The 72,089-nt window shown below is 27.8% G+C and overlaps 3 protein-coding genes across 3 annotated transcripts in view; 1 reads left to right on the top strand and 2 right to left on the bottom strand.

Annotated features, from left to right (window-relative positions):
• The window catches only part of LOC145833596 (uncharacterized), a 6,577-nt gene extending 1,631 nt beyond the window's left edge, over positions 1–4,946 (bottom strand). Inside the window, exons 1-7 of the mRNA XM_082940751.1 lie at positions 4,694–4,946; positions 3,869–4,023; positions 3,392–3,530; positions 2,585–2,803; positions 1,963–2,163; positions 1,561–1,672; positions 862–1,096 (exon numbers count right to left, since the gene is read on the bottom strand). Of these exons, the coding sequence (XP_082796877.1) occupies positions 862–1,096; positions 1,561–1,672; positions 1,963–2,163; positions 2,585–2,803; positions 3,392–3,530; positions 3,869–4,023; positions 4,694–4,946 (1,314 nt within the window). The remainder of the gene's footprint in view (positions 1–861; positions 1,097–1,560; positions 1,673–1,962; positions 2,164–2,584; positions 2,804–3,391; positions 3,531–3,868; positions 4,024–4,693) is intronic.
• Positions 4,947–26,320: 21,374 nt separating this feature from the next.
• Positions 26,321–43,927, bottom strand: LOC145833595 (puromycin-sensitive aminopeptidase-like). The gene is made up of 5 exons (XM_082940750.1): positions 43,713–43,927; positions 43,416–43,634; positions 43,321–43,361; positions 43,003–43,229; positions 26,321–28,789 (listed from the first exon to the last, which is right to left on the bottom strand). The coding sequence occupies exons 1-5, from the start codon at positions 43,925–43,927 to the stop codon at positions 26,321–26,323; spliced, it is 3,171 nt and encodes a 1,056-aa protein (XP_082796876.1).
• Positions 43,928–47,295: 3,368 nt separating this feature from the next.
• On the top strand, positions 47,296–61,061 carry LOC145833923 (puromycin-sensitive aminopeptidase-like). Its single transcript, XM_082941194.1, has 4 exons — positions 47,296–47,412; positions 48,857–48,971; positions 57,446–57,583; positions 58,542–61,061. The coding sequence occupies exons 3-4, from the start codon at positions 57,473–57,475 to the stop codon at positions 60,999–61,001; spliced, it is 2,571 nt and encodes an 856-aa protein (XP_082797320.1). The 5' UTR covers positions 47,296–47,412; positions 48,857–48,971; positions 57,446–57,472; the 3' UTR covers positions 61,002–61,061.
• The last annotated feature ends 11,028 nt before the right edge of the window (positions 61,062–72,089 follow it).

Here is a 72,089-nt window from a genome sequence, read left to right as displayed (position 1 = left end):
ATCTAAAATAAATACTTTTAATAAGAGCTAATCCTTTTAATGAGTTCTATTGATTTAGTTGTTGTAGTAACAATGTAATTAGATTTTTTTATGCTTATAGATATATTTCTACGTAAAAATTAAAACACATGTTTTGTCAAGACTAATAAAGTTATTTGCTTGCAGAAGACTTTTTCTATACGGTAAAATAAAAAAGTAAAGTACATACTTATTTTAAAACAACTATTTAGTAGCGCTATAAAATTAGTTAACTTTAATGTTGAAGTTTTTATATTTTTTATTGAAAGAACAGTAATTTTTATTTTATCACTTTTACAATTGGTACTAAACTAGTAATTTATGTAATAAATTTATTTTTAATAAAATATATAGCTCTACTAAATAGTTGTTTTTTATCGAAGAACAATTAAAGTTTTGAGAAAAGTTATGCTTTTTAACAATTTTGAATAATAACTTAGAATACTAAAAAAAGGTTAAAGTTTTATCTAAACTAAAAAATATAGTTTTGAATATTTTAAATAAAACACAAATTTGTAGCAACTTTTCCAATTTTATAACACAGGAAAAAAAAAACGGTTTTTACATCAATTACCAGTAGACTTTAAAAAGTTTTTATACAAGCTTAAAAATGTTTAAAACCCGATAAAATATGCTAAAAATAAAATGATTAAAGAAGAAAAACAAAATTCAAACAATAGTAGTTTGGCAAATTAGATACTTAATAAACTTACTGTTTTATTTTGCTACCAATAAACAAAGGAACTAGTTCAAAAACAATTAAACAAACATAAATTGCTAGGTTAATATATTATAAACATTTAATTTTAATTCCGACAAAAAATCACAAAAATTTCAAGCCACGCGGTAGTCCTTGCCTATGGTGGGCTGGTAGGCCACATTTTCCGTCATGTGTCCTGACTTGACGGTCTCGTAAGTCCTGTCGTACAAGCATCCGGACCTGATCTCGGATGGCTTCAGCTTCATCGAGGGAATTTTCCCTTTTTCTCCGCCAGCCGTCGCCACGGAGTCGTCGCGCGATGACGAGTGCTGGTTGGCTGCTTGCAGGCTGGGTGGCGGTTTCGAGGAGTCTTTTTGTCTGGTAATTGTGAAAAAGATTTACATAGAATATTAAACTGTTTAAATTTCAATTAAATTTTAAAGTCTAATACCATTTCAATTTTTAGTTTTTCATATTAAGACACTTTTTGAAACTACAGTTTTCTGTTGAAATAAACAAATGCACAAGTATTTCGGATTCAAATTAATTATTTTAGTTCCTACTTTTTAAAACAGCTACACATTAAAACTATAAAAAAAGCTTTTATTTTTGTTTAATCTGTCTCTTTTCATCAATTGAAGTTTCTAGAGTTTTTACAAGTTTCTAATTTAGCAACAACTAGTACCCTTTGGTTCTTTTTAAAAACAATGATTTCATTCACTACTTTTTCAATAACTGTCTAAAAGCGATGAAAAAAGTTAACTTTTATTTCGATTTCTCCAGTAAAAAAGAATTGAGTTTATAAACTTGCAAGTAAGTTGTAAATCAAAATTCAAACTTACCTCATAGTTACTCTGATGCAAAACAATACGAGCAACAACAAGCCAACAGATACAGAACCAAATATTACCGTTAGTAGTTTTGTTGAGTTTATACTTGAAGTGTTATCCGTTACTATCAAAATAAAAAAGTATTTACAAGCCGATGAGATAACTATTCAGGATAAAATCAAAACAAGTTTTAAAGTACAACCTTATCGCATAAAGCTGTCTAAAGATGTACTAAAAAGTGAATAATCAAAGCTATGTTTAAAGGTCTAGAAAACAAAAACAAGTTAAAGTATAAAATGGTGCTCTATTTGCGTTAAGTAATATATAGCACTTCTTGTAACGTTTACTTTTATTATTTTAAAAGCTAATAATCTTCTCAAAACTAACCGTTATCTTGACAAAAAAATTATTTACCTTTCTCTGACAGACCGCTGTCGCATCCGACAAAAAAGTATTTGAATTTGTAAAAAGAAGTCGACTGCAAAACGAATACTAAGTTTTCACTTGGCAATATTTTCTCACTGAACGCATCAGTTGAGGATGATTGACAGTTTTCATTGGTGGAAATTCGAAATGATTTTCTACCGCTAATAGTCGCCATCAGAACTACTTCTTCTGTATTTGTTTTAAAATTTTGTAGTTATGAAAACATTATTGTAAAATATCGTTTAAAATATTTAAGACGAAAAGCGTTAAAAAAATTTAAATATAGAAAAAAATTTTAAATTTTTCTATCAAAACTATGACAACTTATTTAAACAATTTAAAAATTATAAAACTAAGACTTAACACTACGATATGTCTAAAAAATGACTCTTAAAACTAAAGTTGTTTTAGATAATTATGTTATTATTTTATCAAAATCTAAGTCACTGTTTTAATTTTTTTATTTAAAACGTTTAATATTTTCAAATGTTAAGATTTATTTTGATAACTTACAAAAAAAAAACAGAGATTAAGTTTCTACCGGATTTATGTTAATCTTAAGTTTTACATTTTTTTCTTATAACTTATCAAATAAAAAAAAACATGTTACCGTTGGGGAGCATGACAAAATTGTTTTCGTTGTTCGAAACCCGCGAGTAGACGGTCGACGAAATTTCGACGACCATCACGAACCCGTGCTGGAACTTTGTCTGCGGTTGAAATGACATGTGGCATTGCTTCTGGTTTATTTCGAACTCTCCCACGTCGCCAGTTGAATCTTCGCACTTTTTGAAGTTGCCGCCTCCGTCAAAGCGCGGTTGAGCCAAGACTGCGGTGAAAAGTTAACACATTTATGATACCTAACTTAATTATAGAGTATGCAAATAGAACGTCTGAAAAATGACATTTTGATTTTTCTGGTTACAAATAGAGTATGAAATATAGACTGGTTTCTAACAGGTGGTATGTAAACAGTATAAATTTTTTTAATATAGTTGATATGTAATATTGAACAAACATTTAACAGTAAATAATGTTTTTTAATGTTTTAAAAGCTATGTTAGAGCTGCAGAATATATAAGAAACTTGTAAGATGCACATAAATAAAACAAAAAAGTAGTACAAAATAAGTACTAAGAAGATTTTTATTAAAAAAAAAGATCGTAAAAAAATTTAACACTGTGCATTGATAAACAATATTCCAAATACTAAAATAACTACTAGTTTATTTAAAAAAAAAACAAATACTTACATATCTATAATCTAAAAAGAGCTTGTATCTTTTAAATCATATAAGAATCATTTTATTTCTTATTTATTTGTTTATTTTAGATAAAAAACAAAACATTAGTTGTTTCCAATTTCCATAATATTACAACAGTAAATTATTGACAAGCTTAAAATAATAAATGGTTACCTTCAGTAGCTTGTTTTTGAATTTTACCATCTTTATTCAAACTGCCGATTCTCTTGCTACCGTCGCAATGAATAAACGCCCATTTAATTTCAACTTGCCAACCGTATTTCAACTGCAATGCTACTTGAAAATCTATTACCTGTTGTTTCGTTGTTTTGGTACTTTACATCATTGAACAAGTTGAATATATTTTAAAGTACTGATGTTAGTATTTATTTTACGTACTCTAAATAAACGACTATAACAAACTAATAGTGTTGGTTGTTGTGTATTTGTTTTCTTAATTTTTAATTTAAATGAAAAAAAAAAGCAATCGGATATAAACTTTTGAAATTTAATAAAACTAAAACTCTTTTACAAAAAAAAAATCTATAAACAATAGCCATAAACTCACTTAGAAAAAAATCTAGAAGTTAACGGAAAGTTATAGCAGGCTAAATTTATGTAAACACACAATCAACAAAGTTTTTTGTGCACCTTTTTTATTGAAGTTTGGTTCGAGTGGCCGAGTTCAGAAACCTTGTCGCTTACAACAGACTTGCAGTTTTCAGATTTCGAATAACGAACGTAAATAGGATTTGTTTCATTTCCACCATTTAGCGGGGTAACAGAGTTCAAGTTGAGTAACGTTCCTGTTGGAGTTTATATTTAGTTTACTACTATAGAGTAGGAGTAAAATACTTCAAACTACTTTACTTGTGCTTTTACATTAAAACATTATGTTTTTTCTAGTTCTGAGACACTATTTTAAAATATTCTTTCTACAAAACTTCATATTAGATGTCAGTTTTAAGTAAAATGTAGGTGGAATTTTAACTTTTTTACTTTGTTATAAGAAAATTTACTGAGCTTTATTATTTTTCTAGTTATGTAAAATATTTCAAAAAGCTGTAACTAATTTACAAACAAATTAAAAGTTACAAAAGTGATCTAAACTAGGATAGTGGTTAATTGTAACTAAATATGATTAGTTTGAATACTTTTAAATAACTTTTTAGTGCATTTTTTTTGTAAACTCAGAACTTGAAAGTAAATAACTACATTCTAAACATGAAATTAGAAAAGTTGATAACAAATAAAAGCTTTTAAAAATATTAAAAATATATACTTAACAATTTAAAAATCAAACTTATCATAATAAAAGCGCTTTTTATTTAACCAATTATAATAAAAAACAACAATAAGGAAAACATATTTATAAAATTCATACTTTCACAACAAAATATATTTACCATTATGTTTATCAACCTTATGCATTATATTTATTTCTTTATTTTACTTTTTTATATTTATCGTTCTTACTGTCTGGCAGCATGAAAAACTCCCCGTTTTCGTTTCGACCAATCGCATCACCGCTCGCGTTTCTCTTCACCAGCAAAATGGTCAGCAGCACAAAAAATTCCCCTAAAACGCTCGACGTGTCGGGGCGTGGTCTGATGTTCCACTGGCACGTTTCCGCGGCAACCGTCGAGGGGGTGTACCTCAACGTTCCCCGGTCTCCCACCCTCAGCGGGGATCCGCAGCCGTTTTTTGCAGGGACATACCCGTCTGTCATCGTGACGTTTTAGGCAGCGATGAAAACAGATAGCATGTAGAAAGCTTCTTCAGTTTTTATATTTAATTTCCTGTTATACAAATGTACGTTAAACTATCATACAAGTATAAAGTTAACGAGTATTTAAACATCTTATAACCTACCTTGTCTTACCTTTGTGACGAAGTAACAATTATACATTTGTTTTAAAATATACTTTTTTTAACTCTTTCGTTTGATAAAACAAAAATATATAAATTTTTATTGTGTTGTGTTTTAATTTTTTTATCATTTTAAGTTTCATTTAAGTTAAAAAATAAACTTCAATTTTACAAAATATAAAATCTGCATCTACTTTGTTTAATTTCGGCTTTATACTTTAAGTCAGCAAAATTATGTCAAAACACATATGTTTAACATAGATTATTACAACTAACAACTACAAAAGAAACTCTTTTACTTTTAAAAGCAGTACAGTCCACAACGAAAAATAAATCACTAAAATCCTTGCGTCGTAGAAAAGAAATAAAAAATTAAAAGGACATTAGCACGTTAGCAAGAAACAATTTGTTTTGTTTCTAAGAATCACGATTGGCCTGTGTTGACGTCATTAACTAACTATCACGTTTTTGATCATAAAAAATTACGTTGATATTTTTTATTTGTTCATATTTTAAACAAAAACTTAATTTTTAAATGTTTTAAAAACTCAAAAATTTTTGCATGACGTAAATCTATACTTTAAGTAGTAACTTCATTCTTTTTTAAGTTTAAAGAAACTTTCATCATCAAAGAAAATAAGTATATTCTTATATGATATTTTTGACTCGCTTATTTTTTACAGAATAAAACAAAAAATAAACAATCATAAAATTTCAACTTTTCTAAAAAAAATAAGCAAATAGTTTTTTGTAAGTTGTCACATTGATAAAAGTATACGTCTTACTACTAAATCTACTTTTTTTTTGTATCTCATAAAACAAATATATTATAGTATTATGCAGTGATGAAAAAGCTGAAAGAAAAAAAACGACATTATAAACATTAGTATGTAATATTATGAAATTTAAGTTTCTGAAGTCGTTGTCAGTCTAGTATGTCAATTATTATTTGTGACTTTTTATGTTGTCTTAATTGCTTTATATGAAGAATTGTTTTATGTACTTCAAAAATTAATCAACAAATGTTTTATCTAAACTCAATATTATTACTTGAAGTTTTTTTGAAATGCGTCGTCAGCAAGCAAGAACAGTTTAAATAATATTCAGGAATATTTTAGAATTAGCAGTATATATATATACGTTTTTTTATACCAATTTTTTACATAATACAAAAAAAAAACAATTTCAAGTTAATATATATTTTTATTTAATAAGGTTGGTGTCTCTGTTTTAGTTGATTATTTATTAATTGATTTATGGCTGTTTCTTTAAACGTTTTCAAGTAACTAAAAGTTTATGTGAAGTAAATAACTACTCAGCTTAATTCGTCTAAACAAAGTTATGGTTGTTAAAGGTTATCAAAGTGATGATTTTTTTTTATATTTACCTTTTGCTTTTAATTATTTGCAAACTTACTTTTTGTTATAAAAAACTAGACAATTTTTATACTCATTTCTCTAAAATACTTGGCCTTTTGTAAACAACGGCCAAAACTGTATAAGAAAATTTGTTTGCAGGCCGTAGTGCAAAGAAAAAATCTTTTGCGGGTCGCAGCTATCTAAAACAACTTTATCAAAGAAAAAATAAAAGTTTGAAATAAAAACGTGACAAAATAAGCAATTATAAAACAATCGTGAATACTAACCAGTAAAACAAAATTTAAATTGTTAGGTTTTACCAAAATTCGTTGCTGTTTTAAAAGAGTATGTTTTTGGTAAGTAGAGTTTTTCATTACAGGTCGCTGCTTGCTGAAACCTGCTCTAAACATTTATCAGTAACAAAACTTTTAGTTTAAGTAAACATTCTTTGTTTATTAAAGCTTTGGTAGACATTCGTGTACCTGTAATTATTTTAAACACTTAAGTAGACTGTGAAAAATAGTGTTGTTTAAAGTTTATTCACGTAGTTAGTTTTTAATCGAATTAAAAAAAACTTTAAAGATTAGAAAAAATAATTGTATTTAATGTCATATGTATTTAATGAAGGTAAACTTGAAATTTCTAATAGTTTAACTGAAGTAAAGTTGTATTTAGTATTTTAACTTGTTATGTTGTGATTAATTTTAAGCTTGAATTGAACTTTTTACTTTTTTTCTTTGAAGGTTTTCAATAAATTAAAATAAAATATATTTTAAAACTAAACAAACTAAAATATTTCAAGTTTTTTTTAACTTGTTTTTTTTATGCTATCTTAAATTAAAGTTAATGAATAAAATAAACACCTAATAATATATTTTTAACTTGTTTGTAGTTCATGTACAATAAAACTAGCTTTTTTCCGACTTTTGCTTTGTAATTGTCAATTGTAAACTTAGTTGTAGAAGACGATGAGATCATATTCTACATCATTTTAGGTAATTCATATTTAACAGCTTAATATATAGAATACAGTAGGGAAACCAACAGAAAAATGAAAACTCAAAGAAAACCATAAAAACAATGGAGGTTTAATTAAATGTAAGTACATCACTTGACGTTTTATTTGTGAATTAACATAACTAACATTATTAAACGATTTAAATACTAAAAAATATTCAATCAAACAACAAGTTTTGTTAAAATGATAAACTTTAATTTTTAAATTTTATGACAAAATTATTTAAGAAAATTTATTCAAATATGAAATTTATATTTCAAAAATATAAGCTTAAAGAAGTAGAAAATTGTTTTAGTTTGATATAGTTTTTAATTTTAAACTTTAAATAAGACAAACAAAATAGCAACAGTAAAAGTAAGATATGTAAATAAACGCAATTCAGTTTTAACAGTTAATTTTAAACTTTACGTACAAAACAAGAAACGTAAAAACTTTAAAAATTAAAACTAGATAGAAATTTTATACCATATGTTTTCTTTTAAATTGGTAGTTTGCACACAATAGTTTCACAAATATAAGTAGTATAAAAATATTTTACTACACATTAGAAAATTCCAAACAATTTTTTTTTTAATTATCAAAATTTCTTTTTCATCCAATATATCCCTGCAACTTTTTTGGTTTCTCAACTTTGGGACTTTTATTTTTCCTTATCAACGTCTTATACATTTCTTCGTATTCGTCCGGCGACGGAGCGTCGTACCTTATCAGTGTATAAATTTTTTGAAACAAATAAAATTATAGTTAAAGACATTCATTTGTTTTTACGAACGAATTTAGTTTAAGAAACTAATAGTTTTATAGAACACGAAAAAACCAGAATTATATTTTATTGCTATCTTCTAAACTAAGTTTGGAATAACAGTTAACAACTTTTTTTGCCTTCTTGTAACTTACCAACTTAGTTTCACATTATTTTATTTTAGCAAATTAAAAATGTCTTACAAAACAATGAAAATACAACTAAACACGTGTTTTCAAACTTATACCTTATCATTGTGGAGTAAACGTTAGGATTGGTTGGTGACATCACTGTTGAGTAGACGGTCTCATCGTTCAACACTGGAAACTTGGATAACACCTTTAAACAAAATTACTTTTATAAGAAGTGATGACAGAACCAACTAGTTTTTATTCATAAAAAAAGTATTTATTATTTTTTATGCTGTTTTAAGTAGTAGAGTTTTGTTAAAAAACTGCAATTTAAAAAACTATAAAATATCTTTAAAACAACTTTAAAAATTAATGCAACTCGTTAACAGTCTAAATAGTAGAATTAGGTATTGTTATAAAATTTTTAAAACAAATGCACTTTTAATTTTGATCAGACTTTTATATCCGAACCGAACGCATGTGCGAAGGGTCGATGTTTTTCTGTCCAACTCTTCATCATGTGTTTGATGCCCGGATCTCTTCTGTTGTCGTAAAACGGAGGTTCTTTCCACGGCTTGTGGTTTGTTTGCAACAGAAACCAACTTTTTGTTGTTTTTCAATTAAATAAGCAGTTTGAATTTTGACTTATAAGCAAAGTTGGCTTTGAAAAAAGAAGTTTTAGTAAAACACGGAAGTTTTAGCTGAAACAAAAAGTTTTAAATAGTGTTATATAAACTTATATCGATTCAAACAAACGGCTGCTTCTTGACGCTTCCCATTTTGATGACGTTAATCGTCTGTCGGTAACCCGGATACCTCACAATGATCTCTCCTTTTTCAGGGGAATTACCTGCAATGATGAAAAAAGCGGGCGTTTTCAAAGGGGCTATTTTCAGGATGTAAGCGGCCCCTTCGTAATACGGTACATGTTCCATCATCTTTAAATTTTGTTTACTTGCAATTAAATTTTGTTCGTATTTAAAATTGTTTTATAGATTATTGTTGCTTTTTCAAAGCCCTTTTTGAATTTAAAACTATATATTGCATTAAAACTTATGCAAATATAAAAAAAATATTCAAAATTTTTTACCAAACCATTTTCTGCTAGATTTAGTAGTTTTTTTGATATATTTTATGTTTTAATTATTTCCGTCAAAATATTTTAAATAGAAACCTATTCTAATTATAAGAACAAAAAAAAAAACGGAAAACTATTATTTTTTCTATACTTCCGTAGTTTCCATTCCTTCTTTTTATATTTGGTAAACTTTTATTTTATTTTTACATTTAAAAAATCAAACTACTCTGTACAAAAAATGAATAAAAACACGGCAAACATATCTCATGTGCAAGTAATCCAGGCTGCCGTTGATTTTTGAAATGTTTCGAAAAACCAGGAGCTTGTGGTGTTTGACTTCCTCTGGTTGCCGAAACCCCGAGTCGCACGCCCGTTATTATCCCGACGTACCCCACAAAAGTGGTGGCTTTGTAAAGCGTCTGAAAATGATAAAAACACTTTTAAGCTAAAGACAAGTTAGTTTTTTATCGAGTTTTACAGAGTTTTAGAATGAGGACAAGTTGTTGAAAAATAAGTTGCAGATAGGTTCCCAAGAAGCGTGGCTTTGTTTAGATTATTGCACATTGAAAAACTAGTAAGTATCATTTTGATTATTTGAAACTTGTACGATAGGATTATTGACTTAAATGTGTTTTTAAAGTTGTTAGAAGTTAAATAACTTAAAATTTCAAGTATTTATATCCTAGAAAAGCCTTAGCATTGTAGTGAGTCAAAAACAAGCTGTTGAAAGTTAAAAAAAAGTTTAAACTCTTATACAAGCGTTGTAGAGTTTTTATTACAAAATTAAGTTTTGTGAAACACAAACTAAAAAAGACAAAAAAAAAAACGATAATATATAAATTTACATTTATAAAACTATTGGCTTGTTTAGTAACCTGTACAGTTTTAAAAATTAAAAAAAAATGTTTTAAAAATCTAGTAACCTCTTTTTTTTGGCGTTATTTTCTCATAAATTAAAGTCTAAAATATTACCTTATAAGTCTCAAATAATCTAAATATTGTTTACTAGTTCTTACACTTGTAAAATTTGCTTGTAAAATTATAATAAAAATAACATACATCTCCTTTTCTCTGGAAATCTACATTTAATAGTCAGTTTTCCCAACACGCTCGGTCCGTTTAAATCGAAGTTTCTTCCGTTATAAACGTGTTCGTCGGAACCACGCGCAATTACACTCGTGCAAAATCTAAAACTGGTTTCACAAAGTTGTGAATTTTAGTTATACGTATATGCAAGGACTATACAACCTATGAACCTATTAACAATACCTATTTCTATTGTTTAGTCTGTAAACGAGTTGTATTATTTTTTAAAGTCGTTTTAAAACTATTTTATAGTTTTGTAAACTGCAGTTTTTTAACAAAACTCTACTACTTAGAACAGCATAAAAAATAACAAATACTTTTTTTATGAATAAAAACTAGTTGGTTCTGTCATCACTTTTTATAAAAGGAATTTTGTTTAAAGGTGTTATCCAAGTTTTAAGTGTTGAACGATGAGACCGTCTACTCAACAGTGATGTCACCAAACAATCTTAACGTTTACTCCACAATGATAAGGTTTAAGTTTTAAAACACGTGTTTAACTATATTTTCATTGTTTCGTAAGACATTTTTTATTTGCTAAAATACAATAATGTGCAACTAAGTTGGTAAGTTACAAGAACGCAAAAAAAGTTGTTAACTGTTATTCCAAACTTAGTTTAGAAGATACCAATAAAATATAATTCTGGTTTTTTCGTGTTCTATAAAACTATAAATTTGTTAAATTAAATTCGTACGTAAAAAAAATGAATTTTTCAAATATAATTTTATTTGTTTCAAAAAATTTATACACTGATAAGGTACGATGCTACATCGCCGGATGAATACAAAGAAATGTATAAGACGTTGATGAGAAAAAAAATAGAAGTCCCAAAGTTGAGAAAACAAAAAAGTTGCAGGGATATATCGAATGTAAAATAAACTTTGATAATTTAATTTTTTTTTCGTTTCGATTTTTCTAATGTGTGCTAAAATATTTTTATTCTATTTATATTTGTAAAACTATTTTGTGCAAACTACCAATTTAAAAGAAAACATATGGTATAAAAATTCTATCTGGTTTTAATTTTTCAATTTTTTACGTTTCTTGTTTTGTACGTAAAGTTTAAAATTAACTGTTAAAAATTAATTGCGTTTATTTACAAATCTTACTTTTACTGTTGCTGTTTTATTTGCCTTATTTAAAGCTTAAAATTAAAGACTATATCAAACTAAAAACATTTCTCTGATTCTTTAAGCTTTTATTTTTGAAATATAAATTTCATATTTGAATAAATTTTCTTAAATATTTTCGTCATAAAATTTAAAAGTTAAATAATATTATTTTAACAAAACTTGTTGTTTTATTGAATATTTTTTCGTATTTAAATTGTTTAATAATGTTAGTTATGTTAATTCACAAACAAAACGTCAACAAATGTACTTACATTTAAATAAACCTCCATCATTTTTATAGTTTTCTTTGAGTTTTCATTTTTCTGTTGGTTTCCCTACCGTGTTCTATAGATTAAGCTGTTAAATATGAATACCTAAAATGATGTAGCTTATGATCTCATCTTCTTCTAAAACTAAGTATAGAATTGACAATTACAAAGCAAATGTCGGAAAAAAACTAGTTTTATTGTACATGAATTACAAACAAGTTAAAAATATATCATTAGGTGTTTATTTTATTCATTAACTTTAGTTTTAGATAGCATAAAAATATAAGATGCTGCAAACTTGAAATATTTTAGTTTGTTAAGTTTTAAAATATTTTTTTATTTTAATTTATTAAAAAGCTTAAAAAAAAAGTAAAAAGTTCAATTCAAGCTCAAAATTAATCACAACACAACAAGTTAAAATATTAATTACAACTTTACTTCATTTAAACTATTAGAAATTTTAAATATATTTTCACAGCGGACATTAAATACAATTATTTTTTTAAATTTTTAGAATTTTTTAAATCGATTGAAAACTAACTACGTGAATAACTTCAAACAACACTATTTTTCATAGTCTATTTAAGTGTTTAAAATAATTACAGGTACACGAATGTCTACCAAAGCTTTAATAAACAAAGAATGTATACTTAAACTAAAAGTTTTGTTACTGATAAATGTTTAGAGCAGGTTTCAGCAAGCAGCGTCCTGTAATGAAAAACTCTACTTACCAAAAACATACTCTTTTAAAACAGCAAACGAATTTTGGTAAAACCTAACAATTAAAAGTTTTATGGGTGGAATAAATACAATTAAACTTCCAGCAAGTCTACCAAGAATGGCTTAACAATATTCAAACAGTTACCAATTTATTACAATTGACAAGAGCTGAATCTCAAATTGCTTGTTTAATAGACGAATATCTTAGTATGGCCAACGAAACAGTTGCAATGTACAACGACGGAGTTTCAACTGCTGAAATAGGCATTGCAGCAACTGAAAGCTACGTTCAGATGAGAAGCAATGGGCTGTGGGAGATCGGTGAATATTTTCCTAAATATGTAGAGGATCAGAAAACCGTTGAAAGTTTGCAGTTAAAAAACGTTCTACTGAAGAAAATTCTAATTGAACGCGGAAAAGCAGAATACTTTAGCGAGGAGTTGAAAGAAAAATTTAAAATAATCAAACGTCAACTATCAGTTAGGAAAGCGCAGTTGTACAGTTCATTAGCATCACGGCAATCCGAACAGTCGTTTAGCAATCAGAGCATGCAAAGTTATATTGAAACATCGCAACATTTTTTGAAAGCCACCCTAGTTACGCACATTTATTTACATGGGCGCATAAAAAGTATGTCTTTGTGTTTTTGCTTTTTATAAATTGTATATTACTCCATGTTTAATGGTATAAAATGTTAATTTTAAATATTTAGAAAACAGATTTTTGTATAAATTAATTATTCAGTTTTTTTTTTCACATAAAACGTAGCCAAATTTTAAATAGTATTTTCAAACGAAGATAGTCACTTAACTCAGTAAGTTAGTAAATAGCACAAGATAATAAATACTACAATAATTTTGTTTGAAAAATTATAAGATCTTTAGATTAAATATATGTGGAGACATTCGTTGCAAATAATATTATAAAAACAATTACTAAACAGAACGGTTTCATACATTAAAAAGATTACAAACATAAGTTTAATAGAAAAAAAATAATTAAAATAATGACTCAACAATAGCTCTCTGTTTAAATATAAATGACTAGATTAATTTTAAAACTTATCATTGTTTCTACTTAAAACCACAAATTAGATGTCGCTCATACAATGCTACTTTAACAAACATTTATGAAACTATTTTTACAAATAAGCTAATGCAATTTATTAAGAGCTAATTAATAATAAACTGAGTTTAAAGCCATATGTGCTATCAGAGTTAAAGGTTTTATACTAAGACTAAAAAGACTCAAAAAACAGAAAGTAGGATGCATTAAATCATCAAGATACAGTTTAAACTTAAGCTTTTATGCTTATAGCTTTATAAGTTATATTTTAATTATTGTAAAAGCTTGTATTATTTTGATTAACTATTTTTCGCAAAAACGACTTTAAGTATTGTTCTAAATAATCTTAGTATCAGCAAGTGTACATGAGAAAATGCATTTAATTAAAAACATAGATACACGTATTAGTAACATCATAAGTTTTTTATCTGTTTTTTTTTCTCTCGTTTCAAATTGCTAAGGACGTTTCTTAAAACGTAAAGTATTATAACTATAAAAACAAAAGTTTTACTATAGATATTACCAATAACTTATAAGTAGAGCTATCTTAAAAAGTTTAATAAAATTTAACTGTTTTGTAGTTAACAGAAATTTAGTACTTTAACAAAAGTATATAATAAAATTAGCAAAGCATTCTGATAATTATTAGGTAAAAACTTTAAATGTGGTTATTAAACTTTAGAACTACTTTATTGTTTTTATAAACTTAATAAGAAAAAAGTTTTAAACATAATTTAATGGTCTATTTTGTACTGTAATTTAAAGATCTTATTGATTTATAAGTATAAATGTTTTGTATGTGTAGATAACTGTAACAGTTAACATAATCTCTATTAACTCAATCAATAACTATTAAAAAATTTTAAAACAAGGTTTTTGTCCTATTCTTAGATTCTACATGCTAGCTTATTTGCTTCAAACCATAACAAGTACTTAGATTAAACATTTGATAAACTTTTTAATACAACTTTATTACAAAAATAATATTAACAAGTCTTAAAAATATTTAAAACACTAAAGTAATAAGATTTATAGCGTTTAAATACAGGTGTCCAAAATTATAATCAAAATATTCCAGACCGTCTTGCACCTTTTTAAAACATCAAACTTATGCTTTTTTAAATTGTTTACAGTAGTCTTATGCTGTAAGATGGTATGAACTGACTATCAAAATAAAATAGAAAAGTGGAAGTAAAATAAACTTCCTTTATTTAATTTAAAAAGTTCAAAGCATGATTTATGCTAAAAGTAGTATAATTTAGACTGAAAATTATATTTAAAAGAGAGCGGTTAATGTTTTGCTTTAATTTGCTTGTAGCTTTTATAATTCAATTCATATAATTAGTTTTGTGGCACATTGGCAAATTAAGTCAATAGTTACGAGTTTTAACCTAGTATTGAATAAGAGTTTATAATTGCTTTAGTTATTAAGTATGAAACAATTTTATAACTAAATAATTAAAACAGTTTTTCTTGAACAAAAAGTTATCATACTTTCAACTTGGTAACTTGGTGTTTTTTTTGTTTTTTGTTTTGGTTTTTTAGCATAATGTGTTGAACAACCTTTTAATCTTTTCTAAATATAAATTTATCTATCTCATTCACTGTTGTTAAAAATGTACAGATATACTATGTAGGTAAAAAAGTAAATAAGCTAATTTTATTTGTTCTTAAAGCTAAGTTACGAAAATTCTTTTGATATTAACAATTTATAAAGTTACTGGTTGTTTAGTATTGAAATAAATGACTTACTGAACTAATTTTAAGAAAACTTATGGGTTAGTAATCTAAAAGGTCAGTCTGATTTGCAAATAATTTTAGTTAAGGCGGAATATGGATATGGGTATAAACAAAAACAAAATAAAAAGGCTTTAAAAAAGGTTTTTTGATCAGCAACTACGCAAAACAGACTGACCTATTAGCATACTTTCCTAGTTTTTAGTGGAAATTGATTTTTTATAATCTAGAAATATTATTTAGTATTGAATTATATTAAATAAAATTACAATGAACGAAATGCAGCTGATAGGAATACTTTCTACTTGTTTACTGCTGGCCCAATCAACCACGGCAATAGGTTAAAAATATACTTATTAAACTCATTAAAGTTTATTTTGTTTTAAGTATATATTTTAATATTCTGTATTAATAATAAAACTGATAATACAGAGTAAGTCCTACTGCTATTTTATAGTTTTAGTTTGTTAAGATAAAGTTAAAAAATGTATAAATACACGAAGTTTTAGAAAATTGTATTTTTTTGCTAATTTTGGAGCTAGAAATTATTTTTCATGTATTAAACTGTAGATCTTTAATTAAACTTTAAAATGTTTTCTAAAAAATTTACTAAACAATTTTTTTAGCTGATTTTATCCCATGTATACTTATAGTTTTAGTGTTTTATTTGTACTTTCTTTACACTTGATGTCATGTTTAGACATTAAAAAGTATTTTAGCTCTTTTTTAGTTCTATTAACATCATTATACAAGATCAAAATGTTATTTTGGTTTATAAAGTATACAAGACATGTTAAAAACCGACCGCTTTACAAAACTTTTATGAACTCATTTTTAAAACGGTTTGAAATGTTTAAAACTAAATGTGTTTAACATTCGTACATTGAAAAGGAAACAAAACCCATAAAAAAAGATAATTAACCGATAACCTTCAAAATAATTAACTACTACAGACGAGTGTTGGTTTTACAAGATCTACAACATAAAAAGGGGATGGAAAAGCACTTTACCTAGAAATTTTCAAGGAAAATTTGCTGAAGTAAAAAGTGACCTACTAGGTATTTTATAAAACAATATCAATTCTTTTTAGTTGTATTTAGTAGCGCTAGTTTTTGGAACCTATAGCACTTAATTTATAAAAAGTTTTGAATTTTAACTGTTAAGAAATACATTGCCTGTTGTGATATAAACGGATTAGTTTTTAATAAAACTAATTTGGAAAAGTTCAAGTTTTTTAATTTTTCAAGGTAACGACGCATCTATCGAGTTTGAGTTTTTCTTCGACAATTCAACTGAGTCATCAGAAAAAATCACCGTTGAAAGGCAGTGCAAAAAAGTCACTTGGCAGAACGAAATATGTCGTTTGGACGACAAATCAAAGTTCTACTCGGAAAACTTCGCGGTTGAGACCCGAAGATTGAAAACGTTGGACGAGGAAACCGGTTTGGAGTTTTCCGTTTACTTAAACAAGCCCGTCGCAAAAAAATATTTCGATGTCAAATTTTCAAAAGGAGATTACAGTTGCATGTTGTCCAGAATCGACATATACGGTGAGCAGTGAATAAGATGAATTAGTATTATGTTTTGCAGGAATATTAAGTTTTTTTTTTGTTAACAATTAAAATAGTTCTTAGTAAAATACTTCATAATCAGCATTTAGCAATATAAAACAAAAACAATAAACAACAAACAAGTTTGAAGCTATAAAATGTATAAAATATAAATTTAAACATAACAGGTAGCCATTCAAAGAACGGAGGAAAAATTGTCGAAAATGTTCTCATAACACTGACAGTTTTGGGATCCTTTTTTGTTATATTATATTGCGTATTTAAGTACCGTCAAGTACGAAGAGACGAAAATAGTGAAGAAGATGAAAATAACATGAGACGTTAAACTTTTTTTTCTGTGATAAGCTCCTTTTTTATAACGATAAATGGTTTATATAAATTAAAAGTATTTAAAAAAGTATAAACTTAATTTTTGAGTAAGCAGTGTAATTAGTATAATCGTTAATGTGGAAATAACTCTATAAATACAAACAACAATTAGGTCTGGAAGCTTTAAGGGGCCAAGGGGCAACGGAAGTAACAAACAATGACGTAAAAAATGACGTAAACAATGACGTAAAAAATGACGTCATAAAGGTCGACAGCGACAACGGATCCGACGCTTCGGAGTTTTACTCGGGTGAAAAATTCAAGATTTCGGGGAGAAGCGAAAGCGGATCGTGGTCTTCGTCCGAACGTGGATCCGTGGCTGAGGAAGCGTCGATGGCTTCCGGTGCGGGAAGCTTGAAAGCTGGTCACGAAAATCGGGGTTTCGTGGAAGATGATGTGGGAACCACCGGTGGAGGTTAACTTTTTATGTATTAGAAAAAAAAAATATTTTTGATAAAACCTCAACTTATATCAACTACTTAACTTGTCCACAACTAGCTTTACAACTACAGATTGAATATAAAACTTAAATGTTTAATATAATGATTGTTTGAATATTTTAAACCGTACATTTAAGCCCAGTATAAGACATTACACTTAAAACTTTTTGAACTAATTTTAAACTACCTGTACAAAAAAAAGTAAGCAAATACTATAAGTAAGTATAAATAAGTATCTTTAAGTATTTAAAGCAAAATATTTGAAGATTAAGCATTTTTACATAAGTACAGCAGGTAAAACAAGCGCATTCGTTACTTATCCTATCCTTGTTTGATAGAACATTTAGCTTATAATATTTTTGAAATATATACACTTCAATTTAAAACTTGTTAGCATGTTTCATACGTACCTATAAATTTTAGGTGCAGTAACCAAACACAAAGCTTCTGATGAACCATACAGAACGACATCATTTTGAATTTTGTTATTGTAAAACATTTTAATGTTAAATATTTTTGAGTGCTACATGAAATTTTCTTTGGTTTCACTTAGTAATTGATACTATCTATAATTTACTAGCTTTTTTCTAAATTGTTAATGTTGAATCAATCTTTTTTTTTTCTCAGTCTTCATTTAATTCTAGTTCCATTTTAAGTTTTTATATCGTTGCAACACTAAAAATTTAGAATGAATAAGTATGACTTTTAACCTTAGTTTATTTTAAAGAATATAAAAAAAGATTAAGCTTTTTTTGATAGCAATGTTTTGTGTTTAAAAAAGTAAAACTTCAATTTATTTTGTTAAACAATGTTTTTCAAGTTAAACGTTTGTATGGCTTGTTTGTTTTGTTTTATTTTATCTTATTGTTTAATTTGTTTATAAAATATTATACTCTTAGTTTAATTTTGCAATTTAAAGTGTGAATAAAACGGAACAAACCCGAGAAATTTTAAATTTATTTTAAATACGTTTTTGTGATTCTATTATTGTTTTAGGATATATGCATTTTTAATCATCATAATTTTAAAATACTTACTTGATTATCTCAGGTATTTATTAAAACTCACTTAAGTAAAACCTTTAAAACTACGAGATTTAAATATGTCCTAGACTAGATATTGAAAGATGCCCGTAGTGTGTGACTCGATAACCAAAAGGTTATTCGTGCACAAGGTCCTCGGACTAAATATTTCGAGCGTCTTTTTCTATCGTTCAATAAACTAACTATGCTAATAAAGTTTTAACAATAATTTACATAGTATCTCTTAAAAATAGCCTAGGTTTTTGTGCACAGTAAAAAGTCGGTGCACCATTGAAACTTTCTGCACCTTAAAACAAGTTTAGTGCAACCTTGATATTTCGTGAACCCGAAAATAAGTTTCAAGAACACTTCTGTGCACGGGTGCACGCCGTCGTAAAAACCACTTATCTATAAAACATTATGCTTGTTTTGTGAAACAGCTTTAGTCATAAACACTAAAGATAAAAGTATTCTGTATTAAAAAGTAAAAAATAAAACTGCGACCAGCGGACCAAATTCGGCAAAAAAGCGAAAGTCTGCGGCCCGTGAGGTGTTTTTCAGTAAAAGTTTAAAAGTTAAAACTTAAAACAATACTTAGTTTGATAATAAACTACACTTCTTCCCTTTGTTTAAAAGTTACTGTTTTTCAGTGCTTTATTGTTTATTAATTTGGCACAGTTTGAAATTAGAAGATGTTTTATGTTAATTTTTACTTTTGTTTCAAAATAACTCGGCCTAAACAAGATTTTTTTGATTATAGTGCGGCCCGAGGGAAACTACTTTGAGTAAAATTAGTCCGCGAGTTCACAACACTTCCATTACCTAAACTAAACAAACACAACCCTTTTTTCTACTTCAGTTTTTTCAATAGTCTTTTTGAGCTATGACACTAGTAAAAAAAACAACTTAATAATTTTTTCATTAAGGTTGTGCTTACTATGATTAGTATTATAAGGTGCACTGTATTGGTGACGTTTTTTAATTTAATATATTAAATATATATCTTTGTATTTTCCTATTAAATAAGTTTTGGTTACTTCATACTTTCAATGAGTACTTTTAAAAATAAAATATTTAAAATTTGTTTGATTAAACAACATATAAACAGTTTTATAACGGTAAAAAATAGTCAGAATTTTTAAAAGATAAAAGTTTTTATAAATAATATTCCATTAAGCGAGTTATTTTTGTAATTTTTGCTACTAGAGCATTATGTTAATTACTAACTAACGAGGCATTCTACCGAGTTTAGTTAACTAATTTGCTAGAATTTATGCTTTAAAACACTTAAAAGAAACGTGGCTCATTATGAAAAATCTACTTAGCAACTAGTTTTAAAATAGAAGATAAACAAGTATTCAACCTAGTTATTTGTCTTATTGAATTGGTATTTTTCCCAGTGAACTGGGAATTTATAACAAGCTTATAAGGCTCTTTATTAAGACTTCATTGAAAGCACTGACAAGGGCATTGTTTAAGTTTGTATACAACCGTTTTAAAAAGTAAATATAAAGTATTCTAATAAATAGTTTATTGGCAACAAAAAGGCTTAAATTATTATCATGATTTTTTTTTCTTTCATCCTTCAATTGGATCATGATGGTTGTGTTCTTTTACATCACGTGAACAACTTAATTGTCTTCCACATGAATTTCCATCTACAGTTCTCTGTTACCACCGACATCTTTATCTCTCAACTGGTGAAACCCCCGCGAATTTTAGGCACCAAAATATCAAATTTAAGCCCGCTGAAGTTTTCAAGTAAAGCTGATATAGTACCCTCTTCTGTTCTGTTTTGGACGTAGTAATGACCCAGCCGATGCTCATAACCGTTGACGGTTAGTCCTAACATCGACCAACTGCCGTTTTCGATTTTTCTTTCAACTGTAATCTCTGTCACTGCAACTGACATGTTTATTTTTTGTGCAGCTGGAAAGTTGTAAACAAGGTACTTTTTTATAAAATGTTGTTTTTAAATACATCATTACTTGATAAAGTTATAACATTTCTATATAGTTCGATAAAGCACGAATAAGTTTTTATTATAAGTATGCTTGCGTGTAGTTAATAAGTTTAACACTTTGGAAATTTGTTTAGAGTATTTAAGTTGAGCTGTTGTTGAAAGTATTGATCATAAGACAACACTACTAATAAACGCTGTGGTAACTGTATAAAATTATACAGGTAATATGTTGTTTAAAAGAAGCAAGTTTGTATTAATTATATATAAGAAGAAGTTTAATTATATACTAAATTAATTTAAAGGGTCTTTACGAACAACCTGCTTTTATGTTTTGATTATTGTACATATTTTTTATAATGAAAAAACAGTTTTAACTATTTATCAACATTAATTTGGTTTAAAATAGGAATAATCTTAAACTTCTTTTTTAAAACTGAATAGTTTTTTGTGAATGCCATTAACTAAATTTTTGGGTTTTTTCAATTTATTTAAAGAAACTATTTTTCTAAGTTAAAAAGTTTTACAGTATAAAAATTGAAGTTTTTTTGGTTATTATCGTATGGTAAGTTATTTAATATGACTGGACTGGTTTCCAAGAAGAGTAAAGAAACTATTTGATATTTTTTTTATAAAAATATATTTTCAATACTTGGTATATTAGCTTAGAGTGGTTTTTATAAATTTATCAGAATTTATAAAAACGGTTTAGGTTAATACCTAAGAATTAAACAAACTTATGATTTTTAACGTAACATTTTTTTTTATTTGTTTAAAACTAAAATAATAAAAAATAACTGAAAATTGTTCTGAAATAAGAATTAAATATACACACATTTTATCACTAATTAAACCGTTTTAAAAAATTATGGTTCAACCAGTATTTAAAAAAAAAGTTCATTGCATTATCAAAATTAAACTAATAAAGAAAATGTATAGAAAAGTTCAGCTACCTACATTAAAATAAATATATACTGGGAATAATAACTTTTGTACCAAACTAGCGCTTACGATATAGAATTGAATTTTTTAGTAAAAACTATAAAATTTAAGCATACAACTATAACTCAGTAAACAGGTATAGTTGTTACTATTAAAAATTAACTGTTGGTCTATATGTTTAAATTTAGGTTTGGACTCAATTACTAAATGTTTTTAGTTTAGACTATCAAACAAATGAGATTTGCTTAGTTTTTGAATAGTTTTGTTTTGAATAGTAGTTTGAAAAAAAGTGTTCTATGATAAATTGACATCAACTAAATCAGGGTTTCAAAAAGTGGGCCATATTTGAAACTTACACTAGATACTATGGAGTTGATGATGAGGAGCAAAAAAGGCCCCTTAGGTGTATTTAATGTTAATTTTTTGTGAAATCTTGTCGGAAAGGGCCAAAGCTTTTTCGTTTGTTTTATGTACGAAGAAAAGTATGGGAAACCCACAACCAGATAATCTTAAACTTTGCAAGTATTTATCGTGTATAATAATACATATCTGGAATAGTTGTATTGGCAACGCAGCAAAGCTTTTATACAAAATATCAGTATTAGTTCGTTTTTTAAAATATTCATAAATTAAGTTAGTGCATGTTTTATGACTACAATAAAACAAAATTATATTGTAACAATTACATGCATTTATAGTGTACTTTTTATATGATTTGAAGTGTTTTATTACTATATAAGCCTGTTTTCGCTAATTAATCACAAATTACCTAATTTTAGTTTATTAAAAATAAAACTTGGCTAGTTAAACAGTTTAGTTAAAATAGTACCAATTTTTTTTTCTTGCCTCAAAACAAAAATAAACCGCTAATTAAAAGTGATGAGTCGAATTTACTACACAAGCTTTTGTAACGTTTAAAAACCTTAAGATGTTATTTATACAAACTACTGTTTCAGATTTTAAACTGTAGTAAAGTATATTTCTAATTTAATAACTTTTCAATTTTTTTAATATATTATCGCAAAATTTTAATAATAAAATTTAGTTTTTGAAGTAAATAAGTTTATAGTTTATATACAATTACAAAACTTTTTTTTCTAAAAACTAATAAAGTTTTTTTTGAACATTATTTACTTACTAGTCTTTTGCATGCATCTTTACTTTTGAAATTTGTTTATACTGTAAAATTAGTTGATAATGTTTTTATTTTGTACTTCAAAGACTATAAAAGTTTTACAAACTAACAGCTTTTGTTTTAATATTTTAACTTAATTTTCTATACTTAAAAAGGCATGCTTATTTATTTTTAACGAGTTCAACTACATTAGACTAAAAAAGTTTTACTATGAAGTTTGGGAGGTTAATACTAAAAAAAGGTACAATACATTATAACACTCTTTAAAAGATTGATTGGAAATAACTTCCATATATTAATAATAATTTAAGCAGACAAGTTTAAAAGGGACGTTTATGAGATATTTGTTTATAGATGCGGTACAAATGGCATATAGACTGAAGTTACAACTGTTAATATACTTACTATATAAATTTTTATTAAAACATAGAAAAAAAGAATTATTAAACTTTACAATTCTACTAAGACTATTTATAATATCTGCAGAAAAAAATCTGCAATTTGTTCATACACTTTTTCTTTTACATTTTTTTTTTCTGATTTGTGAAAGTGATTTAATTAGTATTGTCTAACTTCTGTACATTTTATTAAAAACCTACTATTGTAAATCTTTCTGCATTTTTAGTTAAAAATATTGAAATCAAGAAAAAAGTTTTAAATATCATAAGTACCAGAAATATTTTGCATAACCAAACTTTTAATGATGGTCGAACCCGTATTTTTCTTATAACTAGAGATTAATTAAAGTATATAAATCAAAGTGTATATTTTTTATGTAATATAAACTTAAAACTTTGTTGTGCTACAAAAGTTTAAACTTAAATGCAATTATTTTTTTAAATTGTTATAAAGTTAGTTTTATACGTATATATTAAGGAATTTTTTCTAAACACTTATCATATTTATCATTATCATTTATAAATCTAATCTGAAATTGTTTTTTTTTTGTGGAAAGTTTTTGGGTGTATACCGAGTTTGACCCTAAAAACTTGATCAAATGTATAAAATAGTTACAAGTTTGAAACAGCAGGTACGTGTGAGTTTTCTTGTTTCACACAAACAACACTCAAAGTAGATGAAAATTTAGCTATTCATATTACTAACTGTAAATGACAGCTACAAAGTTTAAAAAAAAGTAGTGTAATAAACTAACTTTGTTCCAACTAATTCCAGACAATACTAGATACTAACAAATAGCACTGACTAGTAAATATATAATAAGAAAAACAGGACACTTCAATAAACTAGATATACTTCGAGCTAATCTCATTAGTAGGTTACAAAGCTGACAAGAAGAAAAATTTTTATACTTTTATAGTAACAAAGTAATCATAAGTTGACTTTAACTAACAAAACTTAATGCTGAATTTTTAGAATACAAAAACTTGAAATTGGCCACATTACTTTTTATTAACTATTGAACGGTAAAAATCCAATTAGTTAAAAAATCTTCGAACTGTTTAAAAATAATTATTTAATGGAAGGCAGTAACAAAAAATTCTCATAAAGACATTAGTTCAACAATGATGATCGGTACACTTCTTTTTTTTATCATTCAGTTGAAATGTGCAATAAGCTTCTAAGCGAATTAGTTTCTTTTGGCTTGTTCGTTGTTGACGTGACTTTGGCTTTGGATTTAAAACTTTTCGGCTGGCCGATGCATTTATATTTTTGATGTTTAGCATAATTTTTATGTGTTAATATTATTTTGTTTTTTATGTTAATACACAAAATTTAGATTAAATTAATTAAAGTTTCCTGATTTTTTACAGTATGACTTTTTTTGTGTTATTTTTAACTTTTGTCATTTCGTTTTGTGTCTTTCAGTTTTACGGTTAATCAAGCTTTAACCTTATTTGGTTTCGACCCTTGCATTTTAATAAAATGGTGATGGTCGATATTTGCTTCGTTCTCTTGAGAGCGCCCCTGCAAAACGGGAACAAAGTTCGAGCCGTTGTCCGGCCCGTTGCGCTGCAGAATCGTCATTACGTCGTCCGGGATTTCACCGAGCTGAGGTACACGCGGGCCACGGGAAAAACAACCGGCACTGTAGTGAGAAAGCACTCAAGGGAAAAGAACGGGCGAACGGGGGGCGTCCCCTTCTGGAGGGAGGGAGCTGCCGTATTACTACTGCGGCTTGTTCCGTGAAAGGTACTCCGAGAAACGAAAGGAAGACGACACCACGGGGTACTACCACGCCTCGCACGAAGGGAACCACCGCTAGCAGCTCAACGACCAGCATGGGGGAGCGAAAACGGGGATCTGGGTCCGTATGTCTTCGGACCCGTCAACTGCGTTCCCAACGCAAACACGGTTTTTGGCCAGAACCGTACCCTTTTTCAGAGACGCCAAGCAGTTCACTCAGACGGCGGAGTTCGTGCGGGTGGCGCCGCTTTCGGATGGATGTGGAAAGTTGACGCCAGCTTTTACGCTGGAAAGAAGATGCGGATAAAACTTGTGTACAAATTCCGTTTCGTCTCATTTTGAGCTGTTAATTTTAATTGACACTTTTTTGTACAAAACAAGTTTGACCGCGTTATTTGTTTGGAGTTTGTGATTTTAAAACTTTTATATATATAACTAAACTTCGATTAGCTTTTTACCATAGTGCCTTCCTTTTAATATTAGATTCTAATATTTTTTTTTAATTTTTATACTGAACTTATATTGGTCATGTTATTATAGCTATTGATTAGTTAACTACCGGATCCGGCCGGATCTGACAAGTTAAAAAATGTTGCATCACAACTTAAAATTATTTTTTTAATTCTCTTATTGATTACAATATAACTTTTCTTGACAATGTATTGGACTTGAAAGTAAAACTTTTACAGACAAATTTTAAGGGGATCCAGTCGTTTAGAAAATATAACTATTTGTGGTATGTAAATATTTCAAGAGTTAATTTATAAACTTTTTTAACGGTTTTTTAAACCTATACATTTCATAAAAATAAAAATAAAAATAAATTACATTTATACTACCAAGAATCCTAAAAACAAATGTAAATTTTTTAAGATTATATCTCTAGGAAGATGAAATCCAGCATTGTTGTCAACTTGAATAATTGTTTTTGTATATACCTCTACACACTCATGTGTTTATATTCACATACTTAATATTTTAGAAAATTTAATTAACATTTGGTTTAATAAGTGTCTCATGAAAGTATTTTAGTTTCTCATTAAATCAATTTCTAACTTTAAAACGAGGTTCGATCGGAAAGTTATTAAATAAATAAGATAAAAATCTATTTGATACAGATAGTTAAGATCCTTTCAGGTAGTATAAAGACTAATATTAAGTACAGATGTATGCTCTTAAATTAAAATAAAACTTTATTAGGTTTAAAAACTTTAAAAGAAATAAGTTTTATAAAAATAACAAAGAAATATTGACAACACATACTATTTATTTACTAAAGGATCAATGCACGGCAGAAATTATCAACCGTAAATTTACAATACATAAAAACACATTAAGCTATACGATTTAAGTACTTCTTCAGGACTTGCCCGCTCTTCTTCCATTTCTTGATCTTCAGCCTGATCTGCTCCACGCTTTGCTTCAGCTTCCTCTCGCAGTTCTTGCTGATCCTCGGCGTGAGGAATTCCTTTACCTCCTGCAGCATCTCCTCGGTGGCGAAGCAGGACGTCGAAGCTTGCACGATCTTTCCCAGGTAGTGGTTCTCGCTGTACTTGTCGTAGAACACCTTCCACTGCTCTTTCACAAACTTCCACGACTCGTCCCTGCCCAGCTTGGACCTACTCGCCATTCTTGCCAACATCCTGTACTTTTCGTTGTCCCTTACGTTGTTCGACATCATGTACTCTTGAGCGAGCTTCAAGCACTCCAATTCCTCAACGCACCCCAACGCGCCCTCGATCTCCGTCTTCTCCTCCATTGAATCTGCCTTCTTGTGCATCTCCACCATCTTTTGGTAAGCATCAACGCCTCCCTTGGCCACGTAAACTTCGTAGACGGATTGACGAATCTCCGGGTTGATCGGCGTCTGCTTCTCGAAGAAATCGTTCATGATCTCCATGCACTTTTGGTTGACTCCGTCGTCGTTGGAAGCCGTGATGAGGAGCGCTCTCAAACTTGCGTCCAAGTGGGACTCTCCCTCCTTTGCTTCCATCCCGACGTGCGCCACGATGTCTTTATACAGGTCTTTTTTGAATTGGGAAAACACTTTCGAAGTTTGTTCGTCGTTCCACAGAAGCTTGGTCATGGCGCTCATTGACTTGATGATTTCCTTCCACACCGGGTACTCGGTGTCGCCCTTGAAGCGCTTCAGCAGGTCAATGTAGGTGGCGAAGGAGCATTGGCCGGTGGAGGCCATCGCTTTCACGTCGCTCAAGACGTTGAGGCGGTCAAAGCAGTCGAGCTGCCCGTTTTCGATGGCTGTGATCAGCTTGGTCAAAATGTCTTGGCTGTAGTTCACTCTGTAGAAGCCGCGGAAGCCAGGGTTGACTTTGAACCATTCGTTCGGACCGACGCCTTCCACCGTGATCTGATCGGATTTCGATGAAAAGATGAAAGACTGGTGTTCTTCGGAGGTCGACGTGGAGATTGAGAGTGGCACCTGCCACAAGCTGTCGCTGCCTTCATCGGAAGGGGAGAGGCAAAACATTTTCTGGGACAAATTCAAAGTCACAGAGTTGTCATTTTGGCTGGCGACGGACACGTTGATGACGGGAAATCCCAACTGCTTGGTCCAAGTCGACATGACCTGTTCAACAGGCTTGCCGCTGGCGTCCTCAAAACACCTCCACAAATCTTCAGTTTGCGTGTTGGAGTAGGCGTGCTTTTTGAAATAGGCCTTCATGCCTTGCTTGAACTTTTCCGCTCCGATCCAAAAGTGAATCATCCTGATGATGTTGCCTCCCTTTTTGTAAGATATCGCGTCGAAGATCTCGTCCACTTCTGCTGGGTGGTTCACCGGAATCTCGATGGCGTGGCTGTTCTTCTGGATGTCCTGCTCCAGCGAGCGAATAGTGTCGTCGTTGACGTACTGCTCCCAAACCTTGAAGTCCGGATTGAACACGTTCGTTGCGTCATACTCCATGAAGGTTGCGAAGCCCTCGTTGAGCCACAGGTGCGTCCACCACTCCATTGTGACCAGGTTGCCGAACCACTGGTGCGACACCTCGTGGCACACCACGATCGTCACCCACTGCTTCTGCGCCTCCGACGACTCCTTCTCATCAACCAACAATGCCGACTCCTTGTACGTAATCAGCCCCCAGTTCTCCATGGCCTCGTGAGCGAACTCGGCGATAGCGATCAGGTCAAGTTTGTTCATCGGGTACGGGCAGTCGAAGAACTCTGTGAAGTGCTGCACCGATTTGATTGCTACTTCCAGAGGGTACTTTCCCTGGTCGGACTTTCCCGGAGGCGTGTAGACTTTGACGTCGATTCCGTCCTCGGTCTTGCCCTGGACGTAATCGAACTCTCCCACCACGAAGGCCAGCAGGTAGGTGGACATCTTCTTCGACTTGGCGAACACCACCTTCTTCGTGACGTCATCCTCGAGAACCTCCTCGCTGACGACGTTCATGTTGGAGAGGGCGACGAGGTCCTTCGGCACGTTCAAAGTGACGTCGAAGGTCGCTTTCAGGGCGGGCTCGTCCCAGCAGGGGAGGCACTGCCTGGCGTCGGTGGACTCGAACTGGGTGACCAGGTTGTAGCTCTCCACCCCGTCCTTGCTGGTAACTTTGGTTCGGTAGAATCCAGCCATCTTGTCGTTATGGATACCACTGAAACTCATCTGGAGGACGGCGGGTCCCTGGGGAATGACGTCATCGAACACGAGGGTGCAGGTTTCTTCCTCCTTGTTCAGGTTGACTTGGGTTGGTACGTAGTTTGTCCCGGAGTGCTGGAGGCTGCACTCTTTGATTTCCAGCTCCTTGCTGTTCATTTTGATCTCATTAGTGGCTTCATTGACCTGTTTAGTGTAATGTTTTAACATTTTACTGATTTGCAACGTTTATACTTCTGCAAGTCTTAGTTGTGAATACTTCATTGGTAACTTCAAAAACTACAACTAACTTGCATATTTGCTTAGCTTGCATATTTTATATACCTTATTTTATCAACCCAAACATGTAAGAAAATAATTTTTTTTTATATAATTAAAATTAAAAATAACATGAAAATAAACACTAAAAAATTATTCAAGTTAAGCAGATATGTAAATTGGTTGCACGCTTTTGTAGCTACCCTGCTTTGTAACTTAAGACATCTGTTTAAAATCAAAATTAAATATTTAAAATTAACATTAAAAAGTTATCTTACGATGCTTACTTAAAATTGGGGACATTACAATACGACTGGGTATAAATTTGTTGTAAATAGGTGTTATGACTAACGACTTATTGACTTACCAAGTTATTTACAAAAATTGCTTCACTCTATAATAAATAACATTAATAAAATCCATAGTTATATTAACTTATATCTATAAAGATAACAATAAAGGATCTTAACGTATTGCTAAGGAAAATTTTATAAATTGATTATCCTGATTGCATAATTACCTGATGATCTCTTTTGAGCGGAGCATTTTTTTGAAAATAAAACATTTAACTTTTGTATGTTAAAGATGCTCACTTATAAAAATTTAAGACAATTTAAATAATAATTTATTGAGGCTTTAAAGCTTAGCTACATTTCAGCAGATAAAGAAAAATTTACAAAATGTATAAAAATAACTAGTGAAGTAAAAACTTACAATAATGTCAACAGATTGATGTCCTTCAAAGATGAAAGTTTCGAATGAAGGTGTCAATGTGAGATCATAGTTCATTGGTGTAACGTTGGTAGGCAAACGAGAAAATTCCATTGTAGTTGTTTTAGTTATTTTAGTTATTTATATAAGTCTGCAGAGTTACAATTGTTAAAAGTATTAATTTTGAATACAGTTTTTTATATAACAAACATAATTTACACTGTAAAATTGAAACCAAAAACGTACTTGTTCGTCATCTAAAAATTCACAATTAAATATATTTTTATTAACTACGGCGAGATTTTTGCCCTTGTTTCTACATTTGTATTTAATAAAAAGCACTCGACTATTTTATAGTTATATTACAAAATAATATTACAGTCACCTCTCACGAATCTACACCCACATTGTGTCCGCAGCAAAAAAGCGTAGCTAAACGAGAGAACTTAATATGAGATGTAGCTACTAAACATACTATATTAGCGGTTTTCTTATGATGCATTTGATTGAATACAGTATATGGGCTACCAAGTTGAGCATTTAATTCAAGTGAGCATACGTGTGAAAATAATATTTTTAATATAAGTTGTTTCTGTGTACAAAAAGATTTTTCTTTCTACATTGTTAAACCTAAGATTAAGCTTGTCTTGCATGGTATTAAAGAAAGTTGAGTTGAAACTACATCTGAATAATACTACAAGATACTTAAGTTATTTTATATAAACTAGGAAAAGCAAATGAGTAAATGAGTCTTTTATTATATAACCACGACAAAATTGTATAATGGCTGTATTAAAAAATAAAACAACTTGTGTAAATTACTTTTAGAACAATTAAATCTCAAAATATAGACTAACAGAAAAACAAATTCAGAACTTACTTAAAAAGTGTTAATATTTCAAGAAAAAAAAAAAAATAGTAAATCAACAAGCACCGTATTTATAAGATAGATTTGATTATAATTTTAAGCAGGTTCACAATAACAACTGAGTAGTAATACTTCATAGTATTTATGTACTAGACCACCTAAATAGACTTTCTAAACAATGAAACAGCATGTTTAGAAAGTTAGTTTCATTATTGAATCATGATATTATGGGCAGTCTAAATGAATTTAAGGAATTTTTTTTGGATTTCAAGAGAGGTGCAAACTTTTGTTTTATTAACAATTGCTTTGATAGGCTAAGTGTGGATTTCATTAAATGAAATAAAACTTTATGGTGTATTATTTATATTTTTGTTATACAGCATGCGAAGACAACAGTTTCATTACGCTATTTCAAAACATTAAAATTATAAATTATGGTAAAAACTTATAAATAGACTATTTATTTAAGTGTTAGCATCTATAAGAACTTTATTGTTGCTTGTTTATATATGGTTTAAAGTAGTACTTTTACAAAAGACTACCACAATTATTTTAACATCAGCCTTATTTAAAATATCACATAAGCTGTTTTTATTCTACCTGTAATAATTAGTTGCCAACTGTTGATTCTTATCCTAAGCTGTTACTACTCCTGGCTTTTTTACAACTAACTAATTTTAAGGAATATCTTCTGAGTAAATGCAGTTTCATTACCAGTACACTTCTTATTAAAGTTCATAATTATTTCCATTTAATGAACAACACTTAATACTATTTAGTAATCTAAAAACGTGTTTTATCAAATTTAATCAACGTTTCAATTAATAACGTACGAAAGTTGATTTTACATATAGTAACTTTAAAGCAAAACTTATTTTGCAAGAAAAACAAACAAACGGTTTCACAAGTATAAAAACATTTTTCAAAATTATAAGAAAAACTTCCAAAAGCTTGTCGTAGAGGTTTATTAATTTTTAGGACTATTTTTCATGAAAATTACTCGACTGCTACTGGCAACGGCTGTTTAATCTTGTTTCTTTAAAAACCAATTACAAAATGCAGCGAAAAAACTTATATGATGGAAAGTTACATGTAAATTAGTTGCTTAACAAAACACTTAGTGTGATAAGAACTAACTTTTTAGTTAATTACTGTGCAAAGCTTAGTTTACATTGGAAACTACTATAATATGCATTAATAAGAATTATTCAATATGTAAAAAATTGAAGAACAACCAAAGATAAAAAAGCATTTCATAGTTTTAACTAGCTAAAACTTACAGATGTAAAAAAAGGCCCTGATGTTTTTACTGTGAATAAATACTCAGAAAAAGACAATCTGTGTTTTTAACTTTGCAATAAAACTAGTAGAGTACTTTTTATCAGGTACAAAAAATGGAATAAGTCTGAATACAAGACTATAACTAAAAAAACAAATTACAAAATAATTTTTAGTGTGCTTGATCAACATGCTCGCGGGCAACACAACTTACCTTTGACGGTCCGCATCCCATTAAAAATAAAAGTATATTCGCAGGCCGTAGATTTACTGTTTGAGGGCAATATGTTGCCGATCCCTGGATTAAACGAATATTTCAATTAATGCGTAGTTCGAAGTCCTGGACAAGACGTAAAAGGTATGCGTGGTGTGCGACTCGACAACCGAAATTTTTTTTTGTGCACCTAGTCTGAAGACCAAATATTTTGAGCGTATTTTTAGTCGTTCAATAAACTATATATACTTTTTAAAGAAATTCGCTAAAAATTCCGACATATGTATTAATATGTTTTTCTAATTTTTAGAACTTTTTCAAAACAATTATCTATTTTAGTAGTCAAAATTTTAAACATGCTATTAAATTAGCTATAGTTTAGCAAATTTGTAATTTATTTAATGAAATTTTTAACACAACTCAACAAAAACTAGTTATGTTTTTAAACTTACAAAAACACGATGTCCTGCGAAAGACTTTGAAATCGTAACTTATAAAAGTTTGTCGGATTCTATTGAGATTTTAAATAGATCAGAACTTTATTTTTCAAACAAATTTAGCACAGAGCTGTCAAATTTTACATGGCACTTGAAAGATACGAACAAGAGATACACTTTTAACTTGGGAGATATTTTGCAGAAGCCAAACACAACCTAAAATCACAAAATATATACTTTTACGCAGATTAGAGAAAGTTGAGATAAAAAAAAAATTCAAAAAAAAACCTTGCCTGCATAAACAAAACATTTATTTAAAAATCAAAAATATGTCATTAACATTATTAACAAGTTATATAGCTGATTTACTTCCACTGATAACAGTTTAACTTTCTTTTTTTACTTAAATAGTTTTTTTTGTGATAAGTGATAACCGGATCCAAAGTTGATCCAGGTGTTGTTGTTCAACTGAGGTCCGATGGGATCCGGGTAATTTAAAAGTTGTAAAATAATTAAGGCATAATTAAGCTCTAACTAAAATAGTGATCCTACTGCATCCAGAAAGTTACCCAGAAATCAAATGGTTACCCAGTAATCCAGAAAGTTTCAGGTCGGACCCGTATTTATTTTTTTTAATTAAGATCCGGCCAAATACGGGTCCTTTTATTAAAAAAAGAAATTATGCTAAATTACACTTTGATATAATGTTCTATTATTCTTTTATTACCAATAATATGGATAGAAAACTTTTCTAGTCGATGGGTTAGACTTATTATAACATCCTTTTCAGTCGATCATACTAAAAATGAAATCTTAGCAAGCTTCCTTATTTTAAAAGAACTGTGCCGTATATACTTTTCAAATCTTTAAACAAATGGTTATATTGAAATAATAACTTTCAATAAGTATTGTTTACGGAAAACTTAATTAAAAACACAAGCGAAAAGGTAAATGTATTTTAGTTGTTTTCAAGATAAATTTACAACGAACGCCAAAGAAGTTTCTGCTTTGTGGGCCAAATCCAATATACAGATTGTAAACCGCCGTGCAAAAACTTCCCCTTGTGCTAAATGGTCTTCGCGCAAAAGTGTCTTCGTGAAAAATTATCTTCGTGCAAAAAAAAAATTGTGCAAAAGTGTCTCTTCGTGCATATTTGACCCTTTCCCGTTTATAGTACGTTAGAGTATAATTGTTTTAAATTGACATTTTCTGTGTTAGTTGTTTTATTTTAGCTTAAAAAACGTCTTTATCTTTTGCCATTAACTATGATTAAGTTGATAGCTTATGTGAAAATGACATTTCACCATTTGTTAGTTTTATGTATATTAGACTTCAGTTGCGACGCGTGGTTTATTCGTAAATTGGTGCGGAGATTTACAAGTATTTTGAGAATCCCTTAGCTTGGGATCTTTCAAATTAAATTATTAAGATAAAAATAATACAATACAACTACAACAAATTGTTTGTAAACAAAAGTTTATCTATTAAATATTCTTTGTGAATTATTTATATTTTATTTATTTAAGATTTTTGTTAAGCTTTTATTAAGTTCATATTACCGTTTACTAGTTTTTGCACCTTTTACCACATAACTAGTCTTATAACAAAATAGTTTAAATATTACGTCTAAATTTTAAGTTTTATAGTATTTTAAAGCTAAATCGATAATATATAAATACGTAGTATTACAAAAATGGTTTTTATAAATTCTAATTTTTAGCTTAATTAGCGTAGCCTGAAAAATACTCTAAACATGAAAATTTAAGTTAGAAACATAAGTAAATTGTTGCTTGGGTTATATAAAAATATATGTTGCTTTTATTTGTCAATAAAGTATAGATCATTATAACACAGATTTAAACAAAAGTGCATGTTATTTTAGAAAACTATCTTTAAAAACCGTTTACTTCTTTTGTAACTTGTGGTTACTGAAGCCACAGTTACCATAAGTAGCTATAAAGCTATAAATCTTAGTAAAAAAATTGCTTTTTTGGAAGGTGGTAATAAATTAGCTTTTAGCCCTTAAATAATTGCGATAAGTGATTTTACACTAAAAGCTTATGGAAAAAAAATATTGCCGTTTTAATAAAAAAATTGCCTTTTGAATAAATAAAACCCCCTTTTTTTTAAGTTTTAAAATTTTAGTTTCTGATGACTCTAACATTTAGCTCATCTAGTAATACTTTTTTGCTCTAAAGTAACCTTTTATAAAGAGTAAAACAGCATAAATAATTAGTAAACTGAAATTAATGTATGATAAGTTTACAAACTCTTGTTGAATGATAAAAGTAAAATTATTACAATCAGTTCTTTCCTTAAAAAAAATTTTAGAAATCTAATTAAAAACTGTCATTAAAAAGGGTTAAGTTAATAATAATCTTGTTTGTTAGTTTAAGATAATTAAAATAATTTCATTGTTTGAATAAAATAAGGAGTAGAGTATGAGACTGATGTTTATTCACCATATAGAAAAAAATCAAACAGCTCAATTTATAGTATATTAGTTAAAAAAATTTCTATTCTTTTTGATAGAAAGTATTTTATCATTTCATTTTATACATATTATATCTTAAAAATTTACTTTATAAACTTCAAACTAAAATTTCTTGAATATTGGTCTATAAGTAAACATAAGCATTGTAAAAAAGCAAATTTTTAAACTCTTTTTTGCACTTAGATATTTTTTTACGTTTTTCATTTAATTTACTTAAATTAAAACAAACTTTATGCTGGTTGGACATGTTGATTGTTTTATTCAATAAAACAAGTTTACTATTTAATAAAACAGTTAAGCAAATATTTAAAATTTTTACCTATATGCATATACAAAACTTTTCTAGACAATATTTAAAATACATGGTGCTCTTAAGTATTATGATTATACTAAATATTTTATTGTAGTGAATTTACCTATTCTTTCCTTTTATTTATTTTTGAGTTATTTATTGCATTTTTTTGGTTGCTATTGTAGAAAGGGAAAAGTAAAATTTAAATGATGTAAAAATCAAAATCTAGGGTAGGAGACAGTGTGGGTGGAGCCCATGGTAGACTACAGTTTCCATGGTCAATATTGGCAGTAATGGGTTAAAAAAAGTGCTTACCATTGTTTTTATTGTATGTATAAATAGTTGTTAAGTTTTTGTTTATTTTCACTTATTATTGTTTTTAAATTTAGCTCAAAGTATTAGTCACAAGCAAATGGTGCGCAGCCCATGACTGAAAGGTCCTTCTGCACACCAATCCATCGACCTTAGTTGTGAGCCTCACATGTTTTCTTTTTCTTTTTTTAATAAACTTTAAGTTATAAATTGAAAATGTGCTTTTTCTCTGGTTGCTAATGGACTTATATTTAAGACAAAATTTGTATGAAGTTTGTGAAGTTGAATTTTTGGTAGATATATTAGTTAAAGATTATAAAATATTAACTGTTTCAAAAGGATAGTCTTTAAAGGATATTTTTATAAAAAAAAGAAAGGATCTGTTTTGATACAGAAGTAGTAAATTTGTTTTTTAAATTCTACCTCTAGATACAATATTGCACATTTTAGTTTTTATAATCAAAGTTAAATGTGTTTAGTGTATACAAGGTTCTCTCTGGCCCAGATTTTTAAAAACTAATCTCAAAAAACGTAGGAGAAGATAAATTTTTAGTGAAATAGTCTATTTTTGCAGTTTTAGTCTGCAACTCCTGTAAGGAACCTATTTTTACCTCTTACTTTGACTGGCTATATCTCAAAAATTGTTTTGAATTTTTAAAAGCTGTAAAAAGCATTTTGTAGCTTAGTAAAAATATATAAAATAATATCAAATTGTGAAAAAAAGTGTTTTATGATTATATGCCCTATGTCCTTAAATTATTTTCAAAAAAATTACAAAAATAACTTCTTGATTATTTAATGTCATTTTGAAACATTTGCAACTGTTTTGTTCGGTTTGTTGTTTTATATGGTGATTGGAAAATATTGATTGAAACAATAGATTTAATTATTTTGCATAGTGTTGGACTAGTTGTTATATTTTTATATATACAATTTACTTTGATGATTTTTTAAATAGTTCCAGACTAAAAATAAGTTTGATCTGTTTTAGGAGGCTACTAACACTTTGTCATACTATATTGATTTTCTATATTTGTGCTCCTGCACTTAATTTTACACTGTTTTTTAAAATACTTTTCAATTTGATTATAAAGGTACAACACACTTTATAAAATTTTCTCAAAAATTTTTAAAAGAAAACTTATTTAGTTCCCCATTTTACCTTGAATTTTAAAATTAAAAATTTAAACAAGTTCTTTATAAAATGAACTATTATATACTGATAATATCTTTAAATATTTTTCATATTTTTGTTTAATAAAAAACCCATTTATATCAAGTAGCTGTATAGTATCTTTTCATTATTTTTTTACCTTTAGTTTAATTTTATACTTAAAAAACAACTAAACTTGTACTTAAAAACTAAAATGTAGAACAAAATCAGATAACCAGGAAGAAATTTTTTTTAAATCACTGGCTACCCTGTTTAATATAAATAGTTTATCAAGTGGTATGGAATGTACAACATACCCAACTAATGAATTATTATAGAAATTGTGTAAAACATAAAGATAAACTTTTGACAGAGTGGTAAAAAAATCTAGAATCCTGGAAAAACCTTGAATATTCAAAACAAGTTACTAGAAAACCTGTAATTGTTAACAATTTTTACATATTAAGTAGTAAAATTTTGGTTTGACATAAAGAATCTCTCATAATTTTTTTTTAAACACATTTGAAGTAGCTTAACAGTATCTTTTTAATGTTGTTATACTACTTAATGAAGTTGTTTATGAATTGCATGTTGTTTTTGTTGTTCTACTTGTTTAAATTCTTAAAAAAAAAAAACTAAATTTTTTTAAAGAAAAAATAATTGATACATCAAAAGCAAGCAGGTTGATTTGAAACAAATGTTATGCTATGAAATGTTACAATTTGTTTAAATTCTTAAAAAAATTTTTTTATTTGATTGTTACATCAAAAGCAAGCAGGTTTATATGAAATAAATGTTGGTAAAAGAGAAATGCATGAGCATGAAAATTTTTTTTTTAATTTTTATAACTGCATGCATATTTTTCAGCAGATATTTGTATAGTTTGATAAATTTCTAGATGCTTTTTAGTTTGTTCACTTATTTTTCTAAGTAAAAGTTATAGAATATATTAAACATAACAATAAACTGTACAGACATAAACAAAACCTATAAATAGTATGGACAGATTATATATGTAATTTATTTATTTTTACAAAATGATTGATGAATTTTAAATATTACCAAAATACTTAAAGTTTTACTCTAATGCACCATGCTATAAGTAGCCAGCATTTAACAAATGGTAGTTTTAATTAATATGAGCTAAATACATTTCATAAAAATATAACTATTATGTAAAGTTATTTTTTGTACATTTGTAAAACTGCGTTTAGTTGAATGCGCCTTCTGTAATATGGTGTTATTAACTATGAGTGTTCATTTGACATAAATGAATTTTTATTTATTAAAAGTTTATTAAATGTAAATCAAACCTCACTCTACAGAAACTTTAAATTACTCTAAAAATATTTTTGTAACTTAATTATGTAACAGTGTTGTAATTGTTGCTTAATTTGTAAACACAAAATTAATTAAACTTAGAATATAAAAACTAAATTCAAAAAAGTAAGTTAAATTTAAATTAACTAAATTATAAGTATACTTGGAAAAAGAGCAAAGATCATTTTTTAAACTTACTGATTTTTTTTTGGCCTCTAAGACTTTTTCACAAACGTTATTGTAGTATGACTTTTTTAAATTTCAATAAAGAGAATTTGATCTGAAATTATAATTACTATTAAGTTACAATCAATTATTTGTAGTGGAGGCTTAAAAACAAATCTACACCAGGCTCCCTCATCATTCACAATAGTTGTCATAAATGTTACAACTCAAGCTAAGATGCTTGAGGCAATACTAGGCATAAGCAGCTGCTTGCTTAAATGTTTGATGATAAAGTACGAGCTGCTCGTTTGAGGCGTACGGAGTGCACAGCTGTAATAAAACATGACCTTTGGCCCATGTGCAAGGATTATTCAAAAAGAAAACTGGAGATGACTTATAATTCCCTTTTTGTTGACAAGGCTACTTTTAAAGCTGGCAAATTCAGCTATTTCGGTAAGCATCCAAAAGTTGTAACTATTTTTTATATACCAAATTTATTAACATTATGTAATATTGGTTCTGCTTGTAAAGAGTTATTTTTTTTTAGATTTTAATTAAGTACTTCTAGTTATTTAGTAGAAAGATTTTAATTTCTTATTTAATTTTTCAGTTTTTAATTTCTAAATTTGTAATAATATTATATATAATTATTATGTATTTGTAATCATTTTGAAAATTATTTTTAGAGTCTTATGTAATATGAATGGGTTTAACCAAGTAACAGTTTTTTTACAAAAAAAGCTTGTTATTATCAATTGTAAATTTACCCTAAATTAAAAAGCATAAAAGTTATTTAAAGCAAATTAAGTAAAACAAGCTACAAAAATTATACATATAAATTGTAACGCTTTTCTTATGAAATAATTTTAGAAAAATAGTCAATTCTAGTTCTGTTGATCATCTCGAACATTTAAACATTATTATCAAAATCTCTTTAATCACAAATTCAAAAATTATATGAATAAATTGTATATAGTTTGACTTTTATTTTTGACTTTAGTTGGTCTACTTGAATGCCCTTGTTCATGCATTTTCATGACCAGTATATATATTAAAGGGAGCATAATTACTTTTTATATTCTGTAGGTTGATATGAAAAAATACTACCAATGAAAGTGGTTCGATAGATATCTCAAATTAGCTTCTTTGTCCGAAATTAAAAAGTTCAATTCAAAAAACAGCAGACCCACATTAGATGCTTCAACTACCCAAATTCAAAAGGTTTGAAACTTGTTTTTTTAAAATATGTTTCAATGCTAAAAGCATTTTTAAATGGTTAAGCTGAAATTTTAAACTCTTTAAAAAAGTTTAAATTACCTTTATACATGTCTTGCAATAAAATATAACAGTATGTATTATTATGAACAAGTTGTTGTGTTTCCTAGAGGTTTTGCAATCTTTATTAAGATTTAAGTGTAAAATCACAAACTTTAGAGCTAGGTATACTTGATATATTGAAATAGTTTGTTCTTAATGTTTTATTTCATCTGAGTTTTTAGGAAATGAAAACTTTTTAGAGATGTTTTTTATTAATTAGTTTAGTACATATTTGTAGTTTTATCACTCACAGTTTTTTTTTTTAAAGTTAAACTTGATTTATTTTTATACAAAGAACATGTTCCTCTATTGTTTTATCATTTATTAAAATTATAGGTTTATCAATCACTGATTTGTGTAAAAATCTTAACAATTAGATAATGTATTGTTTTTTAACTTAAAATGTGCTTAAAATTTCCTGTTTAATTCTATTTTTTTGTTGTATGAAACTATAACAGTGTGTTAATCTACTTTAAATTGAACAAAAAAAATATTTTTGCTGTTTTTGTTTTCTACATGTTAATAACAAATCAAACATATAACATTTTAACGAGTTTTATGTTGAAAAGGTAAAATTTTCAAAAGAAAGTTCCTTCTTGTGTGAATTTTCTTTTAACTTTGATGCTACTTTAAGCTTTTTTAAAGAAGTAGGTGACTCTAAAAAAAAGTAACTGTTTAAAGCAATTTAGTTTTTGATTGCATTAAAAGTTTCTTTACTTTTTAAGTCCACTTTATATCGACAAAAAGGTTATTATTTAGTGTTTTTTTATACTTATTTTTATTAAACTACATTTAACTAAGTTTATGTTTAAAAATTGATTTCAAAATGCTTTGTTTTAATTGATTTTCATATTTATGTAGAACAAACAAAATTACTCAAGCTTGCAATATTAAATGCTTTTTAAAGCTTAGTTATTTAAAGCTTATTTGAAAGTTGTATTGTAGTAAGTTATTTGAAACATGTAGTTTAATTTTTTTAATCTCAGAAAAAAAACTTTTAAGACAGAGTTCATATATACTATATGATCAAAAAAATTGTGTAGTAAATTTTAAATTAATTAGATTAAAGGAACATACCTTTTTGTTAATTATTGTATATAAGTAAGCTCATGTAATGTTTTAAAACATATAACATTAATTTTTTTTTTCTTAATCTCTGTTTTTTTTGTTACATAATTGGTAATATATGAATGTTTTAAACTAATTACACTTTTTACCTTGTACATTGGAGGTTAAGTGTGTAATCTTTCAATTAATGTTGTAGTTTTTGATATTCAATTTTATATGAGTGTAAAAAGTATTTTAAGCTATATCTTCCCATCGATTATATTTATTTTTAAAAGTATGGATAAAAGTTAGTTTTTTTTATTACACACTGAAAGTTTTTAATTGAATTTTTAAAACTATAATTTTAAGCACTACATTTTGATTAAAATTTAACTATTATGAATACCAGTGTAGATAATATTCTTAATCTACTTTTTTACATTCCAAAGTATATTTACTGATGTTGTTTGATCTTTTTTCATTTTCACTTAGTTAATGACATAAAACTATTAGAACAAGAATGTAAATAACATATATTTTTTTAAATAATTTTAATAAATACCAATGTAAGTAATTTTTTAAATAGCTTTAATCCATATGTTTTATCATTTTTATGATGAACATAAAGGATTATAAGACCAGCTTCAAATTAAAAATAAAGCTTTTATGTATTTTTCATTGTTTAATAGATTTTACTGTTTTTAGGGTGTATTCACACTTTTAGTTTTGCTAAGTTAAAAATAATAAACTGTTTCTTAACTATTTTAGTTTATATATCGACATTTACTTTTTCTTTGATTGTTATTTGTAAAAAAGCTTTAGTTTTTATTAGTCTTTTTTAAAGCGTTTTTTGTAGATTAACTTATACCATTTGAATTTTTTTTCAAATCTAAAAAATAATCAATAAAAAATAACCGTTAATCGGAAATTCTATTTTCTATGATTCAGTTTTAATAAGTACTAATAAAAGTATCTATTTTAAATAGCTTTAATCCTTATATTTTTCATTGTTATGATGAACAAGAAATATTATAAGACCAGCTTAAATTTAAATAAAAATTCTTCTATATATACTGTTGTTGTTAAATATATTTTCTGTCTATAGGGTTAATTTACAGTTTTTTTTCAAAGTTAACCATTTAAAACTTTTACATGAGTTTCACATGTTATAAAAATGTTAACTATGAAAAAGCCTTATTTTTTTACTGAAAGCTTATAAATGTTAAAGGTAATATAAAATAGTTTAGGTATTGATAAAAATGTAAACATTGAATGCAATATTTTTTACAAATAAGGTAAGTTTTTAATAAAGAAACAAAAGTATTTAGGGAATTTTTTGTTTTTAAAAGCATAAGTATTGATAACTTATATAAATTTAGTTTTAAAATATCGCTAAAACTGCAAACTAGCGAATGGTTTTTGTTGATTAGACCATTTAATGTTAATGTAATTTTTGCATTGTATCATAATATTTTTTAATATATTTCGTTCAAGTATATTAAATAGAAGTTAATGAATTAAAAATAACTACATTTATAAAAAAGTTTTCAAGTTATATTTACTTAGCAAAAAATAGAAAAAATACTATTAACACAATTTCTTAAAATGCAAACTTAAGCAGCAGTGCAAACTCATAACTTGCACATTTAACCGAATGTGCGAACTCACAAAATTCTCCATTTAGAAATAATTATTAGTTTTAAAAACAAAAAATTATAATTTTTGAAAGTAGCTTTTCAATCAACTAAAAAACAGTAAAGGAATTTGCTCTGCTCTAATGCAACGGCTTTAGTTTAAGTATTTAGTAATGAAAAAGTTTACATTCATAAACTTTAAATTTGTGAGAAAAGCACTATACTATAATTTTTTAATAGTAAGCTAAGCATTCATTGATATTCAAAGTAAGTCAAACTTAGCTCTTGGGAGATACCAAACGGTTAAAATATTTTGTATGTCAAGTTTTCATTAAAAATTATATAAGGGCAAAAATAGCTATAAAATTCTGGCAACTGTGACTGAAGCAAATAAGCAATACCACAAGTGTCATATTTTAAATTAAAAAAATTATAAAATGGTTTATTTTCACAACGACCTTCAATATTTTATTTTAAATAAAAACTATAAGAACCTTTATTAAAATTAAAATAAAAATTACCACAATATGGTTTTTTTTTATATAACAACTTTTATAGTAATATAATCTAGCTAGAATATCATGCTGAAAGCTAAATAAGTTTATAAATTTTTAAGAATAATTAAAAAATCGAAAACAATTTATAAGAAGTGTATAAAATTTTTCTAGATGAGAAATTTAATATCAAACCAAACATAAAGTAGAGAAATTTATCAATAGATCTTATTTTTATTTTGTAAACTGGTATCAAAACCAATTTATGCTTATACCCATCCCTAAGAACAAAATATACGAGTTATTTGTACTTTCATTTTAACTTAAAGATGATCAGTTTTGCCGGAGCATAAATGGTTCTATAAAATCTCTTATAACTTGGCAATTTTTTTTCCTCTCACCAACCTCAGCTCTTCCGACAGTCAATTCACCCGCATCGAAGCTACTTCCCCTGCTGCCTCTCACAAACTCGCTGCCTTCCACCCGAAATTCTTCGTGATTCGCTCCCGTGCTTGCAACGACGACAAACGAGAGCTTTCTCGGTACGATGCCGTCCATGCAACAACTTGCACCGTCTTCTTTTTGAGCTTCAAAGTTTGTCGTGGCGCAAATAGGTTCGCAGCTCGTATTTTCTGTTTTGCAGACTTTGAAATAACCGTTTGTCAGAACATTGCTGCGCTGGTTTGATTAAACTTCACGGAAAACAACATTTGTCCTTTAAACCGAGTTCTTCACTTTTGTTGACGGGGTTAACTTTGATGAATCTGGTTTATATCTTTTTTACTTTTTTATTCTTATCGAAAAAATTTATGACAAACTGGTAGTCATCGTCTTGCTCCTGCAAAGGCTCCGTCCTGTACTTTGCATCGTCCTTCGGTTCAAAAAGGCTGCCAAGTTGAAATGAAAGCTGCTTCACGGCGCGTTCCACTTCCTCTTCGAGCGGACTGTAAACAACCACGCTGTGCTCCAGCTTCCAACCGGCTATTTTCCTCCCGACCTCTCTCGTTAACGAGTCAAAGTGGCGAACTTGCTTTGATCTTTTACGTGCCGGAAGAAATACCTTTAAGATCTTTTTCCAGGAAAGCCGTTGCCAACCACCTGGTCCACAATTTCACTCATCACCGGTTTCTTGGCGGTTTCCAGCGGGTCGCACGAGGTCGTGATGGGCGACAACTTCGTTCAAGGTACCGTCCCTGTGAAAAGTTCCGTTTAGAGTTTTCCTTCCCGTCAAACTTGTTGTTCGGGCAGTCCTGAAAAGTGCCCGGAACCTTGAACATTTTGTTGACGTGCACAACTTGCAAGCTCCGTTCTTGAGATAACCTTCAAACATGTAGTACTTGCTTTCAAATCTTAGGCTGGTGCATATTCGCTTGGAATTATGGTTCACAAAAAAGTATAAGAGTTTATAACAACAGTTGAACTTGGGCATAACAAATGTTATCTTCGTGTTCGGTTTTAATACTACTAGAGATATACACCACGGGACCATATTATTCATTTCGCGAAGGTTTGAACCCTGTTTTCAAGATCCCTTCTACTTTTTTACCGAAGTTTCGTGTAACAGAATTTTTTTTGCGAGCTTTCAAAAAGGCTAGAATCTGCCGCAAGCATGTCAGATGAGCCGACTCTGTAAATTTTAACACTTTTGGAGTCATCTAAGAGTTCTAGTTGTGACCAAAATATTATTTCTTTCATATTGTCTCTTCCAATGATGGAGTTTTTCGAAATCTTATGATCAGGGCAATTGTCGTTCAACAACTCAAGTTTGTCTTTGAAGCCTGGAAGAAAGGTTTTATTTCAGATAAGCAGTGTCATAACCATAAAGCTTTTTAGCCTTTTCAATTAACTTTTGTGTATTCTTTTAATCTGATTTTATGGTTTCGTAATTCTCTTGATAACTCTTAATGACGTTGTTAATAACACCTCTACATTGAGAAAAACTTTTGAAAAATGTCTCCGCTTTTATTATACTAAACTGCATTTTTTACCATGTATAATTTTTATATTTTGGAGTAAAATCAATTGTAAGACATTCAAATATGCTGCTATGTAAAAAATATAAACATAGTAAATAAGCAGTAGTTTTATAAAATTTTTATACATATTTACCTATAACTTGTTCTTTGTAAAAAAAATATACTTTATACTAATTTATATGACTGTTTAACATGTTACATGATCTTAAACAAGTTTAAAATATTTTATAGAATAAAAGATAAGTTTTCTTAGTCTTAACTTAATTGTTAAGTCTAACAAGGTATTAGTGTTTTAACAAATTGTAATTATTGAATACTGTTGGTTGGTAAAATTAAAAAAATAATTTGTTGGTATTTCAATATCAGCTAGCTAGTTAAAGTTAGTTTTTTACACAAACAGCGCTTACAATTTTATTCACCTATGTACTTGAGAAAACGTTTTGAAACTTTTCAAACTTTTTGCTTCGACTTTTTTGCTTCGACGACTACTACACGTTCAAGCTAACTTTTTCTATAACTTACGTGCTTACTGCCGCAATAAAAAATAATTGGTGCTACTGTCAGAATTTTAATGAAGAGAACTTTTTTTTCAATTTGCCAAAGTACTCTTTGTTACTAGTTGAGGAAGTGTACGTTTGAAACAGTGCTTTGCTCCGTTTCTTTTTGAACTCCTGCAGTTTTACCACAAGTTTGCCACATGAAAGGTGTTTATTTTCATTAAAAAAGGAACAATTTAGGAATAGCTAATTTTCTAACAACCTGCTTGATATCTAGCTTAAAAAGATTATTAGTTTCCACAACTATTGGGAATCTTAAATCATACAAGCAAACTTAAAAATGTCAAATAAACGCAAAACTGTAAGGTGGCTAAAAGCATTTTGAAATCTTAATTTATGGTAACCCATTTCCCTAGTTTAGTTTTTATGCTTTACTTTAAAAAGTATGGTTTTTTTGTCAAAAAATGAGTAACTTTGCTTTTTTCGTATTTAAAATCACTTAAAAGTTTTATTTTGATTTGATCTTTACTTATCAATCATCGAAATTTAATTTAACTAAATAAAAATAAATCTCAAGTAGTAACTTAAAATAATTAAACGTAAAACTGTCTTAAAAACATTTTTAAACATTTACTGGTTCAAAACCTTGCGATTTGTGATGACGTCATAGGGGAGGGAATAAAATAAAGTACTTTAAATTAATTTATGCTTTATACTTAATAAGTCTTTTTATTGTAGTTTGACAAAACGGCATATTTGGATATAAGATACAACAATATTCAAGATAGTCTAAATTACTCAGCATCCTGTTTATTTAATTAAGATTTTTAATGTTTATTTATTAATAGTTGTTCACTGGCAACATTTTATATTGAAAAAAAGTTATTTGCTACTTTTTTGCAAATGTTTTTCGAGTTTTTCAAGCTACCATGAATAAAGCTATTTAACACAGGGGATTTTCAAACATGGCATGCTTGCAAAACATGAGATTTCAAAACATGAGATTCAAAAATACAAAAACACTAAAATTGTAAAAGTAAAAAAAATATTATTATTTATTTACTTATTTTATCTAGTTTTTTAAAGCATACTTTCAAGTTTATTACTCAAGTTTTTTCTTTCTTGTTTTAACAGTTTAATTTAGTTGAGTATCAATTTTTAATAATACATTTATTTTTTTAATAAAATAGCAAAAAAATCAATAAAAGACTGTATACTTATGTTGAAAAATCTATTGCCTTAAAGTTACTACAGATGAATTAAATTGTCTGAAGTTGTTGTCTTCCACTTTAAGATAAGTTATATTGTTTTAATAATAACAGGGTGGCCAGGCCACAAAACCTGGAAAAACCTGAAATTTTAAACAATTTTTAAATCTTTAGTTGTAAAATTTTGATTTGACATAACAAATCTACCATATAGATTTAAAATTTTTGTTATCATCAATTTTTTTATTAAGAAACAGATTTAAAGTAGATTTACAGTATATTTTCAATGTTGCTATACTATTTAACACAGTTTCATACTTAAACTTTAAACTAAAAAGCGACCCAAAAACATGTACTTTCAAATACCTGGAAGAAATTCAGAAAACCTTGAAGAAATATCTTAAAAACCAGTGGCCACTCTGTTAAAAATTTCCATTGAAATTAAAAAAACTGATTGAGGCAGCTAAATCATCAGAAGCAATTCGAGTACGTTTTGTTTTAAAATTGTTTTTTGCTACCAAACTTACAATTTTTTAAAAATATTTCAAATAAATTTAAGTAAAATTTTTTACTTAAGTTATGATTATAAACTCATCCATGTTTTATTTTATTTCATTTACTGTAGGAGCATATTAGGTATTAAATGTGAATAAATGCTATAGCAAAAGTTATTTAAAAAAAAAAATCTTTTCCAACTTTTTTTTAATTATTTTTGCTTGAAAACTTTCTTAGACAACTAACTTTAATATAACTAGCTTTAAACCCTACATATGGTTTAATAACTTTTTAAGTAATTTAATTTAAAATAATAATTTGATTCGAAACGTGTTTAAAAATATATACAAAATATAAATTATTTTGTTTAAGAAGTTTTTTTTGGTTTAGTAAAGCATTTGGATAGGTTTTTTTTTTCTAAATAAGGTTTTATAATAAAACAAGTCTTATAAAACATCCTTAATAAAATTAGTTATATTAATGAAGTAATTTCCTTTTAAAGTTGTTGTTTAATTTTTTTGTAGGCACTTAATTTTAAAATTGCTTGAAATGAAAATCTTCTAAATGTAGTTTTACCTTTTGAAAAATACAAAAGAAGGTATCACAAATCATTGGAAACAGATGAATAATTGAAAAAAGGTTGTTTTATAACAATAATAATTTAAAATGTAGTTTATTTCTTGTGTATTTGTTTTCTGTTTTAAAATCTGAAATAATATACCAAACTGTTTAGTTTAGATAATGCCCTTTAGCACTAAATAGTTAAAGACACTTAATTAAACTTTTTATTAAAGCTTTGGAGGAGTACAATTTTTTTTAATTAAAATTAAACTTAAACAGGACACACTAAAAGAAAATAAAGTTATTTAAAAAAACAACAATTTAAAACTAAACAAAATACAAGCATAAACATAAGTTTAACAAAGTTGAATTTATATAGAACTAAATAAAAAGGTTTAAGCTTAGTTGTTTAAAGTAGAAGGCAATAAGCTAGTAAACACAAAAAAGAAATTTTTAATTTAATGCACATTTATCATAAAATACAACTAAATGGATGATTTTCTAAAAAAAGGGTTTCCTAAAGTGGGTGGTACCGGGGGCGATTTTAGGTCAGGGGGCAATAACTAGTAAAGGGGCAGAAGAAGTTTTCAAATTTTTTTTCTGTCATAAAATATTTAATTTTACACTAGATATTTTAGAGATGCAGATGGAGAGCAAAAAAAATGTCTTAAGTGTTTTCATTAGTAACTTTGAAACTTACACTAGATGTTTTTGAGTTGCAGATGAAAAGCACAAAAAAAAAGGTATTAGGTGAATTTAAATGGTAGTTTTTTGAGTAGTCGTTTTGGAGAAGGCCATAGCCTTTTTAATTTCTCTTAAGTGGACAACTTGAAAAAAAGTTAGGGAAATCTTGCTCTAAAACCATTGTTTATAAGACATAAAACATTTGTATAAATCTAATAAAAGCAAATAAGTAGTTTTTGGACGAAGCATAGGAAAAAAAAAAGATATTGTAAATAGAAAAAAAAATCAGTAGTTAATTAAGATGTGAGAAAATTTTAAATTACTCTATAAACATGTTTCCTTCTGTTTTTTATAGAAAATTATTGTATAGTATATGAATTAAATCTTTTTGGTTTTTAACAAAAATTTTCCACCCTTGCACACAATACCACACAGTCTTCCTTGTAATTTGTTCCATTTAGTCTTTGCTCTGTGAAAAAATAAACATTAATGATTAAAAGTTTTAAAAGTACATATAATAATTTTTTAGTTTAGATTTTAAGTATTTAAGTTAAAATAAAATTTTATATAACAACTTTTTTTAATTTTTACTTGATGGAAGTTATTAAGATATTTTTACTATATATAATGATAAAAAAAGCAATTTATACTTAAAAATAGTTTAAAATTTGATTTATTCAATTAAATCGTTAAGTCAATAAGAATTTAGCTATGAATGATAAAATATTTGCCCTATATGGTAACTTTAACACTTTTTTTAAACATGACCAAATAATTAGTTCAGTGAAAAGGATGGGGTTTAGTTAAACCAACAGCTAATTTTTCTTTTTTCATTCAGATTCAGGTCTAACAGATGATATTCTGAGAGACTGTTCAAACTAGATTGTGTGGGTAAGACTTCCAAAAACAAGTGAGGGTCATCCAACTGTCCCAAGAACTATTAGGTTCTTTTGGTTAGTCTTAAGTACAAGTTGTTTACAAATTTTTTTACTTCAGTTGTAAAATAACTTTTTTGATGTTAGTTTTTATTAACTGGTAGTAAGGTGGATTGAAGTAACTTGTTTTTGTTAGTCACACTTACCAATTTTACTGAGGTATAACTAACTCTAAAGCAAGTTTAATGTTTGCGTATTTTTATCATTGGATGTTATATTCTTAGAAAAAAGTATTTAAGTCTAAGCTACGTTTAATCATTATATTAAACCATAATAAATTTTATTATAGTCATTTACTTGAACTGTTTAATGTCTTTAACTTAAAAAAATATATAAATCTTCATTTTGTTTCAATTTTTGTTAAATAAAAAAAAGGTATTATATATATTAATCTTCTAGATTTAGTTTATTTGAACTATTTATTTTTTTATTTTTCCAAAGTATGGATACAGTTTAGTTATACAAAAAAATACATAATTTGTTTATTTTTAGTTGTAAATATTAACTTCAGTAAATAACAAATGAAACTTTTAATGAAAAATTTTGTATAATGTACAAGAAAGTTACTAATTTATATTTCAATGTTTTTTAATGTAAGAATTTAATATATATTAAATTTTAATTCTGCTTTTCATTTCAGTTCAAAGCTTTTGTAGTCCTTACATTCAAAAGTTTTTAGATTAGGGAAGTGTTATACATTTTTTGTGGATGCTTAGTAATAAAGTATATTTAGCTTGACTACTTTTCAATTATCTAATTTATACTGTCAATAACATCTATAAAATTTAATTTAAGGCCATTAAGAGTCAAGTCTTGTTTTTTACTCAAGTTTAAGTGAGGTTTTGTCTTACTACATATAGCCTTAATTATAAGTTACTTATTGTAGTATATAAAACTTTTATTTGATCTTTGAATAAAAGATATATAAAGTTTTGTATCTAATGTGTATAAATACACAATTACTTGTTTTGCTGTTACTAAAAAATTTCAAAGTTAAGTTGTATTTTAAACTTTATTTTAGTAGTTTGTACAGAATAAATTTATCACCAAATCTACTATTTACTACTTTTACAAGTTTTGTAGCTATTTTGATCATGTCTATCATTAAAGTTTAAAATTATTAGCTTAATGATTTCAAAAACTAGTATATTTTATAAAACTTTTTTTGTTTTGTATGTTAGAAAATTTGTTTTTTTAATGATAAAAATATTGAATTTTTTGGTGTTGTTTTTAGCTTATAATACTATTTTTAGTTGTATCAATTTTGTTCATACATAAAGTTAAAGATAATATTTCTTATTGATTAAGCTGTAAAAAAATTACTCTGATAAATATAATAGTTCAAAGTTTTATATTATGATATAAAAGTACTTTTTGTGTAAAACCAGTTTTAAAAACTACCTATCATCAATTTGAATAATAAGATAAAATTATGTAAATTGCTAAAAAGCAAACAGCCTGTGGAATAAAAATCTTGAATTGAATTAATTTTTATTTTTCATGAATGAATTAAAAAAGTACAATCAAAATGATTTTATTTGAAAGTTGTTGTAATTTTTTTTAAATTTGTAAGTTGCACAAAAAGCATTACTTAAATTGGCAAAAAAAAAACTTTTAGGTATTTTTTTTAGTTAAACAAATAATATTTTTACTTAGCATTTTCAAAAATCTTTCGTGTTGCTAGTTTTCAGATGTTGATCTGTTTATAATATTTTTTTAGTTAACCAGTTTATGTTTTAATCTTTTTTATGAAACTAGATTCCTTAAGCATATTAAAACAAATAAATAAGTCTGGTTCTTAGTTTAAGAATTTATAACCTCATTGTTTAACAAGTCATGCATATCTATAAGCTTTTTTTTTCAAAGTTATTAGCTTACTGATAGGTAATACATCTATTGTATCTAGTTTTATTAAAGGTTTTAGTTTAATGTTATTTGGATAATTAGCTTACTGATAGGTAATACATCTATTGTATCAAGTTTTATTAAAGCTCTTAGCTTAATCTCATTACATTCTCTTAACTCAATGTACTCAAGCTACTGTTTTCTTTTTTGCTTTCTTTAAGCATGATGAGCTTATTGTACTTAAATTTAAAAAACACTTAACCTAATAACACTTGTTGTAAAGTTTATAACAAGTGTATTTTGTTCGCCATAAAAAACAATAACTTAAAGTAGAGTTAAGTTAATAAAACTCCAATTAAAGCTTAGGTGAGAAAATTGCGAGAGTAAGCATAGAAAAAAAACAAGGAGAGACAATCAAATAAAGAGAGATAATCTAATAAAGAAAGATAATCTAATTAGTTCAAACTACATATCAAGTTACTCAAGATTACATACTTATGCCTGATGCAATGTTTCTATTAAAATTTCATTCTCATTTACAGCCTATATAAGCTCAGTAGAATTGAAAATTTTAACATTTTAGTGAAAACCTTTCAACAGACAGTTCTAATATATTAGGAAGTTTGATTAAGTGAATTTATTGTTGTTTTAATTGCTTTATAACAATTTTTATTTCCAATAAGTTTTTGTAATTATATTTAAAATGTTCATTCCTATTTAGTTTATTATGTTTTTTTTTAACTTTTTACTTAAAGTTAACTATATTATTTAGGTTCTAGTTCTTTTCAATTTGGATTCTAAATTAATTCATATATTTAGTATAAAAGTTTTATAATATTTTTGTGTGTATTTATCAACTATAGAAGTATTGTTTGTCCTTAGTAGTTATAAAATAGCATAAAGTATGTTATTAATTTATAATGATAGGTTGAAATCATGTTAAGTAGTCCAAAACCAGTGGGGTTATAGTTTTCAAATATTTGTTATTAATACAAATGATATTTATGTAATTGGTAAAGTATAAAATATGTTTCACTTTATTTAAAATACTTGGTGTTCTTCTTAGGGTTGCAATGCATTCAGGCTACTCATGCTGACTCAGGCTTGTTTGAAATTTTTATGGCATAGTTTATTCTAATTTTTAAGTTTTTCCACAATCTTAAGCTAGTTTTTAAGTAAAATTTTTTTTTTAATGTGTTGTTGGTAAGTATTTCTTATTTTTTTGATAATTTTAGACTAACTCTATTTTTCAGCTTTTGAATTATTATATTTTTCAGGCTTACTTGTATAATCAGATAAGTTTTCACTCACTCAAGCTGGCTTTTTTTCTGTCCTTATGTCAACTTTTTAAGACTTTTTTGAAAAAATTACCATGCTACATAACTCTTATCAGTAAATAGATATTGAATTAGTTATAATTAACCTATTTTGAATAAAAAAAAACATGGTATTCTTATATTGAAAAATTAATTATGCTTAACTTTTTAACTGGAAAAATACTTTTTATGTTAAAAGTGGCATCTTTGATTAACTTTGATAAAGTACATAATAAGGTTATTAAATGTTACTAAATTCAGGCTAATTTTTTAATTTTATGAATCTATTAAAAAGTTGTGTTTGTGTTAAGTCCTTCAATTGGTATTATTTAGCATTTTTAATTTTTAAGCTTGATTAATATCACTTTACAATTATGGCTAATACTTTTTTAATTTTTTGACAAACTCAGACCATGCTAGACTAGCTTGTAATTCAAGCTAGTATTTGATCACTCAGGTTATTTTGCAAAGTTTTAATATTGCAATACTTATTAGCTAGCTATTTAGATTTTCTTTAATTTTAAAACAGGTGGGAAAATATATCAGTATATATATATATATATATATATATGTATATATACTGTATTAATGCTTCCTTATACTAAATATTAGATTTAAAATAAAAAAACTAAATTAATATATATATATATATATATATATTCATATACATCACTAGTTTTATTTTTTCAATTTTACTAGTTGAACTTTTAGACTTGACACTTATAAAAATTAACCACTCTGTGGGAAATAAGTTGATACTGGGCAATTTGTAGCTGACTATGAAAAAAGCTCATTATAAACCAGAATTTTGGTAAAACTCATGTGACTCAAGTGTGTATGCAGTTTTTTTTCATAACTCTGGCTGATTTTGTTTTTTTATTTAAATTTAATAATAGTTGTCTTTGTCACTTCAATGTGATTTTATTTTAAACATTAACTCTTTTTGCTACCTAAACAATGTTGTTAAGTTTTAAGGCTTACATAAAACTATAATATTATTATCTAGTTACATTCAGAAATTTAAATTAAACTTAAATGGAATTATAGATTAGGGAATGTTCTTGGATTTAAGTTGGAAAAAGTAAGAAAGCTTTTAGGTATTTTTTTAGTTAAACAAATAATATTTTTTACCTAGCATTCTCATAAATCTTTAGTGTTGCTAGTTTTCAGATGTTGATCTGTTTATGATATTTAATTTATAGTTGTTTTAATGTTTTTGTTTTTAATTTGTAAGTTAAACAAAAATCATTGTTAAGTTAGCAAAAAAAAAAGCTTTTAGGTATTTTTTAAGTTTAATAAATAAAATTTTTACTTAGCATTTTCAAAAATCTTTAAAGTTGCTAGTTTTCAGATGTTGATCTGTTTATAATATTTTTTTAGTTAATCAGTTTATGTAAGCATGTTAAAACAGATAAGTAAGTCTGGTTCTTAGTTTAAAAATTTATAACCTCATTGTTTAACAAGTCATGCTTATTTATAAGCTTATTTTTTTCAAAGTTATTAGCTTAGTAATTGGTAATAGATCTACTGTATCAAGTTTTATAAAAGCTCCTAGCTTAATCTCATTACATTCTCTTAACTCAATGTACTCAAGCTACTGTTATCTTTTTGCTTTCTTTAAGCTCGATGAGCTTATTGTACTTAAATTATAAAAACACTTAACCTAATAACACTTTTGTAAAATTTATAACAAGTTTATTTTGTTCGTAATAAAATCAATAACTTTAAGCAGAGTTGAGTTTAAAAAACTCCAATTAAAGCTTGTGCGAGAAAATTGAGAGCATGAGCAAAGAAAATAAAATAAAGAGAGACAATCAAATAAAGAGAGATAGTCAAATAAAGAAAGATAATCTAATTAGTTCAAATTACATATCAAATTACTTAAAACTACATACATTTGCCTGATGCAATGTTTCTATTAAAATTTCATTCTCATTTAAAGCCTATATAAGCTCATTAGAACTGAAAGTTTTAACATTTTAGTCAAAACCTTTCAACAGACAGTTCTAATATATTAGGAAGTTTGAGTAAGTGAACTTATTGTTGTTTTAAATGCTTTATAACAATACTTGTTTCCAATAAGTGTTTGTAATTTAGATTTAAAAAGTTCATTCTCATTTTAGTTTATTATGTTTTTATGTCCTTTTACTTAAACTTAACTATATTATTTAGGTTCTAGTTCTTTTCACTTTGAATTCTAAATTAATTCATGTATTTAGTATACAAGTACTATAATATTTTTGTGTGTATTTATCTCTACTATAGAAGTATTGTTTGTGCTTGGTAGTTATAAAATAGCATAAAGTAGGTTATTAATTTTTAATGAGAAGTTAAAATCATGTTAAGTAGTCCAAAACCAGTGGGGTTATAGTTTTCAAATATTTGTTATTAATACAAATAATATATATGTAATTTTGTTGTAGTAAAAAAAGTTTAAATTTATTTGAAAAATACTTGGTGATCTCATCAGGGTTGCAATGCATTCAGTCTACTCATGCTGACTCAGGCTTGTTTGAAATTTTTGTGGCAAAGTTTATGCTATTTTCCAAGTTTTTCCACAATCTTAAGCTAGTTTTTGAGTTAATGTCCATTTTTTTAAAACTGTGTTTCTATTAAGTTTTATTCATATTATTTTGACAAATTAGAAGTAACAGTTTTTTTTTTGTCTTCGGGTCCTATTATGGCTTTTTTTTTGAGACTATTTAAAATAACTTGTATTAGTTAAAAGTCACTCAAGCTGGTTTTTCCGGTCCTATAGTTGGTTTTCTAAGACTTTCTTGAAAAAATGATCATGCTACATAACTTTTATTTTTATAGAATAAATTAATTTTTTTAATGTAATCAATTATACTGAATTCTTACTAAACTGGTTTTTGGCAACTTAGATTGAATTTGATAAAATATATATCAGCTTACTAAGTGTTTTTATTATTTTCAAAAGAACTAATTATGAACTTTTCAAAGAAACATATTGGAAATGTAACTGTATTTAAGCAGAATGCATTCTATTTTCAATCAGTTGTGACTAAGCAAGCTAGGAATAACAACTTAGTATGCAAAACTGGTTTAGGATTAAAGGAATTTTATATAAATAAAATATGGTTTTAGTCTCTAAATAAGTTGTTTTATGAGTTTATAAACTAATGTTGTTATGAGTTAGTATGTTAAGTTGAGTTCAGTGAATAGTAATAATAGTTTTAATAGTTATATATGATTGAAAAGTTGCCAATCACTCAGGATAACTTAGACCAGTTTAAAAAACTTATGAATCCCAAGCTGACCCAGGCCATCTTAGACTAGCTTGGTGTATTTCAGGCTAGTATCCAATCATTCAGGTTATTTGGCAAACTACAAGGCTTGTTTATATTATTTATTTAATATTAAAACATTGATTAGCTGGTTATTTAGAGAAACCATTTACTCATCCCCACCTGTTTCAAAATTAAAATGCTTCAGCCAGATTTATACATCTGTAAAAATAATTGAAATCATTGACTTTGTTTTCTTTTTTTACCAGTTGAAATTTTACTTTGTTAGTAATAAAAATTTAAAAGAAATAACACAATGTGGGACATAAATTAGTGGTGGGTGATTATAGCACACTTGAAAACTAACTTTGATGAAACTCAAGGAGACTCAGGACTGTTTTTTTTTAAATTTCAGGTTTTTTTAATAAGATTAAAACTTGTCCTTGTGACTTCAAGTTAATTTTTCTTTCTCAATATTAAGCTGTTTTGCTACTATATTACTTTGCTACAAGTTAATTATAAAATTTTACCAAAATCCTTATGTTTTTAATTGTTTTGAAAAAGTGTAATGAAATTGTTGTTTGCAGTTGCTGTTTTATCATTTTTATGTCTAGTAGGTGAAATTAGTACAAAAATACTAAAAAAATATTGCTGCTCAGTTGTAGTTTTGTTATTGTGAACCTGCTTAAAGTAATAACTAGACTTATCTTGTAAGAACTGTGCGTGTTTATTTACTATTGTTTGATCATTTTTAAAGTATAAGGAGTTCTTAACAATACTATCATGCTAATTTTTTTTTGAGTAAGACTTAAATATTTAATGTTTTCACATTAGTTGAATACCCTTAAGTTTTTCCTCTTAAACTTGCAATAACTTTTAATTGTTCTAAAAGTGATTTATACAAGTTGGTTTTAATATTTAAAAATTAGTGCTTATATTATTGTATTGTGGTTATATATTAGAAGATTAATCAACTCATTTGTTTTGCTTGTTTTGTATAAAGTAACCTTAGATATCATTTAATGTTGTTCATATTATTATGAGTGTGGAGTGGGTTTAAGATAAAATTACACCATATAGGTAATTTAAATCACTCCATATTTCTTATGGGTCGTAAAACTATATTCATAGCTGTAAAGTACATTGCAGGCTGCATATTTTTCCATGCGGGTCTTTGGCTGCAGTTAACTTACCCCTAGTCTGGCATTTTACTGGTTATTTATTTTGTTTTACCGAAAAGTATATCATAAGTATATCACAGGGTTGCCACTTTACCTGGAAAAACCAGGAATTTGACAATTTAGGCTAAAAACACCTGGAATTCTGAACAAAAACACTTATAAAGTTTAAAAAACTTAGAACTCTAAAAAATTTAGATATTTTAACTGTTTTATGTAAAAAAAATGATTCGAAATAAAATATGTACAATATAGATATTATTTTTTGTAATTATCAAAAATCTTTTAATTTTAAAATACATTTGAAGAAGTTTTACAGTATCTTTTCAATGCTTTTATACTATTTAACACATTTTTTTTTCTAAACTTAAATTTGAACTAAAAATAGACCTTTAAACGAGTAATTAAAAATACCTGGAAGAAATATTAAAAACCTTAAAAAAAATTGCCAAAAGTCCGTGGCAACCCTGATAACACTAATCATGATAAGTTGATGATTAAAAATATTTTTACATGTTTATTTTGTTTTGTAATACATATCTAATAGATCTGTTGTTCAGTTTAAACCAATTAAAATTTTAAGCTATGTTATTTTCAAAATCTAGTAAACCAAATATTTGTGCGTAATATTTGATTTTTCATCATGTTGTAACGCAAAAAGAAAATATTAATTGTGTAAGTGTTTGCTAAATATAAACAATACACAGTTTAGGTAAGTATTTTAAAAACTAAGATAGTAATATAAGTGAAAATATTTTTTTTAATAAAAATGTATATAAATGTGAATTTTCCTTTGTACGATGAACAAGACTCAGAATTTAGTAATACATGGTATTTTTTTCTCTTTATAGATAAAACAACTAATGTATAAAGATAAATGTATTTAATTCACTATAATTCAACAGACTTATACAAATAATTAAACAACTACAATGGAATTTTCTCGTTTGCCTACCAATGTTACACCAATGAACTATGATCTCACATTAACACCTTCATTTGAAACTTTCACTTTTGAAGGGCATCAATCTGTTGAAATTATTGTAAGTTTTGTTTCTTTTGTAAAAGTTTTTATCTACATTAAGATTTGGCAAGCTTCACTGTAGTGTTTGCTAATTAAAGCTTGTAATACAAGATTGTTTTTGTTCTGAATCATTAATAAAGTTTTCAGTTATAAAACTCATCTAATATTATAAAATATTAAGAGCATAGGGGAGACAAACATTTTTTTTATACAAAAATTAACTTTGGTTTTCATAAAAACCTTAATAAAAACTGCCTTGTATTATTACTTAAAGCATTCATACAAAAAACAATGTTAATTTTTGTAAAAAAACAAATCCTAAGTTTTTTTTAAAACTTTTAAAAACTGGCTTGTACTTATTACTTATTAAATAAAAATATTTAGTTATTCTAAATTTTGTAAAAAGTTTCTAATACAAAATTATGGGATAGAAAGTAAGCTTTATCATCAATTTTTATTTAAAATAAAAAAATTGATCAAATATCTACCGTTTTCATTTTTTGAGCTAGAGACCTCAAATTTCCAGGAACCATTCCTTTATGTTGCATGATATTCCTTTAAATGTTGCAGTTTTAAAAACATAGAAAAATAAAAAGAACAAGTAATACATATATTTTTTTTGAAATTTAATTTTTAAAGTTTTAAAAATTCCTGCATTGAAAAAGTTGACATATCATTGATAGACGTACTGTGAAATTTTGAAAAAGATTAGTTAATATACAAAAGAGAAGATATATTTTTAATGAGTTAATTTTTTTTAATGTTTTTGGTTTGTGCCTTCTAATAGGAACCTGTTGAGATAACTGAAATTGATTGTTTATATATCAAAATAATTTTGAATTTCGTTAAGCGATTAAATATGTTTGAAAATTTATATAAAAGTTCACGAACAAGATCAACTTGTAGAAAACAAGATGGACCCCTCTTATGACTTTAATAAAAATAAAACTTCTAAACCAACAAAATATTGAAAACAGGTCAATGAAGCCACTAATGAGATCAAAATGAACAGCAAGGAGCTGAAAATCAAAGAGTGCAGCCTCCAGCACTCCGGGACAAACTACGTACCAACCCAAGTCAACCTGAACAAGGAGGAAGAAACCTGCACCCTCGTGTTCGATGACGTCATTCCCCAGGGACCCGCCGTCCTCCAGATGAGTTTCAATGGTATCCATAACGACAAGATGGCTGGATTCTACCGAACCAAAGTCACCAGCAAGGACGGGGTGGAGAGCTACAACCTGGTCACCCAGTTCGAGTCCACCGACGCCAGGCAGTGCCTCCCCTGCTGGGACGAGCCCGCCCTGAAAGCGACCTTCGACGTCACTTTGAACGTGCCAAAGGACCTCGTCGCCCTCTCCAACATGAACGTCGTCAGCGAGGAGGTTCTCGAGGATGACGTCACGAAGAAGGTGGTGTTCGCCAAGTCGAAGAAGATGTCCACCTACCTGCTGGCCTTCGTGGTGGGAGAGTTCGATTACGTCCAGGGCAAGACCGAGGACGGAATCGACGTCAAAGTCTACACGCCCCCGGGAAAGTCCGACCAGGGAAAGTACCCTCTGGAAGTAGCAATCAAGTCGGTGCAGCACTTCACAGAGTTCTTCGACTGCCCGTACCCGATGAACAAACTTGACCTGATCGCCATCGCCGACTTCGCCTGCTCGGCCATGGAGAACTGGGGGCTGATTACGTACAGGGAGTCGGCATTATTGGTCGACGAGAAGGAGTCGTCGGAGGCGCAGAAGCAGTGGGTGACGATCGTGGTGTGCCACGAGGTGTCGCACCAGTGGTTCGGCAACCTGGTCACAATGGAGTGGTGGACGCACCTGTGGCTCAACGAGGGCTTCGCCACCTTCATGGAGTATGACGCAACAAACGTGTGCAACCCGGACTTCAAGGTTTGGGAGCAGTATGTCAATGACGACACCATTCGCTCGCTGGAGCTGGACAGCCTGAAGAACAGCCACGCCATCGAGATTCCGGTGAACCACCCGGCCGAAGTGGACGAGATCTTTGACGCGATATCTTACCAAAAGGGAGGCAACATCATCAGGATGATTCACTTTTGGATCGGAGCGGAAAAGTTCAAGCAAGGCATGAAGGCCTATTTCAAAAAGCACGCCTACTCCAACACGCAAACTGAAGATTTGTGGAGGTGTTTTGAGGACGCCAGCGGCAAGCCTGTTGAGCAGGTCATGTCGACTTGGACCAAGCAGATGGGATTCCCCGTCATCAACGTGTCCGTCGCCAGCCAAAATGACAACTCTGTGACGTTGAACTTGTCCCAGAAAAAGTTTTGCCTCTCCTCTTCCGATGAAGGCAGCGACAGCTTGTGGCAGGTGCCACTCTCAATCTCCACGTCGACCTCCGAAGAACACCAGTCTTTCATCTTTTCATCGAAATCCGATCAGATCACGGTGGAAGGCGTCGGTCCGAACGAATGGTTCAAAGTCAACCCTGGCTTCCGCGGCTTCTACAGAGTGAACTACAGCCAAGATATTTTGACCAAGCTGATCACAGCCATCGAAAACGGACAGCTCGACTGCTTTGACCGCCTCAACGTCTTGAGCGACGTGCACGCGATGGCCTCCACCGGCCAATGCTCCTTCGCCACCTACATTGACCTGCTGAAGCGCTTCAAGGGCGACACTGAGTACCCGGTGTGGAAGGAGATCATCAAGTCAATGAGCGCCATGACCAAGCTTCTGTGGAACGACGAACAAGCTTCGAAAGTGTTTTCCCAATTCAAAAAAGACCTGTATAAAGACATCGTGGCGCACGTCGGGATGGAAGCAAAGGAGGGAGAGTCCCACTTGGACGCAAGTTTGAGAGCGCTCCTCATCACGGCTTCCAACGACGACGGAGTCAACCAAAAGTGCATGGAGGTCATGAACGATTTCTTTGAGAAGCAGACGCCGATCAACCCGGAGATTCGTCAACCCGTCTACGAGGTTTACGTGGCCAAGGGAGGCGTTGATGCTTACCACAAGATGGTGGAGATGCACAAGAAGGCCGATTCAATGGAGGAGAAGACGGAGATCGAGGGCGCGTTGGGGTGCGTTGAGGAATTGGAGTGCTTGAAGCTCGCTCAAGAGTACATGATGTCGGACAACGTGAGAGACAACGAAAAGTACAGGATGTTGGCAGGAATGGCGAGCAGGTCCAAGCTTGGCAGGGACGAGTCGTGGAAGTTTGTGAAGGAGCAATGGCAGGTATTCTACGACAAGTACAGCGAGAACCACCACCTGGCGAGGATCGTGCAAGCCTCGACGCCCAACTTCGCCACCGAGGAGATGCTGCAGGAGGTGGAGGAGTTCCTCACGCCGAGGATCAGCAAGAACTGCGAGAGGAAGCTGAAGCAGTGCGTGGAGAAGATCGGGCTGAAGATCCAGCTGTGGAAGAAGAACGGGCAAGCCCTGAAGGAGTACTTCAATTAAATTTTTTAATGTGTTTTTAGGTTCTTTTCGGTTGAAAATATCTGCCGTGCATAGGTCATTTAGTTAATAAAATGTATTTATTGTCATCACTTGTTTTTTTTCTATAAAAGTTATAAAATAAAATGTAGTTTTCAATAATTTCTATTTAAATGTTAAGCACATCAGTTAACTTTTAATTTGTCGCTTTGACGCGGATCGTCGAAAGGTATAATACAGTGGTCTTTATTCTTATAAAATTCTGTGCACCACATTGTGTTCTTAGTCGCAAATACAAATATCTGGTTTAAGTTTCAATTTTTTCCATAATATAGTAAGATTTTCAAATGCTTTCTTTAATATCTAGTGTTAGTTTCAAAATTAGCCTTACATACACCTGTGAATTTTTTTTGCACTTCATAACGAACTTTAGAAAATGTAGTGTAATTTAAAATTTTAGGGAGACTTTTAAAATTAAGGTTCATGCACCAAAAATAAATTTTGTGTTCACCAGTTCGCTTTTTTGAGACCAATGGTATAACGAGAAAGAAGGCTGCTTGCAATGTTTCTATAAAGTAAAGAATGAAATATGTTTCTAAAAAAGTTCTAACCAGCACTTGAAAACTTTTTTAATACTTTTGAAAAAATGAAATATTTATCTACGAAGTGCGCGAAATCGAATTAGCCTCACTGATAAAAGCCATGAAATCCACACTGTTTTAATGATCGTGTTTTTAGCAATGCCGCAGAATGCTTCGTTTTCTCAACAAACTATGCATACTGAAGTTTGTATTTTTACACGTCAGTTTGCTTAAAAGTAAAAATTCAAGTGTATATAATGGTACAGAAAAATACTACTTTACTTAAAAAAAGAATGCCATTTTTTTGCTGTAAGCTGCAACTTGATGCGCTTCTGATTTAATAAAGTTTGATTGGAACATTTTATTAACTTTTAACAATAAAGTGTTTTTTAATATTTTTTATACGTTATGGTTAAGTGGGTCAGGAGTTTAAACCCTGAGAATGTACTGCTTTATTACTGTCTTAAACAGTGTTGTGGATGAAAAAACTTCAATACCATACTACTGCATTTTTAACCCAGTTTTTATACTCAGTTATTTGTATGAACTTGTGTCTGCTAAATCCTTGATTGTCTGAAATAATAGAGTGACGTGATTATAAAACCGAATACTTGCTATGACTTGTCGGCAGGTGAGCGGCAACAAAAAATAATTTTTAGAAAAAAATATTTTACTTACTGTTTATCAAAATTACTAAAAGCATTACAGCGTGTAGTGTAATAGGTTTTACCTCTAATTTTAAATAGATAGGATAAACTACTTATGATGTTAGATGTAAATTTTGTATGATATTAAAGAATGACAAATTGTTTTTTCCACCATAAACTATTAACTAAGTATTAGTCTATAGTAAAAATTTACGGTCCGCGACGTTCTTTTAAGCTAAAACAAAACCAAGTATTAAGTAGCCAAACGTACAACAAAGTAAACTTACTGGGACTCGAGCAACGGTTCTATAAACACCAAGTTTAAAACAGACCACGGTTCTACAAAACCAACAAATAACAGCTTTAATGTAATATTATGCAGAAAAAAGGGTTGTCACTTTTTTGACTAAAACCTTATCTTATTTTTTAATAAAAGCAATGTCAAATTTTGTTATAACATAACAAATACACCAGACGAGTACAAGTTTGTGATAAAACTTTCCAATGTGACGAGGGTGAGCACAACGAAAGAACCTACATCTGGACACATATAAACAAGATACAAACTAATTGACTTTAAAATATGCAAACTAACTGAAAGTTGTCAAGTGGAAGCAGTACATGAAGAAAGCAACAACTTGATATTGTTTTGCGGTACTAGGAAAACGGAGAGTGCTAGTGTAACATTGAGAGAAGGCTTCAAAAACTCTGCACGTGCTTGAGGTTTGTGAAGGAAGTTTATATGTCGGACTGTTAAGAAGTTGCATTTTTCTGTGTGTTTTACGATGTTGGTGACGAATTTATTACTGTCAACGAGGTGCTTCCGCCTGAAAGTTTACAGCTACTCAAACACGGCGACTTAAGAAACTTCAGAGTTCATTTCAACAGAGCAGACGTGTTCACCAAGCACGTGCTTGAATAAAATACGCAGCCGTCTGAAGGTAAACACAAATAAGATGCTTGAGGAAGAAGACACAGGACCAACCAACTTCCAGAGTGGAAAAGGTGAGTTTGCTGCGTGAGTGATCCTGGTGGTGCCAAGATATTTGCTTGTGCTCGATACTGAACGAGTTGAACGACAAAAAAAAATTAAAAAAAGTCACTCAAGTAAATTTACAATTGTGTGTCTAAAGGTTCGTTATGATCCTCATAACTGTACAATGAGATACCTACAAACAGATGGCTAATATTAAATAGTGTTTTTTTAAGAAGATAAATTAACACTGTTTGTTTTTTTCTTGTGCTACTGCACGGTTTCCACAACAATAAATAACTTTTTAAAGGTGTTTAGGTTTGTAAAGAACTAAAAAATCCATGTTACTGTTTATAATTTTAAAAATATTGAAACGGGTAAAAGTATCTTCGTGCAAAATTGACTCTTCGTGTAAAGGTGTATTTATGCAAAAGTGACCGCCCATGCAAAATTAACGCCGTACAAAAGTTTCTTCTTGTAAAAATGTCCCTTCCTGCAAAAGTGACCTTTCGTTTAAAAATGTCTTCGTGCATACTAGACTCCTACCCGTTTAGTAGAGGTGTTAACAATCGTACTGATGTGCGCGGAGAGCGAGTGTCGTAAGTTCGAATCCCAGTATTGTTACATTTTTACAATTTGTATTGACTTACATGGTGCCAGTTGATTTTAACACATTATTTAGAAACATAGTGTTTTAATTAGAAGTTTTAAGATCCAATTTTCACATTAATGTCTGCATCGCGATAATTCATCGTTTTTGTTTTACCATTATTAGTATTATCTAGTATTTGAATAAAATACTCCTCTTTGTTTTAAAAAAAACAAAGTTATTTACAAGTAAACAAATATTAGCTAATTTAATCTTATTTTATAATTATCAACTAAATTAGTTTTTCATATAAATTTATTTTTTGTTTTAAAGTAGTTTTTTAGTTACTTGTTAAAAAGCTTACATTAAATACATTAACGACAAGAATAAATGTTACTTTTTTTATAGTTAAGACATTTTGTACAAAAAAAAATCTAAAGCTTAAAGACTTCTATTTTTAAACACAGTAAATAAAAAAAAATCAAAAAATGATTAATTACGTGAAAAAAAGCTTCAAACTAAACTATTTAAAACAAACGTATGGCTAAGAAACATTTCAATGATTAGGTGAGTTTTAGACCTAACTTCTATTACCAAAGGTTTAAAAAACATTATTAAGTTTCGGTACTTAGTTTTAACTAGTACTGTTCAGGAACTGTTCTTTTAAAACAATCGTACGAACAACATGTTGAACTGTATTTTTAACAAGGTTTTTATATTTGTATTTTGATGTGTATTGTTGAGTTCTTTAAGTTATTTTACATTTTAAAATGCTTAATTTTCTACTAGTCTTACTTAAGTTTAGCTAGGTTTTTATTCAATCATTATTAATTTATTTTGATTCTTTTTAAACTTAAATAACAAAGGGTTTTATTATATTATGTCAAAAAACTCTACTATTTATATTCACAAGTAAGTTAAGTATTCAGTACTAATTATTTTTTTGTCACTCAATAGTTTAGTAAAGGTTATGGATAAGACAAGTGTTTTCCTAAACTTAAAAACAAAAATCCCTAAATCCGTATGATAGCTAACAGTGGAAAAAAGACAAATACTGACAATTTTTAGGTTAAATATAAAAAGTTTGATTTTATTATCAGTTTACTGATTTTATTTCATTTGTCAATATGTTTAATGTTAACATCAAAAAACTATTTTTTCTTAGTAAAATGTTTTAAGAAATGTATCAAAAGTATAACTTTTTTCAGTTTTAGTAAATTTGTAGTATTAAATGGTAATCCTTTTTTGTTTTAACTGAATTATTTTACAAACTTATTAAAAAAAATTGTTGATAATTCTAAACTTTAACTACTTTATACAAAAAGATAACGAAGTATATACAGATAGGGTCAAACGTATAAAATATTTTAAAATATGTTATTACAGATTGATAGTATGTTATTACAGTCTTTTTTTCAGAAAAAATAACTTAACATTTTTGTCCACAACAACGAGCATTTTAAATATTCAATTAAATTGACTATTAAAAAATACACAGTTTTTAAATTTGATTTGTTTATTTGTACTTCTATTCAAAGTTTTTGATTCAAAATAGTTTAAGTAGTTCTTAAAGGAAGATTCTAAAAAAGTTTTAAAACTAAATTGTATGATATATATAGAAAAGTATATTCTGATATAAATTCTAAAACTGTTTTTTCTTTACCTTATTTTTTTATTGATTGTTATTTTACCTAAAATTAACTAGTTATTAAAATTTCACTGGTTAAATCAATTAGTTAGAGCTTAAAAAACTACACTGAATTGATTTAGTGTAGTGTACAAAAATTAGTTGTAGTATACAAAATTGATCCATATCACAAGCTTTTCGTGCTCATAAGTATACTAAAGTTATTCTATACCAAACTGATTCTACTTTATTTTAACTAACAAATATCTTAAGCGTGTTAAATTTATTGATATAAAATGATAAACTGAATAAAAATATGCAAGTTTAGTAAAAATATTATAAACGTAAACTATTATAAAAAAAAGCGTATTTACAGTCAACTTCCTTTTCAAAAGTAATAAAACAAATAAATTACTTTTAAGTAAGATCATGATTAAAAATACAATATATGTTAGTATAGGATTACTAAAAGCTTTCTTAAATTATGTATAAAAAGTTTTAATTTAAATAACATAGATGAAATGATAAAAACAATTCAAAAAGTAAAAAAAAATTAACTATGTTTCAAAATGGTTAAAGTTACCAGCGTAACTATGGCCAATAGTTTCTGAAACACAAAAATTAGTGAACATCACATTTGTACAACCATTAAGTAGTTAAGTTGTTTAAGTGATTTCAAGTGTCTTCATATGAAGGGATTCTATTCAACATTTATCTGTCCGTCGCTTTGTACTAAAAGTATTTACGTTTTTATGTGTCAAGAAACCTCAACAGTAAGTATGAAATACAATATAAACGTATGTATTACAGTATTTTTTCAGTAATAATTACACTATACGGAAAGTTAAACTTAATTACTTTTTAAGCTAACTTAATATGTGATTGATTGTTTTGAAAACTAAAATTATTTTATTTAAAACAATGTACAAAACTATAACTTCATTACATTTAAATTATTATGTAAGATTTTTTCAGCTAACTCTGCTAGTACACTACTTTGCAGTTTGGTTTTACTAATAATGTAACTCAATATTACTTATTAGAACTAATTTATATAAATTTATATAAAAAGTAAACTACACTATCAACTTCTTTTTAATATAAATTATATAAAACTAACTAAATTAGTAAGAGCATGGTTAAAATTTAAAAAAAATATTAAAGGATTACTGAAAGCTCTCTTAAATTCTGTTAAAAAAATTAATTAAACAACAAACATATTACGGTAAACAATTTTTAATAGCTAAAAATTATTTAATTATGGTTTAAGATTATTATTTTTACCAGTGTAACTAAGGTCAGCATTTTTTAAGTTATCGGAAATCAGTAAATATTAAATTTGTGTGTTAAATTATAAATAATATTCTAGGTTTAGCAAATTAAAAGGAATTTTGATACAAACTATTATATAAATATTTTTCTTAACTGGAAAATGATGCTCAATTTACTATTAAGTGAGGAGCTTATTTTAACAATAATAATCGTGCAAACTAGCTATTCTACTTATTACCAGGTTTCATTGGGAAAACAGTTGAGACCTTGTCAAATTTTCATAAATAAGCTTGCTCAGTGCAATTTTTACTATTTTACTAATATAAGACAAGGTCGTAATTTTTACCCGCTTAAACCTGGTAATAAATTAAAAAGTAAATTTTCACATTGAACATTATTTAGATTAAAGAAACTTTTAAAAACAATTTTTTTTTAAGATAAAGGAGTGAAACTTAAAAGATAAATTAACAAATTGTAGCTGCCTAAACTTTAAAAATAAAACTAGTCTTCAAATTTTACTTGAAAATTGACTTGATTGAAATTTCTAAAAGAAATTCTTTAGATTTAGTTTGCATAATTTTTATAAAATAGTTTTTTAAATGGTTGAAAACAAAAAAATTTTTAAAGACAAAAGAAATGGTGTTGAAAAATTTTTACTACTTTTAAAAATATCCAATTAGTTGTTTTTAGATTGAGCATAAACGAGTTTTTATTGGTAGTCTTGTTTTTAACTGGCGATCATTTCTAAGCCGATCATACTTAACCTGAACCCTTTTTACCTGATCAGTAAAAGTTTATTCATATTTAGATTTTTTAATCAGGAATTATTTTAAAAACAGACTATCCTAACAAAAACGTTCTTTTATTAAAATTTATTAAACTCGTCTTTAATAACTAAATTTTAAAATAGTTCTACTCAGAATAATTTTTGAATTTTAACGTTTTAGTTTATTATAACTTGAGGTTTTTTTAAATTTTTCTCAAATATCAATCTGCTAAAATTTGAAAAAAATAGTTGATAAAAGGGAAAAAAGAGCTTGGATGGATTTTTTACAAATATGTTATATTTAATTTAACAATATATATTTTTTATTATTTTGTGTTATTTCGTTTGTGCTTTCTTTGTTTTAATTCCTTTTAAATAAATTTGGTGTAAAAAAATAAGTTTTTTGTAATTAAAACTAAAAAAGTGAATCAAACTAAATTACATTACGGACGTTTAACTTAATTGAAGTTTTTTCAGATGACCAACGAGACGAAATTCAATCACCATCGGACTTGTATTATTAGTAAACAAGCATTTTTAAGTATCAGTGAATTGTTTTCGAGGCAAAGAAAACATTTATTAATAAACGAATAGTTCATAATTAATAAAAACTATCATGTTTTTGAGTATGATACACATTTTGTTAACACATATATTCTATGTGCAAATAGAATAAACAGTGAGTACATTTTTTCTGCTTACACTAAGCAATTTAACAAATAGTTGAAACCAGTATTAATATTGCAGCAAAAGTAACTATTATTTTAAGTTTGTTCTTTTGTTTTTAAAGTATTAAAATTAGTGGTTTAAAGTTAAAGTTTCAAAAAAACATTTTTATAAATATATTGAACTAATTTTTATACTTTTGAAGTTTTTGTAAAAAAAAGTACATAAGATGTTTTTCATAGTTCTCAAATGACTTAAAAATATTAGCAATGACCTTCAAAATACAATATTTTAATCCGAATAAAACAACTATTCAAATATTTAGTTCTACCCATAAGGGCTTTAAAAATTTTGAAAGCGATTTTATCATAAAAACTGAATCTATTATCTTAGGTCCAAGGGATCGACTCAAAGTCATCGTTTAAAAAAATAGCAATATTTACAGGTTTAAAAAGATAAAGAAACTTGTTTAAATAATTTACAATTTGTGTTTTGAGCTTCTTTACCTGAACTTGCAAAAATATCGCACTTTAGTTGATTTATTGCTGCAAAAACTAAAAAATGATGCCGTTAAGGCTTTATATTTTTGTTTTAACTAGCGAGTATGAAATATAGAATGGTAAATAAAACTGTAGTTTTAGTGTTTGGTAAAACATTAATACGAGGGAACTTGCCTTAAACCCTATTTGTTGTACTAACTGTAACGTTAACACTTTGCTTTTGTTACAATAATTTGTCAATAGAAAATTTAAATAATCCTATTACTTTACGAAAACAAATAAAACCAAAGTATTCTCAACCTACGACTAGATTTTTTAGAATCGTTAAAACTGCTGAACAATTTTATTCATAAACAGGAAACTAATGAATGTAAACAACAAAACAACTATTTGAAACCTTTTTTGATGTAAGAATCCGAAAAATGTGGATGGTAACTTATTACTGTCTCATCAATATTTTTCATCCCGTTCGTATTCATGTAATGATCGTCACCATGCTCTTATGTAAATATCAATTCAAATAAGTAATAAATAATGTAAAAACATCGGTTCTGAACATATTTTTTAATGTAGAAAGGTTTTTATAAATTATTTCTCTCGTGACTTTGCTATACTGGTATGCTTTATATAAAAACACCTACTAATTTTACCAGTAGTTATTAAAATTATGATTATAATTTTGTGTTTTGAAGGTAATAGAATATATGTTAAAAACCTTTGAAAATAAAAAAAAAACTTTTCTATGAATTTTACAAAAAAAAAAGTTAGATGTATTTAAAATATTAAATAAAACTAGTCTAAAGTTTAAAATACTTTTAATGCTCTGGAAAAATTGTAAAAACAAAAATGAAATTTATTTACTTTTGTTTCACTATTATTACTGTTTAAAATTATATGTTTAATTCCTTAGTGTAAGCAGAACAAATTAAAACTACCCACTGCTTTTTTTACTTGCACAAAGAATAAACATGTTAACAAAGTAAGAACTTTATTTTAGTATTACAAAACTTTTAATGTTTCAAAGCTCACTTCCCTCTTTAGATATTTATTTTCTTTTCACATAGTTTTTTTTATCGTAATAGTCATTTATCTATACAGACTTTCTGTAGGATTTTATTTTAATGATACTTTGATAAATGGCTTTATTTACATCATTAACTTTAACTGTCTAAATTTGAGTTTTTGTAATTTGATTTGTCATATGAGGGTTGACAAAAACCACAGTAAAGTTATCGTAAACAACAAACTAAAATATAATTATCAAACAGGTATTAAAGTTAATAAATCTTTTTGCTTTACCTGCTACTGCTATTTAGAATTTTATAAACATTCAGTTTAAGTTAATTTTAATTTTAGAAATAAAATAACCTGCGTTGTTTTTTTACAAAAAGTTTGAAGAAATTAAAAACAGTTTTAAATACTAATTATTTTACAACTTTTGTCTTTATCATATCCGTGCGTTGCATAAAATAATATGTTTTTTTACCTGTGTATTAAATCTTACGGGTTTTTGCATAAAAAAATTACAGAAAACTAAAAAAATATATCTATAAGTTTTACTTTAAGTTTCTTTTGCTAAGCTTTACAAAATGTTTAATAAAATTTAGTTGCTCAATGCGAAGATATTAGTAGGATGTCGTTCTTATTTTTGTTATTTTTCTATTTGCTAGTAGGAATATAAGACGGTAAGTAATAAAAAAATTGTATTAATTTTTTTATGAGATTCGAAACTGTAGATAGTGTATTTTTGAAAACATTAATACGAGAGCATTTTATTGAGTCGTAATTATTGTCTTACTGCAATGTCAATACTGTTGTAATATTAATGTTGCTATATAAAGTTTAAAAAAGTTTCATATATTTATAAAAGGTCATACTTTTTAACGTAAATTAGATTTAAAAATAAAGTACATACAGTTATAAAAGCAAAAACCTTTTAATGTACCGCCAGATTGGTCGGACGGAATTGTAATTGTGAAAGCTTCCGTCGAAAGAACGCAGAAAACCACAACTAATGACAACAATGCGACCTTCATGCTTTGTACTTCAAACTGAAACTGTGGTAAAAAGCTAAACTCAAACTGAAACTTTGATGTTAAGCCTTCAACAGAAAAACTCAAATGTGTCGTTTGACTGTAAGCTCATGTGCTTTAAACAAAAAATAAAAACCCACGTGTTAAAATACGTGCATTCAAATGTTGTGCGCAAAAATAAAAAATTGACACGAGTACGAATTTTAAGTTAAAAAAAGTAAAAATATCGACCTACATATTGTTTTTGTGTAGGTTGAAAAAATCAAAATTTAAGAGTTTGAAAAATGTTGAATTTAAACTTTTATTCTCTTTAAACTAAAACACCTACTCGTGTCATTTTTATTATCATTTTAAAACTTTTTTTGATTAGCAAGTTGTATACCAGTTATAAACTTTGTTTTGTACTAGTTCATTATATTTATTATAAAAATTTTAACTTGTTAAAAATACTAATAGTCTTGAAAATGACGTTAAACTGCTATGGTCTATGACACAAAAACCGAAAAGTTTTTTTGTGCACCAGGTCCTTGGACCAAACGTTTTGAGCGTTTTTTGTCGTTCAATAAAAAATAAATAATAAACAAAATTTCGCTTTAATATATATTTTCAGCATGAAAAAAACTAAATTAAATAATATGGTATTAAAATTTAATTTATATATGACTTAATTATACTTGTTCCCGTTTTTTAATTTAAATGACACTTTCTTTAAAGTGCAAGTTAGTAAAACTTTCTTAAAATATTACAAAAGATACTGGTTAAAAATATTAAATTGAAATAAGATGCATATTCTTATTATTTGTGAATGTCACTTGAAATTCTAAGATTATTTTCTAGTACATAGCTTAAACAAGCGATAGTATTTAAAAAAATATATATGAACGATGTAATTAGTGTAAATAAAACATTCTTCTAAAGTTGTATATAGTTAAACTTTAAAAGTTATTGTCATTTAATCATTATATAAAGTAAAAACAATATCGTTAAGCAATATATTAGCTTACTATGTTACTTAGTTAAGAACCTTGCATAGCTTTTTATTATTTTAGTTATATTATAATAATATATTCTTACAATAAAAAACCTTTATGCTAAAATTTTCTAATATCTTAACTAATTGAAATAACATAAGAAGTTGATATATATATAATGTAAAAAAAAAGCCAAGGGTTTAAAGTTAAAAGTGTAACGTAGAGTTTTTGCGACCTTTTATAAGTGTTTTATAAAAAAAGGTTTTAGCCTTTTTTGTTTAGTTTTTGTTAGTGGTTTTGATGACTTAAACGACTATTATTTAAAGTTTAAAGTAAAATTTTTAGTAAATTTTTATTTAAATCTAAAAATAATGAAAAAATTTAATGTTTTGAAAAAAATATTTTTATTATTGTACAAATACATACTTTCTGGAATTTAAAGCTATTTTTTTACGGGAATATTAAAGTTTAAATAATAAATTTACAT

Source organism: Thalia democratica, chromosome 4, assembly GCF_965202585.1.
Source record: "Thalia democratica chromosome 4, ktThaDemo2.hap1.1, whole genome shotgun sequence".
NCBI classification, from domain to species: domain Eukaryota; kingdom Metazoa; phylum Chordata; class Thaliacea; order Salpida; family Salpidae; genus Thalia; species Thalia democratica.
This window is presented reverse-complemented; position numbering and strand designations above follow the sequence as displayed.

Coding starts and splice junctions, on each gene's coding strand:
- LOC145833595 (XM_082940750.1), bottom strand. CDS start 43,927: ATGTTTGAAGGTTATCTCAAGAACGGAGCTTGCAAGTTGTGCACGTCA. Junction 43,635..43,712: donor CGCCAAGAAACCGGTGATGA/GTGAAATTGTGG, acceptor GGCACGTAAAAG/ATCAAAGCAAGTTCGCCACT. Junction 43,230..43,320: donor CAACAAAAGTGAAGAACTCG/GTTTAAAGGACA, acceptor TCTGCAAAACAG/AAAATACGAGCTGCGAACCT.
- LOC145833923 (XM_082941194.1), top strand. CDS start 57,473: ATGGAATTTTCTCGTTTGCCTACCAATGTTACACCAATGAACTATGAT. Junction 57,584..58,541: donor ATCAATCTGTTGAAATTATT/GTAAGTTTTGTT, acceptor TATTGAAAACAG/GTCAATGAAGCCACTAATGA.